Here is a 72,089-nt window from a genome sequence, read left to right on the forward strand (position 1 = left end):
GAAAAGTCCTTGGTAGTCATATACAATGCTGTATACCACAGTTGCCGTGAGTCCGACAATCGGTGTCCAACATCCAATTGTCGTAAAGCAGAGATCATTGAATGGCTTGACAGAAACAACATCGTAAGACCTGACAGAGCATGTTCGAACGAAGCGAATTGTTCTGTCTAACAGTTCGAGGAACTAAAGAACGTCATATCCCAATATGCCCAAGAACGTCACGTCCGTGTAACTTACGTCCGTCTCATGAAGAAACGGATCCACTTCGATAAATCAGAAACATATACTGTACAAGTCAACTTGCCACTAAATGATTATGACGTCATGATCAATGACGAATACTTCTGGCCTGAGGACATTGTGTGTCGGGACTATGTGCCAAGGTATCGTCAAAATGAACAGAAACAGCAACAATACAGAGAAAACAGCTATTAACAAAATGGATCTGTACGCACTAACTCTTTTATCTGTGATGGTTGCGCTAAGTGTGTTGACCTGGAATGTGCGCGGTGTTTTGCACCAGACACACAAAATCAACTCTGTTTTACCGGATTATGTCGACATCATTGCTATACAAGAACACTGGTTGAAGACAAGCAATATTCAATGTCTGAATGATTTGAAATGCTATAAACTTCTGTCCTACATATGTGATGATGCAACTACCAGCACACGAGGGTCTGGTGGTATTGCTCTATTGCAGAACACTCATTCCAGTTGGAAAGCACAGTGTGTAAGTTCGTCTGGGAACAGTTGTGTTGCTGTTAAGTTAACTCACCCATGTTCCGCTGACATATACGTAATTGCATGTCGCCTTCCATCCACCAATGCCCTTCATTCTACGTACAGCACGGCCCTTGACGAACTTTGTGACCTATATGATGAGCTGTGTGTCAAGGGCGAGACAATTATCCTTGGTGATCTCAACTCGGATATATGTAAGCGATCTATGTCATCACGCGACAAACTTCTGTCTCACTTTGTTAGTACTCGTTACTTAGTCAATGTTATTAATTATACTAGTTCACATACCTTCAGAAGCAAGGACAACGTGAACAAATCTCTCATTGATTACATTCTGATTCCCTCTTATTTACATAATAATGTCACATCAAGTGAAGTGTTTTTCACTCATTATGATATATCTGATCACTTTCCATGTATAGCTACCATTCAAATAAGTGATAATACAAAGGCAAAGGTTAAAGAAGCTCATTTCATTAAATGGGACAAAGCCTCCAGTACTGAGATCTCTTCATACAGGAACTGTCTCGATAATCTGCTTAACAATGCAGAGATTTGTTCACCAATTTGTTCACCAATTCATACACGGGATGCTATTGAATCATTTAGTACAGTGATAAGCGAATGTATGATCCATGCCAGTAGTGAGTGTCTACCAGTTGGTAGCTTTAAAGCGCATTTAAAACCTTACTGGAAGCAGGATGGGCTGCACAAAGATCATTTTAACATGCGCGTTGCTAGGAGGCGATGGTTGTACGAGGATAAGCCAAGGGGAGATAATTTCGATTCGTATAAAACGTATAAGCAGGCCAAGCGAGAATTCCGACGACGCCATAGACAGTCAAAGCGGGCCTATACTAAGAATCTGTACTCAGACCTAGAAAATACCTGTGAGACCGATGTGAATACATTCTATAAGTCTGTGCGGAAGCTACGTAAGCACAAAATCGGGGTTGATAAACTAACATATGATAACTCCAGCGCAACATCTCCCACTGACATCTGTCAGCTATGGGGTAAATACTATGCAGATTTAGCCAAACCGTACCATTCCGATACATTTGACCAAGATTTCAAACATCGAATTGACTGCGAAATTGACAAGATAGCCTCTAGCAATGAAACCAATTCATGTGTTGATAGTGCACTATGTGCAGACATATCCGTCCATGACATCACAAGATATGTACAGAAACTGGGTAGAAACAAATCGCCTGGCCCTGACAAAATTAATAATGAACATGTGATGTTTGGTGGTGAGCTTTTGGTAAAGAAATTAGCACTACTATTCAGTGCTATTCTTAGACTGCAGTACACACCCACTGCGTATAGACACGGTATGATTATACCCATCTACAAGGGTAAAAAGGATAAATCAAACCCTGCCAATTATAGAGGTATTACGCTGACATCTTGTTTAAGTAAACTTTTTGAGAAAATTCTTTTAGAAAGACTAGAAAAGTGGACCTCCCAAAATACTTGTAATTTTCCCGATGTGCTACAATTCGGATTTAGGAAAGAACATGGCGCAGTCATGGCGCTATTTACCCTTATTGAATGTGTGCAAACCTATCTTAATAGGGGGTCGTGTATCTACACCGCATTCCTAGATAATGAGAAGGCCTTTGACCGAATATGGCAATCAGGTCTCTTTGTTAAACTCTATCACCTAGGTATAAGAGGTAAAATGTGGTCTCTGTTACGTCACTGCTATACTTCCATGTATGCGTGCGTTCAGTATAAGGGTGAACAGTCAAACACTTTTGCTGTTAGACAAGGCATCGGTCAGGGTAGAGTCATTTCAGCTTGGTTATTTCTTGTGTATATAAATGACCTCATAACTGAACTCCGGCAGCTAGACACTGGAATATGCTTATATAATATCAGGTTGCCATGTGTATTACTTGCTGATGATACTACACTTATTAGTTACAGTCCTAAAAGTCTACAATTAGCTCTAAACACAGTTGCTAATTATGCATCCAAATGGCGACTAACCTATAATGCATCAAAAAGTAACATTGTGGTGTTTCATAAAAAGAAGCAACTAATCCGTACGCATGCTTATCACCTTGGAGATCATGACATACCTATGTCTGATCGTGTAAAATACGCGGGTGTCCTTCTCCAAAGTAATCTTTCTTTTAAGCTTTATATTGAGGACAGCTGTACTAAAGCAAGGCGCACTGTTAGTTCCCTCATCTCTGTTGGTCTAAACAGCAGGGATCTACATCAGTATGCAAGTGTTAAGATATGGAAAAGAATGATATTAACAACGAGTTTCTATGGCTGTGAATTATTACCCACTCTTTATGGTAAAGATCTTGAACTAACTGAAAGTATACAGCGCTACTTTGCCAGAATTGTACAAGGTTTTGATAAACGCTCTCCCACTGATGCCACTATTGCTGATCTAGGACTCTGGACAATGGTTGGCTACATCGATAAATGCAGACTACAGCTGCTTGGGCGTCTTTGTAATATATCATGTGTCCCAATCTGTAAAACAATATTTTGTGCATCTACCTCACTCTATTACTCTCATTCTAAGAACTTAGACAGTTTATGTGGCGTGTTGCTATCAACAGCTAAGAAATATAACCTAATGCACCATGTATTTCACTATATCTGCACCGGACAATTCCCGACGAAAAATAACTGGAGAAAGATTGTAGTAAATGAAATAAGTATCCACGAGGAAAAAGCATGGAAATACAAACTATCATGCAGAGCTGACCTGTCTCGATATTTTAAAATACACACAGCACTTTCACCTCATATGTTATACAGCATGACATTGTTATATCCAGAACTGAGAGAAGAACTGCAGTATGTAATAAGAATTGGATCCGGAACCAAAATATCAAAAGAATGTAAAAACTGTAACACTTTTGCTAATGATTACTATCTCCATGTTATCCTAAACTGTGGATGCTTGCTTTCAGAGAGGGATGAATTCTTCTCAACTCTAATAGATAATCTTGATGTTGAAATGTATGTCAAAATAGAGATGATGGAAGAGAATGACATGCTAGCATTCTTTCTAGGGGCCAATAACAGTGATATTGATGAAACAACACGGCATTTTACTATTATAGAGTTCTCAAAATATTTGTATAAACTAAAAGATATCCTCAATCACTTGTGGTAATAATCTAGCCAATACCTGACGGTTGGTGACCTGTATATATTTGGAGAAATATTCCCATATCCTATGCTTGTACATATATGTATATATATATGCGTGTGTGTGTGTATGTACGCTTGTTGAATACTCTGTTACCTAGTTATATAATTGCATGACCATGTTTTCTGGATCTTCGGACCTATCTGGAGGAAATAAAGACATTCATTCATTCATTCATTCATTCATTCATTCCACCTTCCTATGCCATGGACAATTTGTTGAAGAACGCTGATCATGAGGTTCTACGACTACCACCATACCATTGCGATTTGAATCCAATTTAACTGATATGGTGGGATATCAAGGGGAAGATGTCACGCTACAACACGACATTCAAGTTATCTGACGTTGAACAAAATTGTTCACACGGCAATAGGGGATATCAGTCGATGGGCAGCCTGTGTCAAACATGTATTAGCAGTTGAAAATGAGTACTGGAAACTAGATGGTATTTGAGAAGAGAACATCCCACCAATCTTAATATATCTTGGAGATGAATCAGATACTGATCTGCCCGAGATGCTTTGTTATTGAAAACTTTTCTCTCTCAAATGGCGTGGCAGATTGATTTTACCTACGCTTCAAATTCAAATATGTTAATCTTCCTCCAAATCTTCTTATATCTCGTGTATGAATCTTATATTAAACATGTGTCGGCCAACAGACTTCACTTTCAAATGATGTCATGCGAGTGGAATTCTATTAGCTTGTCCTAAGAGGCGACTAACATGATCAATAATTCTCATGGAACTCCACCACCCCGTTCCCAACACCTGTAGCAAGCACTGCCCTTCCTTAGTCTGGTACGTACACGAACCATATACAAATGCAGTATTACCATATTTAAACCTGGTTAACATTAATTAGTGAACGGAATCCAACTATTTGTAGGATATTTACTGTAAATTGTAGAACTGATATTTAGCCTTGTTCTAACAGCAGGCATCGGGCCACAAGCTCGGGACAAACTGGCAGTGTAGTCCATCCCACCAATCGTAATATATCTTGGAGATGAATCAGATACTGATCTGCCCGAAGAAGAGATGCTTTGTTATTGAAAACTTCTCTCTTTCAAATGGCATGGCAGATTGATTTTACCTCCGCTTCAAATTCAAATATGTTAATCTTCCTCCAAATCTTCTTCAGCATTTATACCTCGTGTATGAATCTTATATTAAACATTTTGAAAAAATGGACATTGAATACTGGTTTGGCAATCATGGATTTCAGGCAAAAAATAGCGAGAACGCAAGAAGTGGCCAGAATATCGTGTTGCCGCGCTTTGCTTAATCATGCCACCTTGTTCTTGCTTTTGTGAGTGCAATAACGCGACATTGTCCCTTCTAAGATTCCATGGTTTTGTCTTTCCGGACAAAAGTCGAACAGAGCAACACTTAGGGACCGTTCATTGTGTGTGTGTGTGTGTGTGTGTGTGTGTGTGTGTGTGTGTCTGTGTGTGTGTGTGTCTGTGTCTGTGTGTGTGTCTGTGTCTGTGTGTGTGTCTGTGTGTGTCTGTCTGTGTCTGTGTGTGTATGTGTGTGTGGCTGTGTGTGTCTGTGTCTCTGTGTGTGTCTGTGTGTGTCTGTGTCTGTGTGTGTGTCTGTGTGTGTCTGTGTCTGTGTGTCTGTGTCTGTGTGTGTCTGTGTCTGTGTGTCTGTGGTCTGTGTGTGTGTCTGTGTCTGTGTCTGTGTGTGCGTGTCTGTCTGTGTCTGTCTGTGTGTGTGTGTCTGTGTCTGTCTGTGTGTGTGTCTGTGTCTGTGTCTGTGTCTGTGTGTGTCTGTGTGCGTGTCTGTCTGTGTGTGTGTGTGTGTGTGTGTGTGTGTGTGTGTGTGTGTGTGTGTGTGCCACCCACCCCACAAAATCAATGTACAAAGTAAGTGCGCCCCCTTGCTTTCCTTGTACAACATCAGTGATCCGAGCCCTGGATCATGTGTAAAAAATTCATGACCCTCCTTACGTTCCACGAACAAAATCAGTGACATGAAATGAGTTTTTATTCATTAAAGTTCGGGAACCATTCTTCAAGTTACTATCTATACTTTGCGCATAGGAATGTCAACACCAGTCTTCAATAAATTTAAAATTCTCTCTGCGCCATAGGTTTCACTAATTGATTTTGTAGAAACTGTAAGCCTGTTTTGTTTTTATTGGGTTGTGTTTAACAAGACGGGCCTGCAGATTTCATTCAGGGCCTGCAGATTTTAAACCTGAAGGCCAGCTGACAAATTAAAGTATTGCAAACACTGACATTACCATTCGCTCACTTGTTTGATTTTCTTCACGGCGTACTTAAATCTGTGACAATAATCCGACAGAATGACATTTACCTTGGTTACGTTTCTTTGTTTGAAGAGTATATTTATGATTCTGTCAAATGTTTCAGCTCTGGGAGTCATTTGTAACTTCATCTTTGATAGGCATACTAGAAGTTGAGTAGATGAGGAATGGGGACTATGACTTATGGATATACAACTTCACCGAGTGCGACGTTTCGACATGAATTTATTTTGTTGAATGAGAAAAAACGAGTTGTTTACACAATTAATGGGGTTGATGTACACAAACATATTTACTTATATTATACTTATATATTCAACTGCCTCAAGATTAATGAATACATCATAAGGAGGGATGTGACCGTGTGCATAGAACTCAAGTCACAAGCAGCGCTGAGCGCGGAGAGTCACTGCATGGGCCAACTGAGAGTTTCTAGGACGTCAGTCCTGTCCAAGACAGGTGGTCTCACCTTGGCCAGGTGAATTTGTTCATCCAGCAGAAAAATGGGTATCTGGTGTGGTGTGTAGCGCTATATAAATGGACACATTATTATGTTACAGTAGTTCATAAAAGCAGCAAATCCTTTTTTCACATCAGTAAAAAATGGTAAATACAGAGTAAATTGTACCTGTAAGCATGTGTTTATAAATCGCTATCAAACAGTGGTGACACAAGGTGTCGCCGAAGAGGGTAGCAGTGTACCACAGGTGGCATCCGTCACAGATGCAGAAGCTAGTCAACTGTTTGTCCGGAAACAACACTCCTACAAAGAAAAAAGTGAAAACAGGAAAATTGCATTAAACATTACATTCAGCATTTACTGATGCGTGAAAAGTTTGTTTTATTACTTAATAAAATTATTAAACAGATCTGCACAATTGTTTATCTGTATTTATCGGCACATGCAATTTAAATAGGCACTGAGCTAGGTGAACAATTCAATGGAAATGAGTGCGATGTTCTGTTTACCAGTCACAAATAAACGCGACTGAGTTACGTTCGTACTGGTTCTCTTGACAGTATGTGTTTGTTTGGCCTGCCTTCTTTGTTTGTAATAACCAGGATTACCCTTTATCCGTCTCAAGGTAGGAGCAAACAGACAGAAACACCTCTTCTATAAACTTTGAATATCTGTTTTGTGGCTGAAAGATTTCCCATCGTTCCATTGTTGCAAGTCATTTTCTGCCAGAAGGTGTACAGCTTTACTCATCACAGGTACGTATTGAGCAGTTCTACGTGCACTGACCATTAGGTGCCACATGACAGTCTGGGTTTAAATCCCGGATGGAACGTGACTCAACAAGAGTACTACAATCTGTATTATACTGAGAAAGTGTACTCCCAAATGTGATATTTGCTGTAGTTTCAATTTCCATTTGAGTTCAAACAGTTTATACAAAAGCTGAAAATTCAAGAACTTTTTATAGTATCGCTTTCATTACAGTTCCATAAATCGTGCCATTATTTTCAATGTCCCCACTGTCAAGAGCAATTCACTCGGTACTTCGTGGTAGTACTTCTTATCTCGAATAACACTGAATCACTCATTATGCGCGGAAATTACCGATGTTTTGCGAATGCAAAGCGATTGAAGGCAGCTAATTTTAAATTTGTTTTTCTTGTGGAATATGGGGAATTACACCGCGGCGATTTTACTAAGACAATACCCGAGGGAAAACCACCAAGATGCAAGATTCGAATCGTTTGTTTCACACCGGTTGGCTGAAGTGTACGATCCGATACCCATGCTTCAAACAGTTCAGCATTAATGAAAACATAAACAAACATCGAGGCTACACCAGCCCATGCCCCCTGTTGTGATCAGTAAACACCTTATAGTTTACTGGAGGGTGACAACTTGAAAACATATTACCCGCTACCATGGTAACCGCCTCCGGCAAGAAGTTTTATCGCCAGCAATCGCATGCAGTGTCCGGAGTTCAAAAACCGTTCTCTTGGCTGTTTTTCAGTTCATTGTGTACACATATATTTTACCGATTTTCAGAGCTTTATTTAAACTATTTTGTACATTGAATCCTTTGCACACTAAACTTAAACATAATTAACCATTTTCATAGCGGGTTTAGCTTGTCATAATATATGTCACTAGTTTTAAAAATCCAGTCAAGAGGCAGACGCCATTTTGTTTACGTGTTATGTATATTTAACATGGCGGTAAGATAAATACGCTGTATGCTTTTATCTCGAGTAATACGCTCTAATGTACGTCTTTTTGTAGCAGTGTCATCCCTTGCCAAACACCTAGTGCTACAACGAGGCGTACATGTTACAAGAGTGATGGCGTCATGTTTCCATAAGTCAGGATGTGGTGGGGTAGCCTAATGGTTAATCGCTCGTCACGCCGAAGACCCGGGTTCGAGTTCTCTATGGGCACAATGTGCGAATCTGTGCAAAACACTGTAGTCTACTGAAACAGAAGCCATGTACATATTGTACCTACTTAAATCGTACTTATATTTTCGATTGCGCCAAGTTTAATGCATTCATAATTAGCTGGTAAAAGCAACAAAAACTCCACACCCATGACCCGTGAAGGTCCGGGGTATAATAGTCTTTCCGCAACCGATGCTTGCCATAAAAGGCGACTATGCTTGTCGTAAGAGGTGACTAACGGGATCGGGTGGTCAGGCTCGATGACTTGGTTGACACATGTCATCGGTTTCCAGTTGCGTCGATCGATGATCATGCTGTTGATCACTGGATTGTCTGGTCCAGACTCGATTATTTACAGACCGCCGCCATATTGCTGAAATAATGCAGAGTGTGGCGTAAAAATAAACTCACTCATTCACTCAGAATCCTTTTGTACAATATTCCGTCGTGACAGAATAAGCTGTGAATCCCTCACCGGATCACACCAGATATTGTACAATGTAGGACAGAAATAGTTGTTAACCATCGCACCTACATGGAACCTACATTATTTCGGATTAATTAAAACATTATCGTTGTTTGGCACCATCAACTTTTGCACCAGACATTTAACAATATTTCTGAAGGTGTTGGCCTTGTGTCATCCGAGCCTGGTCAGAAAATCCAAGCAGTGTGTGTTTGCTGCAGACTCTCATACAAGCAGTGTGTGTTGCTGCAGACTCTCATACAAGCAATGTGTGTTGCTGCAGATTTTCATACAAGCAGTGTGTGTTCCTGCAGACACTCATACAACCAGTGTGTTGCTGCAGACTCACATACAAGCAATGTGTGTTTCTGCAGACTCTCATACAAGCAGTGTGTTTTGCTGCAGACTCTCATACAAGCAGTGTGTGTTTCTGCAGACTCTCATACAAGCAGTGTGTGTTTCTGCAGACTCTCATACAAGCAGTGTGTTTTGCTGCAGACTCCCATACAAGCAGTGTGTGTTACTGCAGACTCTCATACTAACAAGAGACACTGTGAGACATCCTGGTTACCTACACCGAGCCTATTTCTTATATGCCAACATCTAGACGAGTATAGAATACATGATGTGACTATTTGCAACATAATAGGACACATGTTTATACAGTATTGACGACCAAGCCCATTTTGCATGGTCCTCACATATCTACCAATGCATCAGCCAATATCTAGACGCGTGCTGAATACTTGGTGTGAATATTCCGGTATATGTAGTGAGTGTGTGAGTTCAGTTTTAACCAACGTGGAATTTGTGTTGGGAATACCTTGGCATGTATACACTGGAGCCATACTAAAGCACCACTCACCTTCCCGGTGTGTGGTAAGTACTAGAACACTGTATGTTGTTGTACGATGCTTCGAAAACCAGTTCCATGTATTTTAATGGTGAATGTAACACATTCTTTTGAAAATAAACAAAACATACTTTCATTTTGGTAACAAATTACCTGCAGTCTGAGAGGTATGCACAAAAACGTGAAAATCAACAATGCCGTTAAATATGGATACCATGACTATACCACCAATCTGATTGTCACTCAATTCTCAATTAATGTATAAACGACCTCTTGCGACCACATGAGTATCTGGTATAGCTGCATCTAGGACGGAAACGGTCTGCCAGCCTCCTCAACATACTAGCAAACAAAAGCAGAATTTGGAATATTCTGCGATTCCTTTGGAGTGATTCCTGCAGATTTTAAACAGGGGAATCGAACTGGGCGAAGACGTTAGATGGGTCTCCTTGCGGGCCATGGTAATGTTTCGATGGTGTTGTTCTTAAAAATTGCGTTGCCGGTTGTGGAACGGTGAGGTCTAGTTATCCATAAATATCGGACTGCCTAGGCGATGGTTAACAAACCGTATCACGACAACGGTATTCCTGTTGATAACGTAAGAGCAAGAGGCGTCTAATCTGGCGATATTCCTTCGGAACAGCAGCCTCTTTCTAATAGTACTGGTGTAGAATCTGACTTCCACTGTAAAATCCCACTGCAGTTCGTCGTCATCGTGATAGGTCTTCCAGGACTTTGGCGATCCCTTATTTTACAGGTGGCCAGATGCTTCATCCCCTGACTAATGCCTGAATGGTCCATTGCACAGGTTTACCCGCCGTGTAGCTGGAATATTGCTGGATGCGGCGTAAAACTACACTCACTCTCTGAGGTTTGCACTGATGTTGCAACATCCATTCCTGCATCATACGTGCCAGTAACTTACTATCGTATATTTTCAGAACGTCTGCGTCTTGCCATGTCAAGAAAAGTTTGCTTTTACAAATGTCATCTTTAAATTTCAAATCAATTCAGAAACCTCTACTGCACATATTGCAGTCATAAAATTTATACCCCACTGCCCTTGATCCTTTCACAGCACGTGAAAATGCAGCTTGTGGAACATGTACTGTACCGGTGCATTTAAACACTGACATGATCACCTGTGTGCACCAATACAAATTGCCCTTTGAGTCAAATGCTGCTTAATAAAAATCTCATACTCAACAAGGCAGATACACATGGCAACCACGCACTTTCCTGTCAGATACAAAGCCAGTATATTACAAACGAAACGACCTGCGTGTACATTCGTGTACATTTTGCTGTACACTTTCTGTACTTTGCAGCGAAACACATTCTTTGTATACACTTTTGTGTGTCATATTGTCCATGCATTTTGTGCATTTGACTTGTGGCAATGGAGCGTGCTCAAGGTATGCACAAGAATACTTACATTTACATGTATGCAGGGTGGTACAGGACAAGTACAACACAGGTGCACTTAAATAGTCACTCGGTAACTGGGGCAGGCTGACACAGTATTAAGGTAACACGGCCTGGGGAAGGGAGGACACCAAGTGAGTTATCCTTTCATTTATTAACTTTCATTTTTTCTCTAAAGCACAGACTGGTCCGAGCATAGAATGGATATGTTTAAGCCAAAATGAACTGGCACAGATAGATTGTGGACACATAGATACGATTATATTCTGAGATACTAAAAATCAGTATATAAACTGTTAAGTAATGTTACTACCTAGAGAAATTTGGAGATATAAATGAAGAAATACGTCACCGAGGAAAAACAACAAACCTCGTTATCTGAACTTGTAAGTTCCTGAGGCTTACGTCCTTTTGTCCATCACAATAGATGGTTGTTTTGTTTCATGGCGGTCGATTATTTTTTGTCAATTTTATGGATATGGCGCATCATTCAGTTGTGAATTACTTGATTTCACGCGTTGGTCGTGTATAGCAAGTGAGTGAATATAGTTTTGCTCCGCTCTAGCAATGTTCCAGCACTATTACGACGGGGGCAACACCCGGAATGGAATTCACACAATGGAACCCACGTGAAGAATCGAACCGGGTCCTCGGCGTGACGAGCGAACGCTGTAACCACAAACGTTGTACCCATATTTTAAATCACGTACTATGAACGATCTTTTTACTAATATCAGTTCTCATTTAATTATTGCATTTATTGGATTGCAAGAACTGGATTTGTTAAATGAATTGTAAAGAGATATTTTTATTATTTGTAGGCTAGATTAATAACTGAGATTGTTAGTGGCTGTACCCTCAAAGGGGGTTGAAGTATTGTAAAATTATTGTCCTCCTGAGAGGGTACGTATCTCCCATACCATTCGATGTAAAGTTAAGTCTACCGAGTTTGTAATCGTAGTATTCTTGTTATTTTTATTTTGGCTAGCATTTCGTATACTTACCAGCGGCTGAAGGGATGATGTAAATCCAACAAGGGTCCATGCAGGTAGCAAAAGTACTGTAAGTTCCCATGGTCCCTGGTTTGGTGACTATCTTCAGTTGTTGGTGATCTATAGCCTGTGTTCTATAATGTATTGTCTTCTTTAATTGCAATGTTTTAGTTTTTCATGCTAGTTTTATATTTATATCTGTGATATTCTAGTACTTTTACTGTCCATCGTTGACAGGTTTTTATAGTGTACATATATTCCATTTCAGTATTAAATGTTCCCGTCACGATATGGCTGAAATATTGCCGATGCGACGTTAAATTTTAACTCACTCACTCACTCACATTGTACCCATGTGGGGGATCGACACAATAATACATACACTCACAGACGGAGGTCTGTTGTATGAGTTAGAAATAAAAGTGAATTAGGTGATTTAAAATCAAACAAATCCCCCATTGAAGACGTAGTTGGATTTGGAGCTGAAAAGCAAAATATTTTAGGAACCATACAGTTGTCCTATGGAATGGGTCATCTAAACCTCTCACTTCTTAGGAATTGCTCATTCAGTCATCTTATTCATGGATTTCTTAGAAGTTTCAGTATTCCTTGGCTCGTTTCTATTCATCATGGTTTAACCTTTGTTTCGCTTGTACAAGGTAACACTGGTTTAGCTCGTTCGTGAAACCCGATATCACGAAAAAAAAAATAGACATTCCAGTTTGAATTTCCTACACAGGAGATAGTATGTCCTGTTCCCGAAAATGTGGGTGAGTGGGTGAGTTTAGCTCGCACGGCGCTTTAGCAATATTTCCAGCAATATCACGGCGAGAGACACCAGAAATGGGCTTCACACACTATACCCATGTGGGACTCCTTTAAGAAATCAGCCAAGATACGAAAGTTCATCTCAGATCAACCACTGAACATTTGAAGAAGGTATACGCAAACGATAAATTTCAAACCAAATCTAAAATCGTGATATCAACTTCATCAAGAGGCTTAAGAATACTCTACAGCTACTATACTTAAGCTCCAAATGCTATTAACATGTCCTTTATTTGGTTTGAGATTATTGTTACTATCATTTGTTGTGCATTATAGCTATCAATATTTAGTGAATAGCGCATCTTGCATGATGATTCACATCAAAGGTATGAATGACATTGTCCAAGAAGTGACCCAGAACTCAGACATCCTGTCAGAGGCAAGAACTGACTGACTCCTTGTGCTTCGATAGGAATGGACCCAGGCCATTGCATCCCCTTGTATGTTATTATCGTCCTTGAGGCGACTGAGAGGCTTCTTGATGGTGTCGAACACCGCCGAAAGATCGAGCAAGGGGAATAGTGACACATTACCGAAATCAGCATGGCACCTCAGGTCATTCAGAATTTGAAGTAAGGTGGTCTCAGATCTGTGCCTAAGACGATAGGTTGTTTGGAATCTATTAGGAAAATCATTGGAAGAGAGTTAGGATCTGAGTCTAACGTCAACTGTACGTTCGAATATGTGGGAGAGGAAGGAGAAGTTGGTGACAGGTTGATCATTCTTGTGGACATTGATACCAAAATTGTCTTTCTTAAGTAATTGCTTTGCCTTGGCCTGCTTGAATCCTCTGAAAGACGTCATTAACTAAACTCAGGTTCATCAGTTTCGTGATGACTGGCAAAAGAGTCTCGAAATAGTCGTTAAGGTTTCTTGAAACCTCACTTATATTATTTTACTGTGTAAATCCAAATTCCAATAAAGTGCAGTTGTTACTAGGGGTAGGTTCCTTAAAAATGTGTTTCTGGACAATTACGATTTGACGAACGCGCCTGGAGATAAGTAGTCTTTGTTAATATAGTCGCTTGGGCTATACACACAGTTGCTTGACCAAAACCATCTATTATGAGGGTACCAGAAAAACTGGTTATCCACGGATTACTCGAAATACGGGGTATAATATATAACACCCTACCCCTTACCTGAGACATTTGACTGCAAAAGAAAGTCAGTGCAAGAGGAAATCAGTCTTAGGCAATGGTATAGTCTAACAGATCATGCGTCTGTTCTTTATGCTCAAGACCTTCGTTTGATTCCCTACATGGAAAAAACCTATTTTTGTTGTAGTCCGTCGTGATAATGCTGTAATGTTGCTGAAAGCGGCGTAAAACCATACTCACTCACCCACTACACAGAACACGACGCTGTTATGTTACTTTCCAACTTCAACATGTCCACCAAGCATCTGGTCCGTGTTGTCTTGTTTTACGACTGATTCATGTTCATCTATGGCGGACGGACGTTTTCCTGAAGTGTTTACGATGTTTCCCCAAACATTCATACGACTAATTCACACAAACCCATTTTCCATCCAGGTGTCTGGTGTCGTAAACTGGTGCCGTACACTGGTGTCGTAAACTGTGCCACAAATACGACGCTCATGGCGTGTTAATATTACCAGGGTAAATTGTGACAGTGAAGCTGAAAATTTTCTCGGCGGACCGTTGCCTCCTTTTCATTCATTCGTTATTCACAATACGTTGCCGGTGGGATTTGAACCTGAAAACTACGACAGAAAACCGTTCAGTTAATTTAATTGTAAAACATCGTTAATTATTAAATGACTGTAAACGTGTTTCAGTTTATTTTGTTATTTGATTATTTTAAACATTGAACAAAGTAGCCATTTGATAGTTTTACTGTAAACGAAGTGATTACTGGTAAACACATATAAGATGATCCCCGACCTGACAAATGACCCCAATTTGCATGCTTGGGAACGCCCCACAGAACGATCCACTTGAAACAAGAGGGAGACAGGTTTTCTGATAAATATCGAAATCTGTTTAACAGTATTGAGACAGGTGTAAAACAGTAGCGAGACAGGTGTTAATCAGTAGCGGTGTTGATTTCATGTCACGGTTAGCATGTATTGCACGTGCATAATCGTCAAGCTACCTGTAGCAGCCAAGTGTACTCGCCCAATTCGTTGTACCTCCTCTCTTGTCACAAATGCGTTTAGTGCGCAGGATCTTCTAATATGTGTCTAGCAGTAGATACATGGGAAGTGCTCGTTCGATCAGTGGATTCGATAATACACACCCACAACATGGAACAGTCAATTTTGAGATGATTCACAGAGAATATTTCCTAAATGATTGAAGAATATGAATTCTGGAAACGTTTAATAAAAATATGTCAAAACAGAGACTCAGTGTGAACGTGACTGGTGTGATTAATATGCCATTACTTGTGTATCACAATCACGTGGATATCTGGTTAGAATGGGCCCAGATTTCTCGAAAAAACATTAAAAATTTGATTTTTCACATAATAAAGTGTTTTTACTCAACTTTGAGAAAATGCATTTCCCAGAGTGATCTGAAATCGATATTAAACTCAAACATAAACTGACGTGCAAAAGAACGTACATAGGCTCTGTTTCTTCCAATAACACGATAGTAATAAAACCTTTCGATGAAATGGAAAATGACCCACCTTTCAAGTAGGGGATCATCTAAAAATCCTTAATCCTCGCAATGACACGAGGGCCTGTGGTCAGGTGGCCAGAATGCCATCAACACAAAGTCATCTTGTCACTGTGAGTCGGCTCCTGCGATGACCCAATGATGTGGCTGCTGATGACGTCACCGCCAACATCCGAATACGTAGGTTAATAATCCGCAGATAGAGATTCCCTTTGGGTGTTAAGACCTTAGGACGTCCACCTTTGGGTCAGTCATATGTCTGGCCTGTTATTTAAAACGGTTAAACATGTCCTTTCACTAAGGCTGTAGGAAGCACCCATTTGTGACATTCCTGTGGCCCATTCCCTTTACGCCTACGTCAGTCTTGGCATTTTCTCGTGAGATTTTTGGCAAGTGATTGTTCAGTCTTCATGACAAACAGATTCAACACCCTCTGTGTGAGAAGTGCTCATACATGGGACAAGAATCACGATTTTGTGATACGTTGCTAAAGACGTACACATATTTTCCGTTGCATTTTGGCAAACTTGATCGTGATGGTTGCCTTCTATACAAACAGTGTTCTTCAATAATTCTACTAGTTTGGTGGGTAGATTACTTGGACTTTTCTATTTCTGAAATGTACTTGAGTGAAACATTCACCTTTTTTCAGATTGTCAAACTTGAGTTTGAAAACATAGGTTTGTTTCGAGGTATAGGTGCCTGGTCCTCATCAGCCCCTACTGTAATGGGACCGGCTGATCCTTCTCGGAGGCACGTGTGATGTACATCATAGTACCCACCTATGTAGACTGGGCGTGACTCGATTACTCACAACTCTCGTCGTGTACTGTGTAGTGTGTGAGTAAGTGAATTTAGGTTTACCCCGCTTTTAGCAACCAAAATGGGCTTTTCTCTCTGTACCCATTTCGGGAATCGAAGCCGTGTTTTCAGTGTGAAGCTTAAGCGCTGACACTTCATCCATTTGGCTACCTCACCGACCCGTAGCACTTGCAACTAGTGAATGACTGTGCTCTCGTAATCTATCAGGTTGGATGCTATATTTCATACCACGTATTTAAGAATCCTTTTGTACAATACTCCATCAATATCAAGGGACACAGCAAATGGACTTCACACATTCTACTCATGTGGGGAATTAAACACGGGTCTTCTGCGTGAAGAGCGAACGCTTTAACAACTGGGCTATCCCACTGCCCCATATCCATGGTGGAGCTGGAATATGTGAAGTTAAATATAAAAAACCCAAACTTATCATCCATTAATCCGTGTTGAAATTGAGTAAAAAATGTGTAATGATTACGTTCGAAAGTGATTCGCGAATGGAGAGTGTCTGAAGATACAGTTCATCCTCTTCACATACCCGACAAGCGTGACAGGCAGCCTGCCGTCGATCTTGGCTGATTCGTTACGCTGTTATACCGCCATTAATTACAACTCAAAAACCTGTTACACAATGCGAGGCTGCTTGAAGCATTAATACTTCACATGTCAGCAGATGTTTCCAAGTACTCGATCATTAGTGGACGGGATGAGACGATTAAGTAAGCTCAGTTTTATTTAGGTTGCTGCAATGCGACCGAAACAACTTATTTAGGTTGCTGTTTTTGTGCATTGCTTTGAAAATACAATACCCAGTGGTATTGAGCGGCTGACTCTCAGCCAGCGGAACCGTAATGAGAAGGACGACCTTGACCCTGTGTCAATGGTTTCTGAGGTCATAAGCTGACATTTTTCTCGTCTGCAACAAAACAGGACGAGGTATGTTTGTACCAATACCTTGACAGGGTCCCTCGCATTGCAGTTCGAAGTGTGGAGGAACAGGGTAGCATTACGTGATTCAACAGATCGTTACACAAGCCATTAAATGAAAAAAACCCAGCTAGACATGGAGAGCGTCCCAGGGCTCAACGACCAAGTGTATTCTCGACACAACACTTAAGGTCGTTTAGGATTACTGCGTACAGTTAATCAGAATGCAGACTGTGATCAGGCTATTATTGACTCAACGTGTGATTAACATCGGCTGTGTTACAGTCCCGACAACGTACCTCACATGTGCAATATGGAATGGAATTTGAAAGTCAGTAATAGTCAGAGAAAGTGGTTACGGATATCGCTGTTGCCTGCTGTCGGGTGTAACCTTTAAGCTTATCTCCCCAGGTGTGTAGTCAGTTTAATCCAACGATCTTCTTTCGGGCGGTAGAGCATATATGCAACGTATATTCAGACTCCGACCAAGCAAATACGCCCAGGTCTAATCACCTTGCAGTGGCCTACTTCTGTTCTGCAACCACCAGGAATTCGGTGAACTGGTAGTTATTCGATCTTAGCACTCTGTCAGGGTAACGCTGTTCCACAGATCAGCTCATGGGAACCCGTGATACAGACTTGCGTTGGGACAGCTGATCAGGTCGTAATGGAGACGGTTACTGCACAGGTAATCATATTGTTAATGTGTTCCTCTCATTGTTAGAATAGGCATCGTTATATTCTGTTTGTCTCAAATGTGTCTGAATTCAACGTAAATGTGATATTTTGGATACACTGTGTGAATAATTAACCTCGACATAAAAATAGGATCGTTTCATTCTGTACTTAGGGCAGTGTGGTAGCCTAGTGGTTAAAGCTTTCACGCCGAAGATCTGGGTTCGATTCCCCACTTGGGTCAAATGCGTGAAGCCCATTTCTGGTGTCCCCCGTCGTCATATTGCTGAAATATTGCTTAAAGTAAAGTTTTTTTTAGAACTAAACTCACTCTTACTCATTCAGTCTCTATTTGCCTCATATGCATTAAAATACCTTGAATTATAAGTAAACGTGATATTGTAGGTATGTGACACGGCACAATGTATATTAAAATTCTTTTAGATTTGTATATTGTTTCTGTTTGTACATATTTTGTGAATATGTGCCACATTTTTAACTTTCGTTCTTAACAGTTACTAATATTGAAATATCACTTTCGTTAGCCTTCATGTCATGGTTCAAGCTGGCGTAACGCACTTTAACGTAATCCAATTACCATTGAAAGTGTGTAAAGTTTCAAGTGCTAGTAAGTTAATTAATGCCGTCTGCGTATGCATGCAGACGACATCATGAATACACACAGCCATAATAAGTGTTCAAATCCAACATGGGGTATTTTGGGATTACAATGTCTCAGTAAAGTACAAATTTTAGTGCTTTTGTTGGATTGAGTCCCATCCGAGATTAGAACCCGCACTCACTGAGTCAAGTACGTAAACGTTGGCCGCCTGACCCACCTAACCCGCCTAACCCACCTTACCCGCTTTACTCACCATACCAACCTAACCGCCTTACTCACCTAACCCACCTTACCCGCTTTACTCACCTTACCAAAATTACCCATCTAACCCATGTAACCCGCCTTACCCATCTAACCCACCTAACCCACCTAACCCGCCTTACCCGCTTTACTCACCTTACCAACCTAACCCGCCCTCCTCACCTAACCCACCTTACCCATCTAACCCATGTAACCCGCCTTACCCACCTAACCCACCTAACCCATGTAACCCACCTAACCCATGTAACCCACCTTACCCATCTAACCCATGTAACCCGCCTTACCCACCTTACCCATCTAACCCATGTAACCCACCTAACCCAGCTTACCCACCTTACTCGCCTAACCTGCCTTATCCGCCTAACCCGCCTTACCCAGCTAACACAGCTAACCCAGCTAACCCAGCTAACCCACCTTACCCGCCTTACCCTCCTAATCCACCTAACCCAGCTAACCCGCCCTACCCGCCTAACCCTCCTAACACGCCTTATCCGTTCAGCTACCAATAAGTGGAAGACGCGGCGCAGTATAATTGCCTGAATATTATCATGCATAATATCTCAGTAACACCTGAATATGTAAGGCTAAATTGAAAAAGTGATGTGTTTCTCGGGCATCGGCTCTTCACTTTTATTTCTGCGCGTAACAATTTTGGATTATTAATAATTTTGACTTGATCATCCCGATCAGACATTTGTCCTCTATAAGAATGAATGTCTGCAGAAACGAGTGTGTCTGAATATAGAACCCATGAACTAAATTTCCCAAGCTGTATTTCTGAGAGAAAGAAAATAAAACTGTCTTCCTCTCTCGTAACTTCTTTTTCTATGAAAAATTGAAATAAAGTTCTACCGCTCTCGTCACTTTTGACCAAAAAATGTGAATTTTTGTGCAGTCTAAGAGAACTAGATATGTTGTCATGGTTAGTTGTGCCTTTATTGCACTCATGGATGGATACATTAGATGTGCTGTACATCATTAACATGCTGAACTAGTATAAATAACTGATTCAGTGGCAAATAGCATTGATATGTGATCTGTATGGCGACAGCTGAGGTACAATTGTCATAGGTTTTAAGTATTGTTTGGATGTATGATATTATATTATGTTAGGTTGCAAGAGGAAATGTTAAAATTGTTATGCATACAAGCTCTACCATTTGAGATGCTATTTCCCCACGATTATAGTCTGGAAATGTTTTATGTATAGGGTAACGCGCTTGACATAGCAGCACAAATTGAAACATCTCCTTGACTGATCATCAGCATAAGGAATTCTACATTTTATTCTGAGGATTGTAAACTGTATGAAACCTAGGTCAATAAACAGTCAAACATATTCTGCTTGATATAACACTTTAAAACTAAATTATAAGTCGCGCGCGGTATTTGACGCCATGTCTGTTTAGGAAGTAACAAGCACGGATAACTCTGAATGAAAGTGAATTAATCTGGCACTTCATGTACTTTACGCTGCACGTTCATAAACGGAAGTGCATTACTGTACTATCGATAGCCACACTAGCTATCGTTGCATCGATAGTGTTACGTTCCTTCCGCCGATTAATCGCTATCGGAGACTCAACAGTTCCAGTCCATGGATAGTTCGAGATATCGTTACAGTACTGCTTGTTATCCCATAACAAGCCGGATAAAAGACGCATTGTTTATATGATAAACCTTAACTTCAAACTAAGCATCGGCGTATGCAGTATTTGCCTTGTGCATACAGTGGAAGCTGTCTAAACCGGCACGCATTGGGACTGATAAGTAATCCAGTTTAGACAGTGTGCCGGATTATAGAGCTGATGATAAATGTACAAGTCACGGATGGGACTGATTTCATGCCGGCGATGATAACTTGCCGGTTTGGACAGATGCCGATTTTTGACAGCTTCCACTGTATTGAAATACCTGGAAAGAATTATAAGTAAATCTGATATTTTCGATACATTGTGTGAGTTGAATCGATGAATTACACGAGATGTTCTTATACCCATCACAAAATGTCTTTTTGAAATATATGAATTAGTCTGTGTTCTTTAGCCAACTGCTATTAGATATGTGAAAGTTTTGTCACGTATTATCACAGATTTACAAAAATTGCCAGCAAATCTTTAATAAGTATTTATAGATTGATTGTATACACTTCTTAATGTATAAGGAAGTGGGTAAGAGTTACTCTCGTAACCCCAACCCCAGCCTGAAATGTATTCCATTTAATAGGATTATTTCGGGGGTTCAGGGTTTGGTTTAGGGTTTAGTTTAGTTTAGTTTTTAGTTTAAGGGTTTAGGTTAAGGCTTTTTGTATGAAAAAAACAAACAAACAACAGGCTTATATTATTCTGCATAGAATGATTAAAACAACTACGGGGTTACAGGCTGAAATCTTTCCAGGTACTATATATAGGTAATACGGAAATTTATTGTATTCCAAATTGTCTCTCCCAGGCGCATGTATATGAATTTTGTATGAAATGTATGTGAAGTGTGAAAATGCTCTTGGGTTTTTTTAGCAATAAAAACAGTCCGTAAATGCCCAGGCTTTAACTAAACCAGTCAGCTGCGTAACAGGCTAGCAATCCCGTTCACGTACAAGCTGTTGTTAACTTTATACTCAGACAGATGCAGATTAATATTATCGGTAAGCGCCAGCTCCAATCTTGCATCAGCTGGTTGACATGGTATCTTGGGCGTACATGTGTAGTGCCTCATTATCGGTAGTCTGATACATGTTCAATCGTTTGATAGCTACGGGGCGGTTAAGGTTAAGTATATTCTTTATGTATATGTGCCATATGGTGCTTTTAAACTCGATGACCCTAGCTAATAAGTATGTTGATATTTAACCAACAGACGCTTGAATGAATAGCAACAAAACGGTTATTAAGTACATGGGTAAATAATTTACCACAAACAGATACAGGCACCGTTTTACGACATTGGGATTTGAGCTAAATCGTTTCCGAACGTAAATCCAGTGCCACAGATGACGAGTGAACACTGTGAACGCTGTAACCACCAGACTACGCCACTACCTCGACCGTTACGTTAAGCACTGACAAACTTCGGGTGCAATTTACTATAATTCACTTTAATATTTTTAATATTTGGATGATTTACACAGGCTCTAATTAACTAATGACCTATGATATAGATATATTTTATATAGAAAACCCTGCCTATCAGAAATCATTTAAAAATGATAATATTCTTTATAGACGTGCTTCGTTCTACATAAGATATTCAATGTACGACACACCCTCTGATCGAGTATGAGTGATCACGTAGTGCTAAACGTATAAGTTTAAAAGCATGTGCAACTGGCCTTGTTTATTAAAAGAATTGATTACACACACACACACACACACACACACACACACACACACACACACACACATACACACAGGGTACCTTAACCCAAGGTCGCCTCGTAACCAGTGAACAACTTATATAACACATCCCCCCCCCCCCCCCATCCCACGGTATATGACCTTTTACACTATCCGATCGCCATGCGCTGTTTCAGGCGCCGCTGTGTCTGGCCAAAGGAATCCCCATAATATAGCGGAACTTTAAGTCTGAAGTCCAGAACCACGATGGACACTGGTCAGCCCAGCCTGGACACGGTCTTAACTGCCCTCGGGAGTAAAGGACGTTACCACACAGTCCAGTTCTGTCTTATGTGTTCTCTCATCGTCAGCTCCAACTTCAGCATAATGAACTTCATATTTATCGGTAGGTCATGTCCGTTTGTTTGTTGTTTTACGCCGCACTAGCAATATTAATATTCCAGCAATATAGCAGCGGCCAGTAAATAGTCTAGTCTGAGTCAGACAATCTAGTGATCAAATCATGATCAACATCATTTCACCATGTGCAATATTACAGACTGGAAACGGTTTAGGTCAGTGGTTCACACACACGTATTTCTGTGTAACTGAGTGAGATGGGTTTACGCCATTTTTGCGATATTCCAGCAATATCAGGGTGGGGAGACACATTGTACCCATGTGGAGAATCGAACCCAGGCCTTCGGCTTGACAAGCGAACGCTTAAACCACAAGGCTACCACGCCAAGCCTATTTCTGGGAAAGGATTAACGGGACTTTTTAATGTTTATTCGAGATACTCTTGTACAGGACGTGCTGTACAAGAGTATTAAGTGCAAATATATACTATCCAAGAAAAAAGAAACGCGTAGACGAGAAATCTGTTGCGAAAATGCTGTATTTTCAAACAATAAGTCCACAAATAGACTTTAGTGCATGAAAGTTTACACCAGTGAAGAAGAGGGTAATGTCTATACAACCAAGCTGATACTTTAGACAACGGAGATGATGATGGTGACGATGTAGCACGACCCCGACGTCGGGTTTCCTGACTCTCAGACCAATTTGTTTCAACCTGTTCCGTACATACTGACCGGATATCCTCTAAAGTCAGGCACCCTGGCTGCTGTGGTCTCACCCGTGGCAGTACAATCATGCAACTGTAGTACCTGGATGTTCCGATCTTGGGCTGCCGTGGTAATGCAGCGTCTGCCTATACGGGGACGGTCATTTGTTATACCTGTTTGGTTGCAACTGCGAGCCATGATATCTTGCTTAAACTAACATTCAGACACCTGGCAACAGAAGATTGGTTATTCCTGCATGTATTCTGTCAATGTCGATGTTCCCTGTCGCAGAGTCAAGACGAACCGTAGAGATCTGACCTTAAAACTCCTTCAAAACGTATGCGACATTCTAAAAGTAATCTGGAACGTTATTGCCAGACAGTGAATGCTCTTTGCTGCGCAATTTCAACTGGATGATGATTTCTGTTGCCCTGTGGCGATGCCTTTCTAATCCTTGTAAGAAATCTCATCAAAATCAACATTTTAAGGTAAAAATCGGTTTTTTTTGACTTGTACAAGTGTATAAAATTAGGTTATCAACACTTTTGTTACATAGTTTGACGATTGTTTGAACAGAATAAGTAATTAATAGATTTTTAAAACACCAATCGCCTATGCGTTTCTGTTTTGACAGTATGTTTGTCACAAACACTCATCCCAAACAAATATTTATTCCCAAGAATAGACGGTGAGTTTGGTTTTGTTGTTTGACAAAGTGTTCAGCTATATAGACTTGTGTAGGATCGTTTGGGTATTCTGTTCTCACTCACTTACCTACTTCCAGCTTCAATATCTGATTCAAGTTTATGTGTCATGCACATTTACTCGGAATGAGTGAATATGATTTTACCCATATTTTATGAATATTCCAGCAATACTACGACAGAATGGCTTCACACACTGCACTTATGTACGGAATCAAACCGGGATCTTCAGCATGAACCATAAGACCACCCCAACCTTGGTTCTTGGTCTTTGTCAGGGGAGAATATATGAATAAATACATATGTTTGGTTTAGCTCTTGTAACGGCATGCACGTGTGTGTGTGTGTGTGCGTGTTCTTGTGCGTGTGCGTGTGCGTGTGCGTGTGCGTGTGTCTACTGATGGGTTTGGGCATCCCCAGAAGATGCCCAACGCTTCATGATATCAATCAATGGTTTGTCTAATCCAAACGCTATCACGGCTATCTTGCAGCCAGAGACGTCCCCCATGTGTGCTCTCAACAATCACCGTCCGCTGTTATATACAGTTCTGAAGGGTACAGCAACGCAACGGCTGCACATGTCAGCGTTGTCAGCAATGATTCGGCCACCTACGAAGAATGTAGAATTACGCCTTCAGGCAACTCTTCCACCATCAGTCCATGTACAAATGGTTGGGTCTACAGCGAGCATAAACACGCATCCATCGTGTCCGAGGTGAGTTGATGTGTCCTCATGTAATAGCTGTGGCGACATCAACATCCCAGGCTCATGATGTCAATCTCAGTATTGCGTGATCCAGACGCGGATTTGTTGTAGACCACCATCATAGAGATAGATTATTTTTGAATACGGTTCTAAAAGACAAATAAACAAATCGCATAAAGTAGGGATAATGTATTCTCAAGGTAAAGTAATGTTTAGAATACATGATGGATGAAATACCGTCTTTCTTTTCACTTTTTTTAGTGGGACCTAGTCTGCGGCAAGGAAGTGTTCTCTCGCCTTAGTCAATCCATGTTAATTGTGGGTCAAATTCTCGGAGGGGTTATCGTTACCAAACTTGCTGACCAGTTTGGGAGGCGGGTGCCGCTGATAGTCAGTCACATCATCTTGTCTGTTGTAAACCTAGCCCTGGCATTATCCACCGGTATACATGTCTTCATTGTGCTGAGACTTTTCACTGGATTTGCACAGATGGTAAGTTGATTTGCCATTTTGTGTCCTAAAACATGAACAGTAAATATTTAGGTACATGTGATTCTGTACGCACGTAACACACTAGGCGAATTGTTCTGTTTTCAACTCAGCATTGACTGGGTACCAGGGAGGATGTGGTGATATTGTGAAATTGTTATATATTTAACTTAACATTGTTTAAAATGTCTCTTCGTGGATTCTAAGGCATGTCCTATGTTGAACCTCACCGCGAATAGCAATAATGATCCTGATCAGGGATGGGTTTTTTTTTCAATTCGTTTGTTTGTCCATTCATTCATTCATTCATTCATTCATTCATTCATTCATTCATTCATTCATTCATGCCTTAGAACAGTAACTCGAAACATTTTGTTTTCTTTTAAGCAGAATTTCTACATCGTGCCTACGTTTAAATAATATTGATTGAAACAACGCTGCTTTGCTATCATTCATAAATACTTGCTGATAGTAAGTTGTCAGTGCATAATCTCCGTAATGTTCTATATTGAAGGCGGTGTTGATGATCAGGACAACAATGGTTGTGGAATTATATCCCACGGACAGTCGCCGGCTGACGGGATCGATATACGTCACCGTGTGGATGATGACGACTGTCATCCTGGCACCTTTGGCGTACTTTTTACGTCACCAGTCATGGCGGATCCTGCAGTATACGTTGTTTGGAATTACGGTCTTGTCCCTTTCTTTCTTGTGGTTTGTACATTTCGGTTAGTCCTGTTGGTGTTGGTGGCGTGGCCTTGTGATTCAAGCGTTACCTTGGGTTTGAATCCACATTTATGTACAGTTTCTGGTATTCTCCGCTTTACACATGATAATACTTAAAGCACTGTCAAACATACTATCTCACTTAGCCTGTAAAAATCAATCCAAATTATTTTTGGTCCTTTTGAAACCGGTTTTGAGGAGATGATAATACTTCTCGTTGTTATTAATATCCTGTTCACAATCACAACTTCGTTTCGAAAGGTAACAGAACAGTTCTAATTCGCTTATCACCTAAGCCATGAAGATCCGGGTGAAAATTTGTTTTCAGTAACCCATGTGTGTCGTAAAAAGAGAATAGGGAGCGCCTTTAGCGGTGTTTGGAGCACCCATCTATTTTCAGTTTGACATGCAAGACGGCGTTATAAGTGTTTGTACTTTATGGAAACTGGTGGGCTTAGGGGCTAGTGCATTTGCTCGTCACGCTGAAGATACTGGTTCGACTCCCAACATGGGTACAAGGTGTGAAGCCCGCCGTGATATTGCTGGAATATTGCTAAAAGCGGTGGAAAACTAAACTCACTCACTATAGTTTTGACGTGTCTCAAAATAACAATAGAAACTTCAAGAGGGTATGTAAGACAAATAATAATAGAATCAACATCATTTATTGTTCAGGAATCATTATGTCACCATTGTAGAAGAATTTAATCCTTTAAAAGAAAATAATTTTCCAAATTTCAATACAGGGTTATCGACGAATCATTACGCTGGCTCCATGTGAATGGGAAAACAGCTGACCTTGTGAAAATACTGAAACGTGCTGCTAGGATGAATAAGATTGACGTCACAACGGTTCTTGAAAGATTGCACATGCCAAATAAGGAAGTGAATGTAGATAGAGATGTATCATGGACGTCCTCGGAAAACCTTCCTGCCCGACACTGTCAGGAAAATGGCGCTGGAAGCCTTGACAATACAAATAATAATCTTCAAAACGCAGTGTTCACATTCAAGGATGTTATATGCAACAGACACTTAATGATCAACTTTGCCTTGCTGTCTTGGCTGTGGTGAGTGCGCAACAGTTATAAAAGTAGTATATGTTTCTGGTAAATGATTTATGTCGTCTTGATAATAATTCCACAATGTTTCTTCTGTGCCTGCCCGGAAGACTCCCGATTGTACTTGGCTCCAAAACATCTATTGTACTAGTAGCTTCCGATGAAGTTAGAAATCGACAATGGACGCAAATGATATGAAATGGGAAGGAAGAATTGTTTCTGTCTAAGATGATTGTACAGGGTCATGTCATACATTATTATTTACACAGGATGACAGCGACGTCAACGTACTTCAGCCTCTACTTGACGTCAAACACCCTCGCCAGTGACGTATACCTCAACTTCGTGCTCAACTCAGTGGGCGACTTTCCAGCCGGATTCCTTTTCTGGCTTTTCTCTGACAGGTAACACAATGTCCTAACGACGTTGGCAGCTAGCTGTGTAGGGTTATGTCCCTTTGCTACGGTGTAAGGATCCGATGAACGTTGGATCGAATAACCACTCAGCAAGTGATGTAACAAAATGTAACAAATAGATCAAAGTCAGCACCCATCCTCATAAGGAATTATATTTCAAATCGATGTGTGTAAGAGACGGTGTATTCAGTGCACTTGAATTAGACATAAGTGCTATTGTTGTAATTATTAGTACGAAATCACTTATGGAAGAGCCCTCGCCGTAGAGAGGATTAAAACAGGGAATCATTGTTTTTCATCATTTTTGTGAAGTGACTGTCGTCATATGAAACGCTTTTGTAAATAGTGTCTCCCACAGTCCCTGGACCGAAGGGATACACAACAATTTCTGCGGTGCTAAAGCCTCAAATGAAACGCATCCAGATTTCTGAATCTCCCATCTCCTTTGGGCTCCTTTTCAGTTTAAAATGAATTCTGTGTTTATATCAAGCTGATGTATAATCAGAGACTGTTTGTAAACTGAGCCTTCTAACCAGTGACAGTTTCATATTTGTCTTGGGAAGGCTTATGTCAAATGGTTAAGACACGTACATATATATGCACCATGTACGAACTCATTTCAACGGTAGATGTACACCTCTAAAGCAACGTTTCCGCTGTACAAAGCGACCTAGGAAATCGTACGTCACATACATTTACATACTCTTTTTTGTTTCTCGGGTGTTTTTGAAGTGCAAGGGCTCGGTTTCGCAACTCGATCTAAGGAGGACTTTACTCCTACTTAAACATAGGCTTAGGGGAGGCATACTGCTGAGGACAGGACCCTGCCTTAGTCAATGCTTCTCTACCAAACACCCTCGCCCTTTTAAAATCAGCGTTGAAGAAACCTCTCCCACCCGCGCACGATGATAGGAGGCCCTTGAAGATGCTTGTTGTAAGAGGCGACTAACGGGATCGGCGGGTCAGGCTCGTTGACTTAGTTAAAGCATACCAATGGCGTAGATCGATGCTCATGCTGTTGATCACCTGATTGTCTCGATTACTACTATTTATAGGCCACCGCTATATGGCTGGAATATTGCTGAGTGTGGTGATAAACTACAATCAATGTCACAGTCCCGGAACAACAGTATTGCACGTTTCAACCAACCCTTTCAGTAATGATAACACTATACATGAAGCAAGTCTAGATTTCCTCAGGGATATCAGTCCTCACATGGGGTCCTTTGCAATTTATATTTGTATCAATATAATTCTGTCTTGCGTAATTGACACGCCATCGGCACCTTATCCATTATTAATGTAAGGTTTTGTATATATTCATTGAAACATTGTGAGTATTTTACAGACTAGGCCGGAAGAAAACATTCACAATGTTTTACTTGATATCCGGGGGTGGCCTTCTCGTTTCCACAGTAATAAAACTTGCTACAGGTAAGATCAAAGACTCAAAGGGGCTGGTAACTGTACTTCGTTACGACCGTAGTTCACTATTTTGTCTAAAATATACTGCAAGTTAGACAGTTAGACCCAAAAGGCTTCGTGATATCCGTCAGTTCGATATAACAGTATTCGTTATAAACGTAGTCTACTGCATTTATTAATTAGGTACCTTTGTGGAGAAATAGCTACTATTATTGTGAAAAACTTTATCGTGAAGTCACGCTAATAGCTGCAAATTCGATCCCCTCAAATCGCAATCATCCATCAGCAGATCGCGCAGGCAGATCCGTAGATTATGAATTCAAATCCACATGGGTATATCATTATGATAGTAGTTGCGGACATTAAGGTGACGGGCCTTGTTGTGAAATGCTTTGCAATGTAGCTCTGTTCATTCACCAATTCCTCTGTTATTAGACAAGAAGAGGTTATGTCTCTGTCGAGGTGTTTTCAGACAACGCATCCTGGCACATCTTGGCCACAGTGTTCGCCTTTGTGGGAAAGGTATTTATTGGAGCCACCTTTGTGTCTTTGCTTCTGTTTACCACTGAGGTCTATCCGACAAACGTGAGGTAAGTGAACGACTACACAGTATTCTTAGCTTCCTAGCCCTGTAAGAGTGCGTGGCAACAGTTCTGCGTCAGATCACTCTAAGTTCAGCAAGACTGATGATTAAGAAAAGAACAAATTAATAGTTATTTAATTTAAATATAGTTATATAATTTATATGTAATTTATGTAGATGACTGCCTAATATAATGAAAAAAGAATAATGGATATAAAAAACTGCACACTTGGATATATGCATTATATTGAAAATGGGTAGTACAGGATTACGCTGGTGGGGTCCAATCTGGCGCATGCGCCATGATCCTGCAAGTGCGCGGGTCATGTGACCAGAATGTCATGTGCCTGCACTATGTATGCAGATTTTGCTGGGAATCAGATATAACACGTTAACAGTCCTTTAAAGGTAAACAGTTGTCATGCCTTACAAATACTAAACTTTTATGTGCAATTGGCTTGCTCCATGCTGACTAGTGGTCAGTCTCCTGTTACCCATGTACGTGCCATGAGGTGCAGTGGATGGGCAATTCACAACCTGAGGACACGTGCCCATCGACCGGGTACGACATCTGATCCTCCCAGATAAGAAAGGCACGTGTGACGTCACATGCAGAGGAAACTTACATTTGTCTACTTCATCTGTGTGGTAGTCTACGACCGTAACGTCAGCCAGTAACGCGCTGCTTTGGGGTCGCGTAACTGCCCAGAACACACACACACACACAAAAAAACCGCTTGCGCCTTGCCCATCTTCGTCCTTGATTTGGGCCGATTCTGGCACAGGTAAACGGCAATTTATCATCCAAAACCATGTTCCACAGCAGATATCGCTTGTGTGAGATCATATGATATCTCAAAAGAGATAGGAGGACACAGTAGATTTTGTAAAATGCCCTGACGATGCTATGACGTCATGAACTTGATGACATCACCATGCTATGACATCGCTGCATTGAAAGTCTAATGGCAGTACAGTGTTTAGAGATATGCATTTGCACTGAAAACTATTGATATCTAATATAATGTCAACACTCATTCATAAAGGTAAAAGTGTCCTCCCCAAGCCTCGTATATTTTAACTTGATCAACTCGTGTTGATATACGGGAGTTCGGCAGTCAGTGAGACAGCATTGCCTCACTTTTCTGAATGAGGAAAGGTGGCACTTTAGTATACGCACATTACACTCATAAACCCGATTTAGCCACGAGAAACACACTTTGTTCAATAAGGGTATGTTTGGGGGAAAAAGTAACACGTGAATTTTCCTCTCTTGTATAGAATATGTTGACAGTCAAAATCCCTATTGATCACTACAACACATAATCCTCATTTTCTTGATCTAATACGTGTCATTTTAACCATTGTATCCACCAGGAATATTGGGCTTGGAATTAATTCGACAACGGGGAGGATAGGATCTCTACTCGCTCCTTTTACGGCTATTCTGGTAGGTCATCTTTTTGTTCTATGGCGGAACATAGTAAATCAGTAGTTTGTGTGCACGTCTTGAGATTTGCTGCAGGACAAACGTTCTTGGCCTTACAGCTGAGCGAGTGTCGTTTTACTCCTCTTTCATAAATAATTAGCAATGTTCAAACAAGGTCATGGCAGGCGACACCAGAAACGGTTTTAACGCATCGTACCCATGTGGGGAATCGAATCCGAATCTGCGGCGTGTAAAGCGAAACCTTTAACCACTAGACTACCCTGCCCTAGGTCCGAGGTGTTTACAGATCAAGAATTACGATTAGGGGTTACTCATGCATACTAATCGAATGTCGTCTGAATCTACTACACCCTGTTTCAGATGAAACACGTGGCCTGGTTACCCGGGGTGTTAATGTCCTCCTGCTGCTTCTTGTCCGCCCTGGCTGTTGTCCTTCTGCCAGAGACGAAGGGGACAGAGCTGCCAAACACGATACAGCAGGTCGAGGACATGTACAAGAGGATCAGAAACAAGTCCTCATCCGGCACTGAGCTGAAGACGTCTCTGTAAAGCATGGCAATATCTTAGCACACTAAGGGAAGTGTTGCAAACGGATATATGTAAACAAAGGGAACATGAGCAGAAGATCCAAATCTGACACTGGTCATAACGGATCAATGTAAAGCAAGGGAACATCAACAGAAGGTCCCAATCTGACGGGTCAAAACGTATGCATGTAAACCAAGGGAACATCAATAGAAGCTTCAAATCTGAGACAGGTTAAACGCATGCATGTAAACCAAGGGGACATAAACAGAAGATCCCAGTCTGGGGCTGGTCAAAACGCATGTATGTAAACCAATGGACTTGTAAGATTCTGATTTGGGTATGTCTTTGTAAACCATTAGGACATGACTCCTCCGACGGGATGCCTGAAACAATGGGGGCAGTTGCTGATGCAGGGGTAATTTGTAATGCTCACTTTCACCTGTAAGATAAGGGCTATTGTATACACACATGTGTGTATGAACCATAATTTATAACATTGAACGCAATAAATATGCCATGGATCGAACAAACATACATCAACAGACGCCTGTTTCATTTCTGTACGACTGTACGCAGTGTTTGCAATTTTGTAATTTGCAAGTTGGCCAACGGTGCCTGTTGTCGCCTGCTGGTTTTAAAATCTACAAGCCCCGAATGAAATGTGCAGGCCCATTTAGTTAAAGTCAAAGCAATAAAAACAAAACAGACTTCACTGTACACAGTTTCGCACTATTTCTACAAAATTAATTTGCGAAGTATGGCGCAGAGAGAGGTTTTCACACGTTTAAGACTGGTGATAACGTTGCTATGCGCAAAGCCATTAAATACCAGGACGTGAAACTCTACGTTGTCCAAACGTAATGGGTGATTCCTGAACTATAATAAAGAAAACAACCATGGGAGAGATTGCAGGAAAAAAACAAAACTGACAGAAAATTACTGAAGGCTGCAAGGGCCCTCAAATATCTGAAAATGACAGCCCGATACAATATCAGCCGGCGATGATTTCTTATTTCGAACGCTCGCTGTACATTATCCCTCAGTGTAGAAATGTAATGGTACATAACCTACAATTTGTGATCTAACTTGTTATGGAAGAATATTTCGAATTATAATCCAATCTCAAAATATTAACACTTATGGATTATCTGGGAAATATGAAATGTGAACACACATGTTGAGCAGCGATGTGGTTATAAAGTTAATATCTACATAACCCGTCTTCCAACGACTCACTAAGGATTAAAACGAGGAGTTTACGTTACGTTTCAATCGTGTTGGCAAGTTACTTAGGAAACAAATAGTCTTTGAACAAACACAAACAACTTCCTTCAAAGGTATAACACAATTTATCACATGAGTAAAAAGAATTCACAGCTGAATATTTCAGCTCTATAATTCACAGTCTGACTTGTGTTTACATCACCTTTTTGCCTTGATAGTAATCCATGGCCGAGAGTGAGAAAGTGAATTAAAACTTGATAATCGGCAATATTGCAGCCTTATCGCGATCTTTTGTGCACGAGTCATGAGTTCCACCAGATGATCCCCTCACTACTCCGACTATTCCGTCGAACGGTTTCCTGGATGAACATCTTGGCAGCTTGTTTGATGTGCACTTGTTGTGTCCTTCCAGTATGCTTAGTAATGGTTCTTGTGTTTGAAGAAACGTATTTCACATCAGGGAAACACAACGAGGTACAGCAAGCTGACAGTTCAAGGCGCATCTCTTCAGAACAGGTTTGACAAGGAACTGACATAAATTGATGCAACAATATTTTTCCATTTTCAATTCTTATCTCTGAAAGGTATGGAATCCTAGAATGGACACTTTCGCGTCGTCGTGCATTTTAAGGCTTATATGGAACGACCATGCGACAACCTTGAAAATTATCTCTGTCGCACTGCTATCCTTTGGTGAATGACAAAATAATTTTCTAAGCGCGATTATGTGACAAATGATCCAAATGTCGTATTGTCGCGCTTCAGGTAATTTTGTTACATGTTTTGCTTTGTGAGGGCGACAATGTGACAATGATCCTTCCCGGAGTCCACAGAATGAGGTTCCGAACGGTTTTACTTTTTGAAACAGATGGTTGTTTTGCGACGCCCAACCTGTTCATCCTACACCTTAAAGCTCGTGGTAAAATGTGTACGTCTTTTGGATCCTGAAACCTAGGATTACAGGAGCGTAACTACCATTAAAAGAATAAGTACAGACTTTAACATCTTAAAAATCCACCAATACTATCAAAAGGTAAACCTTTGCAACCTTATCGGGCTAACACGAACACAATGGCTTGCTTCGGGCCTGTTTCAGAACAGATATTACCCTGTTTGTAGTGGGTGAGTCACAGTTGCTAGTTGTGAATATCCTTTCGCCGTCTGTGAAAAGAAATACATGCATAAAGACTTGGAATCCAATCCTCGCGACACCAATGTTTGGATGTCTTAATCTCATGAGACATTCTTAAGTAATCAGGGATTGAAATCTGCTAATCCGGACAATTTCAGTTCGGAAAGCACAGTTCAGTTAACTGAGGTTTCCCCGTCCATGAATAAATAACAGACACTTATGAAACTAGCTGTTACGTCTAGTGACCCAAGTTATGCACGGACACTCCGATGTAGAATCCAGGGATCAGAGATACTCGGAGTTCCATATTCTGTATCAGGTCTTCTGAACATGGACACCTACAAGTTCAAGGTCAACGCCTGACCCCCTGTACGTTTCGGATTTACGTGCTCTCCAGGCGCTCCTTCCGTCCTCTCACTGTAGCATCGGATTCAGTAGAACGCTGGTTTAGGCTTGGGGTGATGTACCACAGCTACGGGTAATTTGTCTCCGCTCCACGGCCTGAGAGTAAGGAAGTATATGCATCAAAAAAGGCAGTATTTCAGCATTACAAATTTAGAACCAGACAGGCGGAAAACGGTATCTAATCTGATCAATTTTTACTACAATGAATATGTTGATCATTTTATTGATATTCGTTTATGATTTTATATTTGATATGCTTATAATAGCCAACCAGATGTCGAAGGTTCACAGTGGAAGATAGGATAATTATTCATTAGGATATTAACTGATTTATTGATTTATATATAACTTACTGTGGATGATACAGGCGACTTTCTTTTGAGTAATGGCAACTTGGGGTGCCAACCCACACAGATAAACCTTACCGAAAGAGGTGTAGTTGGCATCTTGGGGTTTGAGAGCACTTGTTCAGAAACCTTCCGCCATGTTAGTGAGAGAGTTAGATGCCCCGTCTCAATAATGGAGTTTGAAATAAATCTTTTGCTATGTAAATTCAATGTCATTGTAAGTTACCAACCATTACAGCAATACACAATGTTTGTGTTGAAATGTGGTGGGCTGGACATCGCTTGTGAAGATGCCGCTTTCACTGTTGATGATTTTTTCTTATATTGCATGTTTAGGTTAAATCATACTGAACCATTCAGATATAAAGGCGTGCGTACTTTGAGACGTATCGCCTTTGTTGTAGTATCGCTGTTACATAAAGATACATTTACTGAACGGTGGCATTTTAACAGTGGCGGAAAGGTGTCTGCCAACATGCAAACAGGGCTGTGTTTGTCTAAGAAGGACATTCGTCTTAATTCCCTCTTTACCTGTAGTACATCCGAGGAGCTTGTTTTATATTAATTTGCTGAAACACCTGAAACAAAAACCCAAATATTCAAAATTTATCGTGCTTTGTTGGATGTTTTCCGGATATTTGTTTGGCTAATGTTTTACGTCGGCAACTCAAACAACATCCGGGCTTTGAGGTTACGACATCCTCGCACGATTTTAAAAATACCTATTCTTCAACGCATTGACATTACAAAGCAAAAGCAGTGCATTCAGTGTAATTGTCGGCATGAACTTCCACCCCCTTTGTTATATGTATGAGAAGCGTGTTTTAATGTCTGCGAACAAAATCTTATCCGACCCGTCTCATGACCTACATTCTTGTTTTAAGCTTTTACCTTCTGGACGTAGATTCCTCGTCCCTAAAGTGCGCACAAAGAGGTCCCAATCATCTTTTATACCCGCTAGCATTAAACTTTTAAATGGAGGTTAGACCTAGCCACAACGTTAAAGGCATCTGCCTACCAGTCTCTTACAATATACACTGGTTATCTTTCTCATGCCGTTTATTCAATTGTGTTTTTTTTAATGTGATCGAGTCTCTTTGCTTGAATTGTTTTAACCATGCTGTATGCCTCACTTGTGTGAAAGGAATTCCCTTATCGGGCAATAAAGTATTATGTTTTATTATAAGTGCACTCCAAGGATTATCAGTGTGCTGAATAATATTGATTGTGTACAGGCGGAAGACTGCTAATCGAGAAAAGAAGTCGCCAATCGATCTACCTGCAGCCATGTTGTGATGCAGATGGCGTTGGCGATATTCCACTAATCAGCATCATGAGAATAGATCTACGTAACTGGGATGCAATGACATAATTCGACCAAGTCTGTTAGTCTGACCACCCGATCCCGTTAGACACTTCTTACGACAAGCATGGGTTACTGAAGATCAATTCTCACCCGGATCTACTGCTTGACAAATATTAGATGAGATACGTTCTGAAAATGACCCCAATTTGCATATATGGGAACTCCCTCCGGAACATTCCATTTCAAACAAGAGAGAAACAGGTTGTCGTCTAAATATTGAAAGATCAATTTCCCCGTGCGAATCGTGTCGTGATGGTGTTTTGCAGATCTAAATCGCTCTACGAAACACATATTAACGGTAGCGGTATTGATTTCACGCAACGGTCAGCATGTATTGCACGTGCTTAATCGCCAGTCTATCTGTAGCAACCAAGTGTATTCAGGTTACTTGCCCCGCCTGCGTGTCACTGCTTTCACAGCGCTGGATTATCTAATACTTGTCAATCAGTAAGCATGTTTTCAAGACATGCCCAGTGTATGTAATCAATGCATTTCATCGCTTTGATCGCTTTAGGGTTTCATTACACAGTCACCCCAGTCGTAAACGCCCAACAGAAAATGCATATGCATAAACATTACCGGAATATTGTAGTTCGTAGGGGTCTCGATGTGGAAGGTTTTTGTTGCCGACGTTCTGGTGCGTCTTCCGCTCTCTGTGACTGAAGTTGTCCCCCCTTGACGAGAGTCGTTTGACCGATAGCCGCTAGATGGTGATTTGGATGTTCCTAGACTGGCAGAAGCGGCTCGTTGCATCTCGGCAGCCTTTTTCCGTTGTTTGTCGACCATTGCTGACAGTGAAGCCAATGTTATGAAATATTATGAGGAAGATTAAATGAGTCAAAATTTCTTTACACAGCATCAGGAATATTACATCCATATCATTCACTGAACGTAATCGAGTCTGGACGTGTAGACCAGTGGCTGATGTCAAGATCATCGATACATGTAGACAGTTCCCGATGACATGCGTGTTCTTCTTTAGCACTTTGCGGGTCAGACATCGACATAAGAGGAAGAGTAAGAGAGGTAACTTGCTTGTCAGTTTCCTTTTTTCAATAGTGACTGGAAACTCGATCATATTCAGCAGGCCTGGCCGCCATTAGGCTGACACTGAGAGCGAACAATGAGACAGGCGACTCGCATTCTGATTCTACGTCAGATCAAATAGCATACATTAGACAATCAAATTGGCGAATGGAAATTAAGGACTAACTAGTAAGAGGAAAAAACCAAACAATACAAACAAACAAACAAACAAACAAAAGGAACCCCGAGATTATGAGAAGGGCTTGAATGGATCCTTGGCTTATGAAACGCAGGTCCTGGGGATATAGAGGATGAGATAGATCATACATTAACCTACTGACAGTCACAGTTCGTCTTTTAAGTATGTGTTCTTGCAGAGAATGTTGCTGTACCCGTGAAGATCAGGGTCCTTTTGGGTCTTCAGCACCCTAGATGGGTCGGATGGTTTGGTTCGCTGATCTTACAGACGCTTATCTTCGTGTCCCGACTGCTTAGATTGATCCTCGTGATGTCAGTCACAGGTTTGTTTGGTCCACACTCGATTATTTACGGACTGACTCTATGTAGACAAATGTCTGAGTGTGGCCTCAAACAACATTCACGCGCCCTACACTGATCCGGATTAGAATCGAACTCATAACGTTCCTTTAAATTAAATGTTAAGTTTAAAAAAGGAAATAAACTAATACAGAACTAAAAAGAAAGTAAAAAGAACGCAGTTCCTTCATGATGTTATGTATAGCTAGTTAAGATTAAGATAGTTAATTTATAAACCCAGTGTTTTTAATGTATTAGACATCTGTTGTACAACGGTAGTGCTGGACATCTTCAATATATCAGGGAGAATAAATGAAACAGGCATATAACTACCGAGATATTCAGTTGCTGTTTTCGGTCTTGCGTTGTGTTTTCTAATAGCTTCCCCGTAGTCATGACGCCGCCTCATTGCCATGCCATTCTGGGGCCCGGATGTTGTTCCACACCGGAAGGCAGAACTGCACGTGCTGTGGGCGGAACTAGGTCGACTTGACCGACTTTTGTACATGTCTGGGTTGGACACTGAAAAATGTGTACCATACAACACTTAGATCATGGCATGACGGTTAAAATGACATAATTTTCTCAAAGCTGACATAGAGAGGATTGTAATTTCTTTGTATACTTATACACTTATTTCTTAACCTCACTTTCTTCAGTCTGGTTCCTGAGGTCGTTAGCTTAACAGGTTCCGGGAACTAGGGTGTTCTTTCTTAACCTTGTTATAATGCGAAATCATCACTACACTGGAGTGCACTACGATTCTAAGAATTTAAGGAGGGTGTTTACAAAAAAGGTTGATATCTGGTGAATAAATTAAATTTGACTTGAAAAAGTTCTTTAAAAAATAAGTTTAAATCTCCCCTGTATGGAATCAAACTCACCAAAATAGCCAGCTCGCTCCTCCTTGAACGACGCGAAACCAAGTGACGTTAAGGGAGGAGGTATATCTGAAGACGGGTGTACAGCACGTCGTGCATGATATTAATACAAATATTTAGGCCACATACGTACTTATCTGCTTCTTGCTGGGTTTGTCGGGTGTGAGGTTGATGTCGGTGATGGTGTGGGGGACGCTGAGCGTAAACAGGAACCTGGAAACACATAAACACTGTTATGTCGAACTTTGATGTGCCGAACTTACGGAAGTTTCAAAGTAAAAGCGTATTTCCTTCGCATTCATCAGTGTTTAATAGTTTTCGGTAGTGTCGAACCTCGGATAAGTCGCCGTGTTTACGATGGTTAGCGTCGACACAACGATGGTGGTTGAATGTTTGTATTGATGACTGACTACTTGGAGAATCTCACATGGGAAACGTGACATAATTTCCTTGAACACGAGTACGATGTCGTTGACTGACTGCGTTCTTATGTCATCCGTGAATGTATACGAGGAGGCGGGGTAGCCTAGTGATTAAAGTGTTCGCTCGTCACGCCGAGGACTGGGGTTCGACAGGTACATTGTGGGAAGCTTATTTTACTCCCTTGAGTAAGCAAACAGAAAAAAAAGCCAAAACGCCGCTCGTGAATATTCTATTCAAACCCTTGTTTGTATACACAAGTATTATACGCACGCATCGACTACACATTCGCTGAAAGCGACAATATCTTTTGATGTACTTAATATGGGACACTGTTTAAAAGGTCGTGGCCCTAAACAAGCATCACTTACTCACCTGTCATAAAAGTCCATCATACAGGGGTGGGTGAAGTCGGTGAGGTTCAAGAAGGAGTGGCTCTCGGGTTCGATTCTCTCTGCCTGGAATATGATGGAAGAATGTACTGTGTGAATCTGAAGAGCTTGACCAATGAAGATACAAGTGGTCTTTAGTAGCCCATGCTTGTGTTGATCCGAATTGTACTGATTCTGAAGATCACTGAATTGTCTGATCCAGACTCGATTTACAGAGCGCCATCGCATAGTTGGAATATTGCGGTGTTAAACACACTCATTCACTTTTGATCACAGGGGCTTGTATCGCTTTGAAACGGCGTTCGAAAGACATATAGATGTATAGACCCTACCCTAGTACTATATAAAAGGAAAGGGATGTAACGAAGAAACCACCCCCTCCTCGATCAAAGTTACATGTTACCGCGTAAAATATTTTTAAGGCCCCATCGAGGCCAACGGATCGAAAGCCAGATGATTTCCCTACACAATGAGCTATAAATGGTCACAATCGGATCATTATTTCAAAAGTTATACGCTACGAATCATCGAAAACAGCTACCTCCGCAATTTCACGCCAAAATCATGGATCACCCAATACGGCGAAAACTCACCTTTTAAATTCGTTTATTAATTCCAGCCACGTTGGCAGCACCAGCGCTGGGCCGGATTCGATCGGCCGCGGTATTCCGCGGGTCGGAAAACTTATTGCAACATCTACATGTCATTTTTTCGACAGTAAGCAAGCATTTTCACCAAAATAGCCGGCAATCCTACTCACATGTCGGCCGTAAGCGACCTTGACATTCAAGTGAACTGAGCAGATCCGCACAAACTGACTCGGGCCATCCGATTGGCCATTTCCACTGTATATTTTGTTTCCAACCAGTCGGATGGCCCGAGTCTGTTTGTGCGGATCTGCTCAGTTCACTTGAATGTAAAGGTCGCTTATGGCCGACATGTGAGTAGGATTGCCGGCTATTTTGGTGAAAATGCTTGCTTACTGTCGAAAAAATGACATGTAGATGTTGCAATAAGTTTTCCGACCCGCGGAATACCGCGGCCGATCGAATCCGGCCCAGCGCTGGTGCTGCCAACGTGGCTGGAATTAATAAACGAATTTAAAAGGTGAGTTTTCGCCGTATTGGGTGATCCATGATTTTGGCGTGAAATTGCGGAGGTAGCTGTTTTCGATGATTCGTAGCGTATAACTTTTGAAATAATGATCCGATTGTGACCATTTATAGCTCATTGTGTAGGGAAATCATCTGGCTTTCGATCCGTTGGCCTCGATGGGGCCTTAAAAATATTTTACGCGGTAACATGTAACTTTGATCGAGGAGGGGGTGGTTTCTTCGTTACATCCCTTTCCTTTTATATAGTACTAGGGTAGGGTCTATACATCTATATGTCTTTCGAACGCCGTTTCAAAGCGATACAAGCCCCTGTGCTTTTGATCAGATCAATTTTTCAAGTACTGTCAAGTATCCGACAGGATATTTAGCAGACCAAAATACTTATGGAAGCAGATTCTTGAAACACAATTTTGAGATTGGACGCCATATGGTGTTCTGTGTGCATCAGAAATATGACGAGAAGTTTTACATCATCATGACATGCTTCACGTTTGCCTGGTTTGTTTCGATTATCTGCACTTTACAGTAAAGTCTTCTGCCCAAATGTCGGCTTTCTAGTATTCACATCGTAATGTGAAAACATCTGAGCGGCATCTGTACTCACTGTATTAATGCAGTGGCATTTTGTACGGGCACAACGAGAATACATTTCATCAACAGAATTGCGGACAAAGAGGAAAGTTAAATGGAGATGCCACTACTAGGCGTGCCGCGGCTTGCCGTTTTTTCACTTCGATAGATATGAGTAGTCGAATTGTTAATAGAATTTTACATTTAAAGTCAGAAGACGCGTGAACACTGGACCGTGTTAAATATGAAGGTGTAATCACGGGTTTTGGAAACCTGGCTGTAGCGAGTGTTAAAACATCTTCTAACACCAATTTTATGATGATGATGATGATGATGATGATGGTGGTGGTGGTGGTGGTGGTGGTGGTGGTGATGATGATGATGATAATGATGATGTAAACAAACCGGGATTCGAACTAACGATCACAGATTCCTGTTACGCAGAAGGAACGCAACTGTGTACAGCGGAAGATTAGCTGAGGGATCATCGATAAACATCAGTTGGAAATTACCGCTGCTAGTTTCATTTAAATTCGTATTTACTGAGCAGATTACTACCAATTATGAATCATGCAAGTATAAGCTTGATGATAACACAATCACCGCGATATACCTGGAATATTGCTGGTTGCGGCGCTGAACAAACAACTAACGAATGAGGTAATTAGGTTCACTGTACACATTTGCACAATAACACTAAACGTTGTATAGTGTCGTGTGGAGCGTTACACAATGATGCAATAATAACTGCAATCATTAACTGTTCCATTATCCTTGAACAAGATAAACAGAGGGAGACTTTGTGAACATTAACCTCTTCAGGTGAATGAACAGTTAACTAAGAAACAGACAGCTCAGAAACTACATATGAAACAACGACAGTTACAAGATAACAAAAGGAGTTGTGCTACTATAAAGTGGTCCAAAACGTGTTGCCTGTTTAACATAGAGAGGTCAAAGGTAATGAAAATACTGAGTTCCGAATATGGATATATGAAACGATTAACATTAGTATTGAAAAAGATGGTTGCATTGCATTAAAGAACCGATTTTATGTAATGTCAGTCGACACTTTACTGTTAACTCGTGTGAGGCTTCTTAGTAACGTGACCTCCTCATGCCAGAATTGTGTAAGAGTTCAACGTACTACAACGGTCATTGACACTTGAAAGAATTGAGAAGTGTTATCTAATACTTTGTCTGATAAGGCAAGACAGTATGTTCTTTCTAAAAGACAAATGTACTGAAAAATCTAAACCAGTTACTCACGTCTTGTTAATACATTCTAATGGAACTATGAACTTTTGAGACTATCCCTTGTAATGGGTTAGTACAGTACGAGGCAATATTAAATTACCTTTCGTTGCGAACCACTGACGTAGTTCGGAGCCAGCTAACACAGCAAGCAAACAAAGCACACTAAACACAATATACACAACACAACACAACACAACACAACACAACACAACACTCCAGTCTAAACCAACTGTAAGCGCAAAAAAGCAAAAAGCTCACATGGTAAAATATTTGCATGCAAACTTTACTGTGAAACAATAACATCAAAACTGCCAATGTGATGGTGAGATTTTGGAACCGTTCCTTACAGTTACAGATAACGACTCCAGCAGCGAGGGGCATTTCTTGCAAAAAGATAAGCAACACTGTAAGAACTGCAAGCATCACCCAGAATTCAAAATACAAAGTTGTAACTTTAAACATTCAACTTGAATTGGAGATTGTGTCTTTTCACAATTATTTCTTAGCTCATGCATATGCATTTAAAATGTGTACTTCAAAGACATGGCCAGTAAAATCTTGGAAAGAAGGATATTTAATTTATGAGAAATAGAATAACATCAACAATAAACAAATGAAAGCCTATAGCATGAAACTTTGAAGCATAAAGCACATATACTCTTAAAAAGTAGGGGAACCTCACTTCCACTTGACGACTGGAATGCTTGGAAGATATATCCGGTCAATAGATGTTGCCATGATAATAATGAATGTTTTGAGCATACATCACCACTTGCACTTCCTTATGGCCATAGGTGTTTACAGTAATCGCTCTTGAAAGATGATTGGTGTATGGCGTGAAATTGGCACGTGTGCAATTTACATTTTCAAACAAACAAACAAACAAAATCGTCTAGAGACAAATACTAACAACTGTGTGATGCAAGAGCATTTTCAACACAATGGTCTACACTGATTTCTCGACCTTCTTGAAAAACGTCAAAATTAAGAAAGACTAGTGGGACTACTGCATTGAGCACGTGCATCCCATGCGTTATGTTTAGGGCTGGTGATAGAGAAATGGTGGTGCGTTCATTAGACGTGTTGCTTTGAAAAGTCCGCTAGTGCTTATACTTCCTATCTAAATTGAAAGTTCAGGTTCCCCTACATTTTTTAAGAGAGTTTGTACATTTGTAATTTTAAAGAACATTTACGCTAGTTACTACACATACCAGGGGCCTTGTGATGGCGCCACGGAGGATGAGAGCACACACATGGTTAGGGGTCATCCGGAGGGCGTGGTCGACATCCTTTAGAGCCTAAAAATCACGGTAAAGCTTTTGACAAGTGAAAGCAACGTTCGATGTTTTCACACTGTATCATTTACACATGTAGTATTTAATTACGATTTTTATTTGAGAAAACACGTCATAAATGGGTTTAACGTTTTGCGATCAGCCCGACATTATTCAATACTATTTGTCTGTTACCGTACTATATATAATGTATTGCCGATACTGAAACTGTACGCTGATTTTAACAAGAGCAAAACTGACCAACGAATCTTCATCGCGAGCACCTCGAACAAGAGCCCGGATGCAGTAGACATCCTGTAAAACATAAAGGCACGCCAATGTACATTTCAGTCCCCTAGATTATATAGAATTTGCACAAGCATTAAGCCAAGTGATTAAGACACATTCTTAAGCAATGATCAGTTTGATCATTGTAACCTTTACTAACAATGTCAGAAAAAATACTTTCCAGGGATAAAAAGAGCAATAACGGAGAATGGACTGTTTGTACCAACATGAGAAGGAGACTGAATCATTAATCATCAAATATGATCAATTTCATGGTAAGAAAGGGTCTTACCGGGTTTCTACTGTCCAAAACGACAGTTTTCTCAGCGTCTCTCATCGCACCGCTCATGTCCCCTGAAGTAGAAAACTAAGCGATACCACATGCATGATACAGCAGACATGATACACGTGCATGCCATGCATAAAGGCTACAATTTTTATAAAGGACAAACCTAGAACACGTTGGGTAGTATTCGAAATATTTACCGATATATTGATAACTTCGACCCATTAGCAGTAACTTCCTAATCAAACTAATCAAACTAAGTCTTATAAGTATTGGAGTTCGATGTAAAAATTCCAAATGGCTAAAACACTTGTTAAAACATTCCCTGTCATCAGCTTTACTACCTACAGAGGAAGAAATAGGCAAAAGATTCCCAACAAAAACTCTATATCCTAAAATATTTGATTGCATGTGAGACAGACCGCTGCCATATATCTGCAATATTGCCGAGTGCGAAGTTAAAAATCTGACAACAGCATAGTACCCGAGCTATGGCGTTATTTCTGGCCATCGTCTACATTAACTACCTACCGAGGCGTGTATTTGCGAAGGCTCTCCGGGCGTAGAGAGGCGTCATCAGACAGGAGTTGGTCAAACAGCCAGCAAGACATCCACCCTGGTAATATATGGAAAAACATCAATGACCTTCGATATTATTTCTCATAGGTGAGTCGGAGTCAAACATGAGTTGTTTAGTACGTTCACAACTGACTTACAAATGATTTATTTAATAAAATCGATGTACGCTGGATGTCCTTACATATGTTATTATTCATGTACTGCCGAACAAAAAGGTATTCACTGGATTCTATTGCTACAAACGTTTTCAAAACGTTACCACGCTGAAAGCAATCACCGAAACAACGCAAACTTTAGGGTCAAGACATTTGTATATTACTAATGTGAAATATGTCTCCACTGACTCTGTATTTTCTGTTGTCCGACAGTTACATTCGCTGAAAGTATTGAACGAAAAGAGCTCCTTTTCTTTCTTGCTTTGACGTACGCACAAATTGATCTCGCGGCTACCATGATCGGACTCAAACACCTTGATATGGACTTCAGATGGCCGTAGTGTTAATTCTGGTTTGTACAAATGGGCCCAGTACGCAAGTAAATGATACCTTGGGTATGGAGACAATGTTGATGGCCTTGGTGAACTGTGAGGCAGCTTTCCTGTGTTCCCCGACGTGCTGGAGAGCCACGCCTAGGTGAGCGTGGATCTCGTACAGCTGAAGGGACAATTACATATACATGATCTACACTACACATAATCGAATCTGGACCAGACCATCAAGTGACTGACGTCATCGATCCATGCAGTTGGGGTATGATAACATTAACGAATCAAGTATGTTTGATCACCAGGCCTAGTTGAATCTTGCGACAGGATTAGGTAGCTCGGGTATATATCCTCACCCAAAATCCATGCTTGAAACAGACAGGGCGGTATTACCTTTACTATCTGGACACGCAGAGGAAACGTGCGTCATCAAGTCGTTTCACGTGAATCAAGTAATGTTTCAAACCTCACGTGCCGGGATGCGAACCCACGATCAAAGTATTTGGTCACACCTTTGTCAGCAATGCTGCTGGAGCGATGCTCCTGTTTAAGTACCTTTTCCACTTCCGACACACCTGTCAGGGATGAGGATACTGACAACAGCTACGTTTGATTTAGCTAAAATATTAAATGAACTACAAGTAGCTAGAAATGATACAGGTATCATAACTGTGTTGGCAAACCTGATCCTTGTCGTGTTTCGGTCGGTTTAGTAACAATTTGATTTAATTTTTTGTAATGTTTCGGTTACATTAAATTTTAATGGTGCACTTTCTTTTGCCCGACTCTGTACATACCAGCATGGAGTAGGAAGCAGGTGGCTCGTAGTCCTTGGGTAGGTTGTCCTTGTCGATCATCCAGAGCAACTTCCGGTAACTGTCGATCACCTGGAAACAGACGGGATGTCACACAATATGTAGCAAAGAGTGAGTGAGTGATTTTGGTCTATTTTCCCTTTGACCTGGGGTGTATGGCAAGTTGGTCAGGTTAATGAAAGACGATTGGACAAAGTGTCATAAACATCAGCTGCTTGTTTTGTGAACCGGGTTTGGTGCTGTAAAATCTGGAAACGCAGAATCTGGAATGCGGGCGTTTCTGTTACATCTAAGGGAGGTAACTCTGGACAACAGGTAGGGCACCCGGGTAACATGCCATGAGTACAGCAAGCATATGCATGCGAGTCCAAGTTATATAACCTGAATACAGACACGTCCTGTGGCGTATTGCAACGCTCACATAGTGCTTAGCACAGTATTGTTGGACGTTTCTAGATTCAGTGTTTCTGTACTCGGCTTTTGAATGTTTACAATAGAATCCTAGTGGGGATTAGGGGTACGAATTGGTCCTCGGAAATGCCTGCCGTACGATAAGATTTAATGGGTCATGGTAAGTCTAGCTAAGTTGTCGTCAGCAAGTTATTGTACCCCGACTGTGTAAGGGTGTTCACCCTGTCAGTCACTGGGTTTATACTCGATAATTTACAGGGCGACGCTACATATATTACTGTTCGTTTATTATCAAACAAACGTTTACAACATTATAGTGTGCACATAACGGGACAGGTACTTTATACGGCATGCAAATTAACATAAAGGTGACTTTCTGTAATAGACATACAGTATGCGTGCTTACTATGTTGTGCTATGGGACATACAAAGTAAGTACTATGTTGCGCTTTGGGACATACAAAGTGAGTACTTATTAAAAGGCAAACGCATTACATTGTAGTATTCTTATTGTCGAACCAACTATAGAAAGAAACCGAAGTCGAGATTTATCGGTGTACGTTAAATAAACTCCTGTCTGGTATATACACACGCACGTCTTTAGGTTAAGACGACTTTGAAGGTTAGGTTGAAAGTAAGGATTAAAGGCAATGGAATATGAACCTGTTGTTTTACCCTAGAGCTGTTTAAACAGTTCGATGTTTGGCATGTGCTATGAGCTGGCAACGCGAAAAAAGGGTGTCAGACCGTGGAGGAGGGGGTGATTAGCTTGAGAGGACTGCCGTGTTTCCCCGCTCCCGGCTACTAGTCGGACTTCGTACTGGTCACGTGACTCGCAATGCATACATAAACATGTATACCACTCAAAGTTTGCTCAGGATTATCTCTATGCCAAATTGTAAACATGTTTTGAAGTAGCCAAAGACAATTGTGTGATGACATGTTTAATGAAAAAACTTTCGGGGTGGTGTAATCCATAACAGCATCATACATCATGTGACCAATCAATACTGAGATCACACGTGAAAGGAAGTTCAGGAAGTGAATTCATTGTCGACAAAACATCACGAATCTCAATAACGCGTATACGCACCTCCGATGGCTTCCAGGGGAAGACTGTCCCGCTCCTCTGTAAGCGCATTGCCAAGTTATTGTAGATTTGCATGCGGGACAAGGTGTCGTGACAATGCGATCTGCAGCCCGCGCCACAGGTAATCAATAGTGTTTAATGAGCGGTTCATGAACACAATGGTACCCTGCTAAGTTCAATAAGTGCGTTATCGCAAGTGAGGATGATGTTCAGTCTGATTGAACCAACATACGATCTCATATGTCTCATAGAATGTTATCACAGTAACATACACCTGTCATCGTGCCCCGTGGAAGGAATGCTTCCCCAAGTCATGACTGAACCCCCTGCTCATCGTTCCTGTCTGAATAGGACGGAACCCTGAAATCTTTCTCTTTCTCTCCACCAGCTTGAGCAGGACAATCTGAAGTCTACACACAATCTCATTTCTCAGTGAGGGCATTTTCAAACGTGTCTCTCTGTGAAGCCAGCGAGTGACATGTGAATGCATACCGTCCGTGGTCAATTGTGTGCATGTGAGAAGAAAGATTAACGACGCCAGTCACGAAGTGATAACGTCTTTCTGCAATCAGGAGTTACCTGTCTTCCTTCTTTGTGGCGGACCTATTCACCAGGTGGCGCTGTGTAGCTGATCTTAATACCTGCTATCAATACCATTTCCGGTTGATGGTCCTGTCTGACATGGAAGACAGTGTCAGCGTAACATTGTCTCGATCAAGTTTCAAACACTATGGATCCGATGATCAGACTACTTTTTCAGTGCGACATGAGTACATTGTTTTGCAACCCACAGAAGAAATGGTCTGTCTAACTGATGTGCATCAGTTCAAACGCAGATTTAAACAGAGTTTAAGACAGCTTGTGCAAATCATGCTAATGTTTTAATGCCTCTGTTAAATGTGAAGTTAAAGGTTCATTCGGGTTTGACACAATCGACGGGTATCAGGATATTTCAATGGTTATTTGGCAGTTTATTTTTATATCATCAAAATTAACTTGATCCTAAACTTTGACTGGTATGTGTGCAGATAGACATCGGCTGGCAATTTTACAAGGAAAACCTTTTGTATAGGATGATACGACACTTTTTCAGAAAATTAAAGACTATTAATTTCCCGTTTACCTGGGAACACGTCCTCTTTGTACTCCTCTATTTCGTTATGTCAGTTTGGAAACGGAATGCCAAATCGTGAAAAGTTGGCTGCATATATTGAAACTGTTCAAACTTTTCAAACCGCTTTTGAAAAAAATAAGGTATGTTCGATTTTACGTTTTCACAACAGGAGGCACCCCGGTGCTGGTACTGAAGTGATCATAGCGTTAAAATGGTCGTAACTCTCATCCTTTAACATATTACCCGTGAAGATCTGGGTTGGAACTGATCTTCAGTAACCCATGCTTGTCGTAGGAGGCGACTAACGGGATCGGTATCGCTGGCTTGGTTGACACGTGCAATCATATGCCAGTTGCGTAGATCGATGGCCATGTTGTTGATCAATGGATTGTCTGATCCAGATTCGATTATTTACAGACTCCTTCCATATAGCTGGAAAATTGCTAAGTGCGGTGTAAAACAACAATCAAGCTAACCTTCAACATGTACTTACGTCTATCGTAGTGTCATGGTGGTTTTTTTCCGTGGGACAAGTCACGGGGTAAAAGACTAGGAGATTAGAATTGTTGATGCATATTTGTTTTCCGCGGTACGATAGCAATATCTACATAAATCATAAACATTTACCTCGATACAACGCTATACTGCGAAATGTTTCGACTGATATTGTAAAATGAGAAAGTTTTGACATCCAGTAATCTCTTTTCAAAAATGAAATATCCCTCACATCGAGACATGTGGAAAACCATCTAGAAGGCGTTCGTATTTCCGTCTTGGAACATGTTCTTAATATTCACTTAGTACATGTAAGATGAAACACGGTTATAAGAAAAAAAATATGTCCTATACGCCTAATTAGTCCCACCCCACTACACATTGAAGCAGCATACTAACAATAGCTCACTGTGTTGTATGTTTAACACTAACTACACCGATGGACCACGTGCTTGATATCATGCCTGTTTACTTGATCAGTGCACGGCGACTTACAGATCTGCTGCGTACGTATACCCAGTGCAAACAATCATAATAAACAAACAAACATATCTTTCGCGAATAGGTTCCAAACGTAAAGCCTTCAAGAGCAAGTGTGTTCATTTCAGTTTCTCTAACGCACACTGTAGATCAAATTCAAAAGGACCGAGCGCTCGTTGTAGAGTGAAATCGACTACCGTCGATCAATAGCTATTGAAATTGACATACGCAGGCTAAAGCGACTGAGTTTAGAGTGTAGTTTAAAAACTTTATAGGTCATTCACTATGCTTCATAACGTACATACTGCTTTATTCGGCAATAATACAGCGATTAGGGATTGTGGTTCAAACTGAAACTACCCGAGGGAATATTTGTACCGTTAATGCCATGTCAGTCATTAAATCGATACCGTGTCAGTCAAATCCGTGCAATAAATCACATCCCTATACGGCTGACACATGTAGGCTTGTCATAATCGAACACTAATATGTATTAGGTTTAGCTAGTGGAATTTCATTGTTTACCTGTACAACTGGCAGGTTGTACGGCCTCACAACTGATCTGGTTTTTATCGAAGCAATCAATGTGAGGGCTTTCTCACGTAATAGCTCCTTCAACACAATATCAAGCTGTGTAGGCGACTTGGTGGTATGGTGGTGTTATTAACCAGAGAGGGATTAGGTCATTCCTGACGAAAGATTAACGCATATTTATATGGCACGGGTAGATGTTTTTACATAGAAACAAAGTTAACCTTCTTCTAGCTGAAAAACACAAACAATAAGACCCATCAAACATCTAGTCACTGTCTTTATGAGTCTTAGTTACAAGCCCCTTTGAGTCGGTGAGGAAGCCTACTGGTTAAAGCGTTTGCTCTTCACGCTGACGACACGGGTTCTATTCCCTAAATGGCTAATATGTGTGAAGCCCATTTCGTGTTTCCACCGCCATGATATTGTTGGATCATTGCTAAAAACCGCGTCATCACAAAAACTTACTCACCATAAGCCCCTGAATGTTTTTCTCTCTCTCATATTACTCATGCATCGGTGTTTTGTGGGCGTATCAGCAATTTACTTAGCAACAAAAGTGTTTGCCAAAGCATTAACTTGTCTTCAGCCTACCAGATATTGACCGTTGATGACTGATGACGTCAGTGCAGCCATGGCGAAGAGCTAAATATGTCGGTTTATCACCTACTCGCGGTTGCTGTGACCGGTCACCATCGTCCATGCGACCTGCGAGGTGTAATTATGAAATCAAACCATCTGTGTTGGATGGCCAGAGATCGTGGAACTGTTACGCAGTTCTATGAAATTTGACCACGCATGTGAAAGTGAGCATACATACATACATACATACATACATACATACATACATACATACATACATACATACATACATACACAGAGAGAGAGCGAGAGAGGGAGAGCGAGAAAGACATTGCCACTGCTACGTGATAGTGTGCAATTTCTTATGTCACTGTTGCAGTATAGCAGATATTTATGAATACCTGGTGTCGTCACTCTACAGTATCGACTTCAGAGGATGATAATTAATAATTACGCGGAAGGTGCTTATTTGACGGTCAGTTGCTGACAGCCAGTAAAGAATCAACACAAACACACAGTCAGTAGCTGAAGACTGATAACATCTGACATAAACAAGCAACAGACAGAGAACCAACAATATGAGATTTCATGTCCCGCCTGACCCTACACCACAATTAAATGTCAGTAACTGTCAACAGCAAGTGTCCTACAGATCCCCTGTGGGTTAGTACATATCTACAGTCTCCTTCTGTGCCAATCATCTGCTTGCTCAAGTTGGCAGTTCACTTACAACTATCAGCGAAATGACACTTAAGGTGATTTAAGCTGGTTTCCACTTCCGATCAAAGACAATGATATATGGTACCTACATAAATGCTGCACCATATCAACGAAAGGTAATGGGTAGTAAAATGAAAGTCATGATGCCCTATTCTCGAACAGATAACACCATAACTGAATACAATGTATGTTCAAAACATATCGCCATACAGTCTATCAGCATTTACACTGATACAGTTAAGTAACACCCCTATATAATTCTCGCAATACGAACGAAATTGAAACGGAAAGTATTATTGAGTATCCGTGGCTTAACAAGAACCACACACCGATCAGACTCCTTTTCTCTTGACGAAAAAGGGTATGGTTCAGACGTTGGACAGGAAGCGCATTGACCTCAGCGAACTTATCTAACCCGTCGATTTATAGGATATGATATAAACGTCAATATTTGACTTAATGTCATTGTGTTTGGCTGTGATCATATTGATCCTTAAAGGATACATAATCTTGTAGGATAAAAAAGTCCGTTTAATCTTCAGTGGTGGATCCGGGGGGTGGGGGTGGGGGGAAGGGGGGTGTGGGGTGGGGAAGGGGTGGATGGAGTGGACGTGGGGCGGTAACCACTCCCCCCCTTTTTTTTTCCAAGGTCATGTTCTGATTCTCAATCAACACCACCGCCACCCCTCACACACACACACCACCACCACTGAAGATAAAAATGTCGAAAGTGCAACCCCTTCTTTTTCAAAAGGCTGGATCCGCCCATGATCTTCATTATCATACTGTATTATATGTTGCTAAAATGAACAAAAGAGAGTTTTGACTTGACTAATTTTGCATACGTTAAATGTAGAAAACAGAAAATGTCGTGTATTGGGGTCGGTGTGTTCAAAGAAAATGATTTAAGATCACATTGAGCATGGCAGTAGACAGATTATACAATGAGGAAAATACCAGCAGTTCTAGAATACAGTCATGAATTAAGTGATTCGATTCGTAATATCGCACCGAAATTACACGTGTTAACGCCCATGTCAAGTTCGCTTCCATAAATACATACTATCGAATATATGTGACATTTTACTATATCTGCATTTGTGATCCTACATGAGTCGATATGTGGAGGTAAAACCCGACTTATTCAAACGTAATGAATATCTGAAAGGACTGAGTGTGGATACCTTTATGCATATTTACATACAGATACACAAACACGCAACACAAACATCAATCGAAGTTTAGCAGATGCGCCTGCTGTGACTTCAACTCAAACAGATGAACCGAAAAAGTTGTTTTGGTTCATTGCGTTTGACGGAGGGAGGGAGCATGAATATTTCATGCAATAGCCTCCCACAAGACAAAACGAAGAGTGGAGTGAAATCAGCATTTACAATCATTCACTTTTATTTGTCTATGGTCAAAACGAAATAATCCAAAATATTTATCAATATGTTCAAGACTCTTAGGGAATGTTCGTACCTATCAAAACTGGCAGGTGTCAATCAGTACATATTACCGGTTTCTATTTCGGCCTTTGCATGCCTGCCACGTGCATGTCCGGGTAACACGTGCGTATTAGGAAATGTTCAGTTCATGTCACTGTCCAGGTGGTGACGCAGGTGTTCCCTCGGATTGAACTTTTGACAGCTGTGGTTTGTTATAAGCGTCATTGAATATTCCAGCTATACGACGGTGGCGTTTATCTGTAAATAATAGGGTCTGGAACAGACAATCCAGTGATCAATATTATGAACATCTGTCCCCGCAAATGGGATACGATAACATGTGTCAACCATGTCAGTGCGGCTGACCACCCGATCTCGTTAGCCGCTTCTTACGACAAGCAGGGGTTTGTGAAGATACATTCTAAATCGGATCTTCGCTCACTTGGCACCGAAAGAATCGAAAACGTAAATGCATAAACTGAAACAAAAACCGTCAGGTATCATAAGAGTTTTTTGAGTGTTTTATAGCCAAGACTCTAAAGAAAATGTCATGAAACATCTTTCTAAATACGTATGTTGCCAAACTATTTTTCCGTTTTTGTTGCCAAACTATTATGTTCGATATACATCAACACTTGTCAAACTGGCGGAAAGATCACATAACATGTGATATTGTGGTTTGCTAGTGTGGTTTGCTGTGTTCTGGCAGACGGATCAGACATGACTTCATTATATGGATGTTGCAGTTAAACTTGTAGTAGAAATCAAAGGGAACTGTTTTGTGACGATTCATTTCACATTTGTGCCATGCCGGCGAAGATCAAGGTAAACACTGGTGAGTGAGTGAGTGAGTGAGTGAGTGATTGAGTGAGTGAGTGAGTGAGTGAGTGAGTGAGTGAGTGAGTGAAAATATCACGGCGGGGAACTCATTGTGTTTGATTTGGACCATTGCTGATTGAGACATTAAATCCACCGTTCGTTAAAGTCGAGACAACCAGTATAATGGGTGGATTATCACCGGATTGTCTATACCAGATGGAATACTGCCATCGTGGACAAAATCTGATTGGTGGATTACGTACGTCTTTACGCAGTCAGTGAGTACTGTAGTCTTTGATTGATGTAGTCTATTGTTCAGTGTTGACGTACATTCCGATGGAATCCTGACATTAAAGCGGTTACATCCTTATTCAGTAACATTATCATTAATGTCATAAGAGCTGAAATATGCAACGAGTTAAGGTTGGAAACGATTATTTAGCGTTCGTCATGATCCACTGGTTCGGAGAGTCTTATGCCGAATTAATCATTGTAAACACTATTATGGCGCTAAATCCACGAATGAAGAAGGATTAACATAGGCATTACGCACATGTGTTTTGTCTTGTAACACTGGTATGAGTGAGTGAATGAGTGAGTGTAGCACTGAGCCCCTTTTAACAGTATTCCTGCAATAACACTAGGCATGGGCTTCACACATTGTACCCATGTGGGAATCGAACCCGGGTCTTCGGCGTATCGAACGAATGTTTAACTAATAGGCTAATACTGACATGAAGTAACACATATTTTTGAATACTTTGTAAACATGGTTCTGAAAAATAAGTTTCAAAATGACAGTGAGATTGCTGTTTTTTGCAAAAAGCAAAATATCGAGTCTCGTCTGAATCAATAAGACAAGAAAGTGCCTCGTCAGGGCCTCGTTGTTCACAATACCAGTCGTAAATCTGTTTTAAGGTTTGGCAGTTTAAAAGCTCCCTGTTCTAAGACAGGTTTCGAGAACAAGGCATATCGGCTGATCATATCGATGTTTACTGTCTTGTGTAATAAATTCAAAATCTGTTTGTATTTACCCTGCAGACAACTCATGGCGAGCAGTAATATACCTAGCAGAAGCAGTGACTAGGATCACATCTCACACAGTCTTTTCTTAGCATTCTGCATGTGAATTTCAGTTCTTATAATTAACGTACGATATACATATTTCTATACAGAACGTCTCACGACTATTTACAAATGATACATATATACAGTTGTGTAGTTTTCTGTTTATATGTAAGATCAAGGTTCATATGCGTGGGTGCGTGTGTTTGCTGTTTGAGTGTATGTGTATTTGTGTGTGTGTGTGTGTGTGTGTGTGTGTGTGTGTATGCGTGTGTCTGTGCATATGTGTGTGTGTGTATGTGTGCGCGCGTGTGTGTGTAGTTAGGTACATGTATGATTCATTATCATTTATAAAAATAAATGTTCAGTTCGATTAGATAAAGGTATCACGCTGAATAGGCTGCTTTTAGCTGTGTGTCTTTGAAGACGTATTTGTGGATACGGATAAACTGTTCAGGCTGTATATCAAAATACACATCTCACTATAAACAGGCAGGAAGATGAAGTTAAGTCTCAATAAACTAATATGACTATCAGACCAGCAATCTAGATCCAAAACGACACTCACGTACCTCTCACATACCTCACAGTGTTCGAACGCATATATAACATGCATAATAACATTTCTTACCTTCCCCCAGCGTTTAGAGCGTTCATTAATCATGGCAAACTTGAGAGTGACATTGGCCGTGTTGTGAAGTTCATCTAAGGTAGAGAAGTTCCACTTGCACCTGGACATTTTGGCAGTAAATCCGAGACCTTATCGTTGATTTCACACCTTATGTCAACTATGAATCTCGACAGGCGACTGGAGGCTTTCGCTCTGTAGGACTAACAGGGCCAGCGTCGAGCAGGATTAAGCACCATGCCTTATCAAGCACACCTGAAGCTTGCCCCAAGACGTCCGAATATTGGTTCTAATCTAACAATAACCCGCACGACGTTTCATGCTTCGCTGCTTTCATTCAAGCCAACTTTCTCTACCAGAGTATTGATTAGCCCTTGGTGTTTGTGTCGACGTATTGGAAACATTTGCTAAGCATACAGGTTGAGATTTCTTCACGCCGAGCCGACGACTGGTTGACTTATCAGATCAAAGTAGCCCTGTATATAAAGGTATACATATAATTCCCCAGTGTTTGTTCGCTGACAATTAAACACAAGAACAAATTACTTTTCTTGGACGAGTCCACTGGCACACAGGGGTATCGGCCAAAGGGATAGTGGTAACTATTGTGAATTCGAGTAGGCCGCCCACTGTCAACAACAGTTTAGACCGATTTGTCAAAATCAATATCGGTCCATTTGGCTTGTCTCGATAAGATCTGCATATATGGAGTCGCATAATTTAACATATGAAGGCTTTCCCATGAAGGGTATTTGTCAACACGTTCAAGTCTCATTCGCACGACTTCTCATCGATATCCTTACTGATCGATCTTGATTGTATCACGTGACATCACGATACTCGCTCTCGCCCGAAAGGCTTGATAACACTAGAGGTTTACAGAGATTAGGGCAAAGATTTGTGTGAATCTGATCACGTTAACCAAATCAAATGTTTATAATAATGTTAATCTGTATATCTTCATAGTTCTTTGGAGAATAAGAAAACTATGTCTGTTGTTTAACGATAGAGCTAAATGCATAACAATATACCAGTCAATGGCTGATAGTATGAGCAGCTGGGTTAACCATGTTCTCGATCCATTAAGAGGTGTCTTGCTTCACGGGTGACTGAGTTGACTTTTACGTCGTTTTTTTGGCAATTTTCCAACAATATCACGGCGGAGAATCCCAGAAATGGGTTTTTATCAACATTGCAACAACGTACCCACGTGAGGAATCGAACCCGATCTTTCAGCGTTACGAACGAATGCTTTAACCATTGGGCTACCTGAATTTGTTTCATATAGATCTATTTTACCAGTCTTCCGACAATCGCTCATGATGGATACCTACTTTAGATGATACCGCTCTAGATGATCTCGGTAAAGTATCAAAGCTCATTCAATTCTTGGCTCTTTAAGAAAAGCAGAACCAGCTGATAAATTTTGAATAGCTCAAATGTGTTTTAAAATCAGTTTAATAGTAGGACGAACTCAGATAATTTCTGGTGGCGACACGAAGAGGTTAAGCAGTGTAGACACCAAGCTCTCACAGACACCACCACCACCACCCAACCCCCTTCCCCACCCCCACCCCACTCCCCACCCCACCACCCGACAATCCAGCGTTCGAAATCTTTAAGTATCGATATCCTCAGGTCTATTGCTCTATGCACTGAGACAAGTAGTTGTTATCCATAAAACCGTATGCGTTTATTTTAATAAAAAATGATGTCCTAAACACACACACACACACACACACACACACACACACACACACACACACACACACACACACACAAAACAAAAAACACACACACAAAACACACACACACACACACACACACACACACACACACACACACACACACACACACACACACACACACACACACACACACACAGCCTGACCACCGATCCCGTTAGTCACCTCTTACATGCATTGGTTGTTTAAGGGAAACAATTCTAACCTGGGTCTCCATGAGTGACACAAGGGATAAGTCGGATACAGATACAGACACATCTAATCGCAGGCACACAAAGCATAAGCTACAGACCACATACAAATATCTTTTAGAAATTCCTAACTTTGACTCCGTGTTGAACAACAGCGAGACAATCAGCTTACTGTGAATGATGTCTATCAGGGCATCATCTGGCAGTCGGATCTGTCATTTTATCACGCTTCAAACAGGTTTGGGGCACGTTTTGTGCAACACATTATTGTATACCATGGGTATAACGTGTATTTCCTCTTATAACACTGGTATGAGTTAGTGAGTGAGTTTGGTTTTTTATGCTGCTTGTAGCAACAAGGGACACCAGAAATGAGCTTCACACGTGTGGGGGAATGGAATCCGGGTCTTCAACTAGACGAGTGAATGCTTTGACCTCCAGCTAGGCTACCCTACCGCCCCTTATGGTATAGGGACTCACTGTTGCAGGCGGGATTCATCTGATCTTCCTCCAGGTATCATCTAAACTAATACTTGAAACTAGATTTAACACGGGCTAGAGTGAGTGAGTGAGTGAGTTTAGTTTTACGCCACACTCAGCACTATTCCAGCTATATGGCAGCGGTCTGTAAATAATCGAGTCTGGACCAGACAATCCAATGATCAATAACATGAGCAGCGATCTGCGCAATTGGGAACCGATGACATGTGTCAACCAAGTCAGCGAGCCTGACCACCCGATTCCGTTAGTCGCCTCTTACGACAAGCTGAGTCACCTTTTATGGCAAGCATGGGTTGCTGAAGGCCTATTCTACCCCGGGACCTTCACGGGTGAACACGGGCTAGAGGTCCTTTATATGACTTTATTTATAAGAGTGTACGTAACAAGTACTCACAACTATATGTTACCACAGCGTCTAAGTGTCTTCATCTGACACCTGCAGTCAGTGACAAGCATTTGAGTGAGGGAATGTCTCACCAAAGTAGTAAACCTTTGCATCGGGTGGACATTTGAAAGACATTACATTTGGGGGTTTGTCTGACGTTACGTATTTCTAAACGACGGCACCTGATATGCATCCATGGTTCTTTTGTCTGTTTTGGACAGAGAATATAATTAACAAGCGGTCATTGTGATAGTTAAATCTTCACGGATCTCGAGTTACCAGTCAGTGTACAGAAATGAGTGTAGATATTGCCGCAAAGCTGAAATTACAGATGGTAGCCCAGTCTCTTGACACTCTCACTTGCCTTAGTCTGCAAATTACTAACGGCTACTGTACATGTCAGACAGGCAGGTAGAACACAGACTCTAGTGCCTCTTTAAAGTATTTCAGCAGCATAATTAAACATTGAAGATACCCCAATTTAGTTTTTAATATTCCAGCACAAGAGGAGATACATGAGACTAAATAGTGAGATATCGGGAACTGACTTTGATATTGAAAGTGTGATAGGTTCATAGGTCTATAAACACATTTTTATATTAAATGTAATTATTTTTAAATAGAAGCACCAACAATGTTAACTTCACAGACTGTTTATTTCACCTGTAACCCGAATGAATGATGACACGAACGCGGACTCTGTGACACCGTCCCACATCATACCTCAGCAACAGCAGCACCTTCCACGCCATCATCAGCCGGCAGGATTCAGAGCAAGTAGACTGGGTCTGTATTGTAAGTTTCATGATCGTTTATGGAATTTAAACGAAACATTGAATAGAAGGAAAGAAACAAGAAGCCAAAATCAAGTCATTGAGCAATTACTGGATTCCCTAGCCCATTCTCCATCAGTTATAGGCCGTCGCCATATTGCTGGAATATTGCATAGTGCAGGGCTAAGCAACAATGAAACAGGTTCTTGAGAGGCATTTAGATGTCGGTATTCTAATATACGACGTTTCTGGGCTTTTCCTTGCCCCTTCCTCAGGGGCAAGCACCTCATCAGACATCTTCATGGAGATGAAGCAATCATCCCCCTGACGACGGGGCAAAGAATATCCCAGAAACGTCGTGAAAATAATAAGAAAGAAGTTGACATCCATAACATTTTGTCGTATAACAAACAAACAAATCACAAAATTGTTGTTGACCTCTGGGCCGACCAAAGAGGTTATTTCCTTGCAGTGATTTCATTGCATCGATCCCAGATAGAATAACGGCTTGTCCCTAACATGGACATATTTTGCAGAAAAAAGTGTTTGAACTAAAATAAAAAGGAGCCTTGTGACAGTCTTCATTTTCAGAGACTAAACAAATCTGAAATGGTTGTAACCTAGACTTGCCACACATATCGTGGACCGTAGCAAAACTAATACCATTATTTAATAGCTGTATAGTGAAGCATACAAAGTCTTTATCTTACCGACATGTTAAATGTACAAAATATAATTTATTTCATTGCCACCCACTATATGACAGGCATCTGCCTCTCGACCAGTGGACCTATTAAATCCGTGGAACATATTTTGACAAGCATAAAACTGCTACAAAAATGGATACATATGTTTGAGTGTGCAAACCATTCAATGTATTATAGTTTAAATAAAGCAGTGAAAGTCATTAAAACAGACGCGATCAATATGAACTCAAAAACATCTTCTTACTCGGCCGTTGAGGATACTGCAGTATAATATTTTCACTTCAACATTACACTAGTGTAATACCGCTTGACGTATGACGTCAAAATGGTTCAAAGTTGTGACGTCACAATGCTAATGTTGATGTCGCGATTTTACTAGACCTTACTTGACTTGAAAGCTGAGAGTCCTCACACTGTAGGCAATTTCGCCGCAGTTTCTATCAATGTATGTTGGCGAGTAATAAACAGAATAGTAAACTCGTTTCCGTGAAATACCATTTTCGTTAACCTCGTTAAAGATTTAGTATCAAACTCGTTTTCGCTCGTCTGATACCAAATCATTAACTCGTTTAATAAAAATGGTATTACACGGAAGGTCGTTTAGTATCCTCTATTAGTCGAACGGTTTTTTAACTACGGACACTGCATATTGCACTCTTCTGGGTGGAGAGTTTGGCGGTTACCGTTGCAGGTGAATTTTTTTTTCCAGTTGTCACCCGGATCCTAGGAAGAATGACACGGAAGCTTGTTAACCCACTGGATGCCGAGTTGTTTTGTCAGGCTCACATTTTCGTAAGGTTTGAAAAGTGAACGTGGTAAATGTTGTCGAAAACGTTTGTGTGCGTTCAAACAGTACATTTCTCCATTGCACCAATAAAAGCACTATGCTGCGATTTGTTTTAATTTGTCATCGTTTCGAAAAGTGTGAGAGAAGAAAATACAACCTGATGTCTGAACGACATATGAAATATGTATATGAAATGGATTTATATGCTAATGCACAACGTTATACGCTCAACATTAAAAATGATCCGCGATAAATGTCAAAAATGGATTTCTCTGTGACGTCAAACGTCGACAGACAGGTCATTCACGTGTACACACGTGTAAAGATAAGGAGGCATAACTCCGCTATGCTTTACATTAGGTCAGTGTAAGTCAGGACACGTGGAGAGAATTTGTTGTAGATACGGACAGTATATTTTCGTTATGTCTTGTTTACAGTGAACCAAACTATTCCAATACAAAGTTCCAATATGTGAACGGACAGCGTTTGGTAGTTTCACAATTTATGAGAAAAGATGCCAATGCACTACATGGAAAAGCAGGTAACAGCGACTTGGATGGCCCTATCCGATAAATAATTTAGTTAACTTCTTATATTCCCATATTTTGCTGTGCTTTGATTAATTTTGCATCATTATTAACGGGGTAACAGACACATTTTCAAATGTAATGAAATAACTGCAAATAATGCGACAGTTTAGTTGACGTCATGGCATGTTTTATCTATTTTGTGAGATTGGAAACAGACGAGACTGGTTTGCTGATTAGTATATATCCTCCTAATTTCCACTGAATGTGTAAAAGGTCTTCTATGTCAGAATTCAACACTTTTTAAACAAAATATAAAAGGAATGTTTTTTTTCATTGAAATAGTGTCTTGAATATATCAACAATTAGACGGTTTTACTACGTATCTAGTTGTAGATTACCCCTGATCACGGGAAATAAAGCACATGTTGCAATAATGGCTACGTGTGATCTTCTAACACTTGTGTAGAGACTTAAAATGTGGCATAACTTACACTTAGTGAGTCAATTTCCCGTGTGAATATTATTCAAACAGTCAAAGGCTTTCAAAGAATGAAAACGCATTCCCTGTATCCACATATGATATGATGTAAACAGCTGAATAAGGATATAGAGCGACGTCGGGCATTACATACATCAGATTACTGAAAGCAGGTGCAATCGGAATTTTGTGTGTGTTCAAAAACAGTAAATTTCTCAGTTTTTTATCATGCACCAATAAAAGCACTCTGCTACGATTTTTTTAATTTGGCATCTTTACGGGAAGTGTCAGCGAAGAAAATACAGCTTGATATCTGAACGACATAAGTGTATATGAAATGGATGTATGTGCTAATGCATAACGTCATACTCACAAAATCAAAAATGACCCGCAATAAATGTCAAAAATCGATTTTCTACTATGACGTCAAACGTCGACAGAGAGGTCATGCACGTATAAAGATAAGGGGGCATAACTCAGCTATGGTTTACATTAGGTCAATGTAACTCCGATCACATGGAGAGAATTTGCTGTGGATATGGACAGTATATTTTCGTGATGTTTTGTTCACAGTGAACCAAACTATTCCAACACACATTTCCCCAATGTGAGAGGATACCTTTTGGTAGTTTCACAATTTGTAAGAAAAGATACAAGTGTACTACATAAAAAATCAGGCAATAGCGATTTGGATGTCCTTATCCGATACATATTTTAGTTCTTAGATTCCCATATTCTCCTGTTTGTGTATATGTATTTTTATTAATTTTCCATCATTATTAACGGAGTAACAGCCACATTTTCAAACGTAATGAAATATCTGAAAATAATGCGACATTTTAGTTGACGTCACAGCATGTTTTGTGCATTTTGTGACGTCGGAAAAAGACTACTCTGGTTGCTGATTAGTATATATTTAACCTAATTTCCACTCAATGTGTAAAAGATTTCGGCTTCTGTGTCAGAATTCAACACTTTTCAGCCAAAATATAAAATGAATGGTATTATCACTGAAATAGTGTCCTGAATATATCAACAATTACACGGTTTTACTACATATCTTATTGTGAGCAACACGCGCACCTGCCTAGCATCAATTTAGCATAAATGAAAATTTCACAACACCTGAATATTCATTGAGTATTCATTTAGGAAAAAGACTTTTCTTCTCATGATTATGAAATCAATTCCCTTCATAAGTATGCAATGAAAGGTACAAAGAGATCGATGTTTCAGTAAAGAAGTATTAGGAAATGGACGTAATGCTTGTCCAAATTAAGACTTGACCTGATGTATATATTTTTAATAATTTCCGTATAAATATTGTTTGAGTTAGACATTCTGCCATCAGATATATTTTAATCGCATTTGAATTGACTTTATTATCGAAAAACAATGATAATGAATCATGAAACGTTTTGACAAACTCGCACCTGGTCAATTAATATTGATAATAGTTTTGTCTATAAAAACGACACGAACCAATACAATGAACAAGACAATTCCTTTAAATAGTAGTATGTGTGCCCCTACAATTGATAAAATGTACAAATCATTTTCATTAATATTATCCGTTTTACTTATAAGTTGGAATTAAATCGTTGTTTATTAACCTGTTCATATGAAACTGCAATATTTGTCCCAACGTACTGAATATTGCACATTACGGGAACTAAAGCACATGTTGCAGTAATGGCTACGTGTGATCTTCCAACACTTGTGTAGAGGCTTAAAATGTGGTATAATACACTTACTTAGACAGTTTCCCATGTAAATATTATTCAAACAATCAAAAGCTTTCAAAGAATAAAAACGGATACCTTATATCCACACATGATATGGTGTTGAACATGGATATACGTAGATACTGAAATCAGTTTCATGAAAAATTATCTGAACGATGCGCAAAATATACATCACAATACTAAAAGTGCAATCGGAATGGTCTGGGCATTGTGTTTACTCTTGTTCAACCGACCTTCACCTCAAAACAATTGCCTAATATGTGCAACAATGTTGATGTATGACATCACTACCGATGACCGATTTCTTTCAAAATGGCGGCTTCGTTGAGAAGGGTACACAGGATTTTGCGACGACATTTTGCTTGATTCAGGGATCTTTTGTATATAAATGTGAGATGTAAGTAATCAGAATTATTCTGACTATCTGTGTATTGTGATATGTTCTTATCGTTTACATTGTAAATGACGGAAGAAGCCAGAAATGCCGATAAGTACCGTTGTCGTTCTGCGTGATTTTGCGTCAGTCATGGCGTCACGCTGCACTAAAAGTTTGACAGTTTCTTATGAATTACCAAATTATTTCATTGTATCTATTTTCAATTTGCTATTTTTTGCCACGATTCTCTTCCCCTGAATATACTAAGCGTATTGAGCTATTGTAAGCAATGATTAGAGGGCTGGATGTTAGGAAATTTCCGAAAATGCTACGCACTGTAAAATTGGATTTTTTCTTTGTTTACATTTCAGTCAAGCGCTGTCTTTCGAGCACAGCGTTTGTTTTCATGCAAAGTATATTTCGTTTCGTTTTGTCTAGACAGTTGGTGTTGGTGACAAAGACCATTTGTAATTTGATTCTAAGATATATGGGGAATTCAATGATGCATTTGTCGCAGCTAACTATGAAGTATACATGATGTAATGGGCTTCTCAATACCGACCTTCTCGAAACGTGATTTTGTAAACACTATCCAATATGGCGGAAAGCGCACTTCGGCGTTCGTGTAAGTGTATTTTCGAAAACATCCCAACCGATTCTGGGTACATCGGTGACGTTTCAGAATTATCATTCCGGGTTACATGAAAACTTGATATCAGTGATCATTAATATGCTATTTTTGAAATTCATTACTCCCAGTAATTATCCGATTTTCACATTTCAAAAGATACTGCAAATAACGCTGTGAATCTCGATTTTGTACAGTTTGAAAAATGGCGACATTTACGATGAAGCCTATTTTTGAAAGACGATTTTAAGCACTTTAGCTTGGTCTGAGATAATAGTGGATGGTATCAAGAAACTGGGAATTTTCCGTAGATTTCAAAACTGTGAAGTATTTATATATGCGTGGTATATTTAGAATTTTATTAGACTTCCAAGGGAGGTATGTAGAGGAGGGACATATATGTCCCTGTGGCATCCAGGGCCCCGTTTCACAAAACTCTCGTAAGCCTAAGATCTCGTAACTTTTCTCATAGCACTTGCACCTCCTATGTTACAGTATGCCAGGTGCAAGAGCTACGAGAAAAGTTACGAGATCTTAGGCTTGCGAGAGTTTTGTGAAACGGGCCCCAGGGGGTTAAAGCGACCTTCACCTCAAAGAAATTGTCTAATATGTGCAACAACGTTGACGTGTGACATCACTACAGATGACTGATTCCTTTCAAAATGGCGGCTTCGCTGACAAGGGTACACTGGATTTTGAGAGTGCGTACTCTTTCTTTGATTCAGGGATCTTTTGTGCATAAATGTGAGATAAAAGTAATCAGAATTATTCTGACTATCTGTCTATTGTTATATGTTTTCATCGCTTACATTGTAAATAACAGAAGCCAGAAGTGCCGATAAGTACCGTTGTCGTTCTGCGTGATTTTTGCGTCAATCTGCACTCAAACATTGACAGGCTCTTATGAATTATCAAATCGTTGCTGTGTATCTGTTTTCATTTTGCTATTTCTTGCTATGATACTCTTCCTCTGCGTGTTCTAAACGTGTTGAGCTTCTGTAAGCACTGAGCTATTGTATAAAATGTCGGAACATTTCCGAAAATGCTACGTAGTGTAAAATCGGAATTCTTCTGTGTTTACATTTCAAACAAGCGTTCGTTTTCACACCTAATATCTTTCGTTTCGTTTTATCTAGACATTTGACATTGGTGACAAGGACCATTTATACTTTGATTCAAAGATGTATGGGGAACGCAATGATCCATTTGTCGCAGTTGAATCTGAAATGTACATGATGTAATTGGCGTCTCAATACTGGCCTTCTCGAAACGTCATTTTGTAAACACTGTTCAATGTGGTGGAAAGCGCACTTCGGCGTTTGTGTAAGAGTCACTGCTCCACAGGGTCCACGTTTTGTTCAGGAATTTCCTGGCTATTGCAAGATTATTCGTGACCTTTGAGTTGCCCTGATTTTAGTTACTTCCGGTTACTGTATTCAGTAAATATTGACACAATCCCACAGTAGCGAAGCTGCATGTAAGTCAATTTGACGTTCTTTTGTCACTGATTCTGGTTATAGTACACGCTTATATTCCGATTTGACCAATGTTTTAAACATGTTTTGTCTCCGTGGCAGATATTTTCCATAGTTCATTTCGTAATGTCCGCATTTAACGTGTTGTTCGGAATTCGATCGGTTCCCAGCGAGAAACACAAGCTGTGCACAAGTGACAGGTCACGTGGACATGTTCGGCTTGATGTGTGCATCCTCATTACCAGTTGTAATAGTCAACGCTTTGCCCTTAAATGCGACAGCTTCCCATAATGTTCACAATGGTCTTAATTAATGCAGTAATGCATACTAATTTTTGGATTGACTAACACTGTGACTGTGTTGTCTGTAATCATTGCATTAATTGTCATGATGATGACATTTACAAATGCTGAAGTATCACAAACACAGTTTTGAAGTGTCACATTTTTTGCTATTTTATGCGTTTATCTATTGCAATTTTGTAGCTTTACTGAGGTATGAAACTTACTTAATGATAGTGAATCATCTCAATTAGAGGCCAAGTGATTTATATTAAGCGATATAAAGAAACTGGATGTATATTAACATGTTTTGAGTAGTATTGCTTTCTGGGATGCCATGATACATTGATACTTTTTCAGAGATGATAAAATTAGCGATGCATTAAAAAAATGTAATATCAATATTTAGTTTTGATAATATCGGTTTAAATATGTTTGTGTATCGTTTACATTTTGCAATTATGTCATGTTTTTTGATGTCATGAGAGTTTTAAAGGATTATGTGCTCAAAGATGGGAAACTAGAATCATGGTGAATTAAAAAATGTTGATATTTTCATTCACAATGATAAAATATTAAATGTTAGTGTTCAAAATATAACTGAATTTATGCAATAATGTCACGAAGATTGTGATACACATCAATTCGTGAAATGGGTATCGTGATTCATATCGATTCACATCCTTGATACATTCCAATAAATCTCCACAACACCCAACATCACAGCCTGATGATTTTATTATCTCCCTTTGCTGGCTCTACATTCACACAGTAACCAATCAGCTAAGCCACCGTTACAGCAGAGCTTGCCAGTGTCAAGTAAGATAGTGGCTGCAGCTGCAAAGGTTTGTTCACTATGCACTCAGATTTGGGGGAAATCATACAGAAAAAAATGACAGGTCTAAAGCTGTTAAAAATTATACAGAACTTCCTTCTACATCTTTCAGAGTGCCTTTGTGTCATTTGTGTTGTTAAGTGTAATTGGTTAGATAGTTTGAAAAGCGAAAGTGAGTTGTGATTAAGTTCGCTCACTTTCTCAGCTTAGACGACTGTCCGGATAAAGAACTAGCCAAGGTTGGTAATAAATTCATCAGGCATAGCCATAGATACTTCCAGGGTATAGTGGAGATTTACCGGAACGTATACCATGGGGAAATTAGGGATGACTGGAGCGTGAAACTTATGCATTGTGACATCTCAAATAGCTTCATCACCATTGTTTGTAATTTTTTCATTTTTTTCCAAATCACCTGATCTTCATGTTTTGTCTGCTTTGATGCACAGCCATGGGTGATGGTGGTAGGTACCCCTGCTTGTCTCGCCAAATCCTGAGGTTTAATTCCCCAATGTGTGATTATGCAGGTACTTTGCTATTGCAACAAATATTGCTATTATCCCTGAGACATCTAGTGAATATGTAAAGATGATAATGATGACATCAGTATCATTTACAATTTCCGTTTAAATTATGTTGTCAAAATTTTTTCCAACAATGAACATGCATATTTTGTTTGGATAGGCATGCTTAGTGTGCATAGTATTAACCACTGGGTCATCTTAACCAGGTCATGTATATAAAATATTGTTGGGGTCAACAGTTGGAAATATCATGTGTATGCTCCATCAGACAGATTTAGGAGGAAATGAGGACTAGCATTAGGTCATCTTCACCATGGACCCGTGAAGGTCCCGGGGTAGAATAGGCCTTCAGCAAACCCATGCTTGCCATAAAAGGTGACTATGTTTGTCCTAAGAGGCCACTAACGGGATCGGGTGGTCAAGCTCGCTGACTTGGTTGACACATGTCATCGGTTCCCGATTGCGCAGATCGATGCTCATGTTGTTGATCACTGGATTGTCTGGTCCAGACTCGATTATTTACAGACTGCTGGAATATTGCTGAGTGTGGCGTAAACTAAACTAAACTCACTCACTCACTCACTCACTCACTCACTCACTCACTCACTCTAACCAAGCTTACTGATGATGTTCATTATTAGTGATACGTGATCATCCATGTAATTAATCATCTTCATCTGTATTCATTTTGACGTACTAAAACATATGTAAAAACATGCGATTGAAAACAGAAACTGTACTAAAACTAGTTTATGCAAAGTTTTTAGCATAATCCTGATTTGCTAGAAACAGCAGAATTTGCAGAGTGCCCCAAAATGTATTCTCCCTGACAGTGTCCCATCTTTGATCTCTGAAATTTTAAAACAAATGATTCTTGGTGGTGATTCACTTGCAAAAAGGGAGAGGATATGAATTTATGAAATGCAAGTAATGTATCGGATACAAACTATATGGCACTATTGTGATCACGCCATTTCTTTATACTTCCTCAGAATTTTCTGTGTTAGACCAAACAACATCATCTGTTAGCATCCTGAATTTGTGTATTTCTTAACAAATCAAATTTTATGTTCTTTGTAACGTGCAGTCGGGAAATTTTGCAGTTCAGCTTGTTCAAATTTCGAATCAGAAGGCCATTTCTTGATTGCGTCAAGGGGTAGCTTAATGGCTTAAAACATACAACTGTCATGCCGAAGACCCAGGTTTGATTCCCCACATGGGTCCATTTCTGGTGTTAGGCTCATGATATTGCTGGAATATTGCTAAAAACAGCGCAAAACCAAACCTAGTTATTCACTTACTCCATCTCAGTGTTGTAACTTATCTGAGTCTTCTCTTACTTTGTAATTGTATAGGTTGAGCTGGTTTAGATCTTCAAAATGTAAAACCTTGACAGAAAGTGGGACAAAGTGTAAAGTATAATGTTCTGTAATGCCGGAACGTTATTGACTGTATTAACTGATCTTGTAATACTGCAATACTGCTATGGAACTAGAATGTATGCTATCTGCAGCAGCTGTCAACAGCTGTGAGAGTGATTGCCATTGTGTGTCTATTTCATTATGTTGGGTTTTTGCCTGTCAGTGATCATGATGATATTCACGACACAGCATGAGTATAACACAGTGAGGGCTTGGCACTCCCTGACAGCCGTTAATTTGCTAGCCTCAGAGATGGAATTCTGTCATGAGTAGTTGATGTAGATTACTATTATTGATGCAACAATATTTATGGAAGATTTATTCTGTGTTCATATTACCAATATATCTAGGATTTACTTAGCTTTGTGAAATTGACAGTTACTCACCCACCCACTCACTTACAGTATCCACATCATTAGTGACAGTATCGACATCACAGTGACAGTATCGACATCACAATGACAGTATCGACATTACAGTGACAGTATCGACATCACACTGACAGTATCAACATTACAGTGACAGTATCGACATCACAATGACAGTATCGACATCACACTGACAGTATTCACATCACACTGACAGTATCGACATCATGCTGACAGCATCGACATCATACTGACATTGATGACATCATGCCAACAGTATTGACATCATACTGGCAGCTGACATCATGCCGATAATATTGGTATTAAGCTGGCAGTAGTGTCAGTCTGTCAGGACTCAGTTTATAATGGCAATAACTTGTTATTTTGACTTCACAATGGCAGTATCAGTCTAAATTTGTATAATAGTATCTGTTTGGGGAAAATATTATTTTTCTAACCTGAGATGGCTTTACATATGATTCAAACAATGCTGTAAGTCAGTCATGCGATAGGTCTGTCTGGAATTCTATCCGGACCTTTTCATCACCAGTCATTGTAAGTAAGTGGTGGCAGGTGTGGCGGCCATTGTAAATGGTGTACATTGGTACAGTGTCACTGGTAGGTCATACTGGTACATGGCCCTGCCAGTATACTGCTGTATGTGTTTTAGTACCATTGTAATGTCGGCGTGGAGAAAACTACCTGAAGTACTGGTACAACTGCGGAAAGCCCAGATAGATGTAGGTACATTCACGAACATCGACAGTATCCTGGTCATTACAAGCACTTTTGTGAAAGTCAGTTCTAGTACTGACAGTTTTATGGAAGTCAGTAGTTTTTCGAGACGTTCTGTGGAAGTCAAAACTTGCACTAGCTGTTCTGTGGAACTGGAAGTCAGTACTGGTGCAAACAGTTCTGTGGAAGCCAGTACTAGTGCTGTCAGTCCTGTGGAAGTCAGTTCTAGTACTAGAAGTTCTATGGAAGTCAGTACTAGTACTAGAAGTTCTGCGGAAGTCAGTACTAGTACAAGCAGTTCTGTGGAAGTCAGTACTTGCACTATGACTTCCCGGGAAGTCAGTACTAACACTACCAGTTCTTTGGAAGTCAGTACTAACACTACCAGTTCTGTAGAAGTCAGTACTTGTACTGAAGTAGTGATGGACAGAACTGTTTTTTGCCTGCTATTCAGTATCCCCAAAACTGACACAACTGCGAATAGCATATGACAGAATAACCCACATCGGCCTAATCAGGCATTCAGTGGGATGCGTAATAGGATATCCAGAAAAGCATGTTTTATGACTCATGAAATCATGCAAAACTTACAAAAATATGGATTGCTGCTGAAAACAATATATCACACTATCATTAGCGATAGGGTCACTCAGCCAGGTATGACGATAGACAGTCGATACTGACGGCATGAAATGCACATGCTGCCTACAGGCACAAGGGTCCATCTCAAAGGTATTTTATGCCTTTCTGTGTGTGTTGAATATGGCAGGATCTCATCAAGATCAGTAATGCTACTGTTAATTCTACCTGGGTCTTGTTAAAGTAGCTGTGTAAGATAAGAATATAGCAAAACAAACAGTAGGGTAAGTAGTTACCTCTGCAGCCTCTGACAAAGTGCCCTCAGTGCAGCCTAAAGGTAGCAGAGTCAAGATATTTCTGCATGTAGATGTCTGACTCTTGTAACCATGGCAGCTACTAATAGCCTGGAAACATGAATGTAGTCCCACCGTCATCATCCTGTAACCATGGATACCATTAGTAAATAGGACACCTGAATGTAGTCTCTTTATTACTGATCTTCGAACACAATTTATGCCAAATACTAATAAAACTGGTGATCTACACAAACTTAATGTTTTCTCTTATTTCCTTCAGAACTGACTGATTTGTTAGAATTGTTATCCACATGTTTCCGCCGTGATCTGCTAATGTTCCCGCCTTGATCTGCTCGTGTTTCAGCCCTGATCTGTTCATGTTTTTGTCGTTATCTGCACATTTCAACCTTGATCTGCGTATGTTCCAGTCTTGATCTGCTCGTTTCATCCTTGATCTGCTTATGTTTCATCCTTGATGTGCTCATATTTTTGCCTTGATCTGCCCATGTTCCAGCCTTGATCTAATTGTGTTTCAGCCTTGATCTGCTCGTATTTCACTTTCAGCTCTAATCTGCTTATGTTTCTGTTGTGATGTGCTCACGTTCCAGCCTTGATCTGCTTGTGTTTCAGCCTTGATCTGCATGTGTTCCAGCCTTGATCTGCATGTGTTCCAGCCTGGACCTGCTCATGTTTCTTCCTTGATCTGCTTATGTTCAAGGGTTAATTTGTTTATGTTTCAGACTTGGTCTTTTCATGTTTCAGCAAGGATCAGTTTCAGCAATGATATGCTTGTGTTTCAAGCATTTTCTGCTTGTATTTCAGCCATGATCTGCTATTTGGCAGATGTCTTATCTGTGATCTGCTTGTGTTTCAGCCATGATGTCAGGGGAGGGAGGAGGAGGGGATGCCCATGTGGCAGAGGAGGACACACAAAGCACCTACCACAGCCAGGAACAGACTGTCTTCCTTATTGACAACATGCAGAAGCTCCGTCTAGACTCCAGCTACACAGACATTGTCATCAGCATTGAAGGCTGCAAGTTTCCCTGCCACAAGATTGTCCTAGCTGCAGGGTCTCCATACTTCAAGTCTATGTTCTCATCTGGGATGGAAGAGAGCTTCAAGGATGTCATTGACATCAAACAGATAGATGCATCCGTGTTTGAGCATGTGCTTCACTTTATCTACACAGGTAACGTGAGCATGACAGGCACAATTGTCCAGGAACTGTTCAGTCAGGCACATCTCTTTCAGGTTCTGACCCTAGTAGAGCTCTGTGTCCAGTACTTCCAGCAGAACATGAATGATGGGAACTGTCTTGCTGCAATGACTCT

The 72,089-nt window shown here is 40.4% G+C and overlaps 3 protein-coding genes across 5 annotated transcripts in view; 2 read left to right on the forward strand and 1 right to left on the reverse strand.

The window, feature by feature from the left end:
* The first annotated feature begins 17,513 nt into the window (after positions 1-17,513).
* LOC137296395 (solute carrier family 22 member 6-A-like) lies at positions 17,514-32,146 on the forward strand. Of its 3 annotated transcripts, none has more exons than XR_010957643.1 (11): positions 17,514-18,254; positions 22,654-22,862; positions 24,719-24,942; positions 25,195-25,425; positions 25,937-26,139; positions 26,898-27,221; positions 27,482-27,616; positions 28,977-29,062; positions 29,489-29,643; positions 31,014-31,086; positions 31,447-32,146. XR_010957643.1 is itself a non-coding variant. In XM_067828193.1 (11 exons), the coding sequence occupies exons 2-11, from the start codon at positions 22,724-22,726 to the stop codon at positions 31,633-31,635; spliced, it is 1,722 nt and encodes a 573-aa protein (XP_067684294.1). In that variant the 5' UTR covers positions 17,514-18,254; positions 22,654-22,723; the 3' UTR covers positions 31,636-32,146. The 3 variants fall into 3 exon arrangements, 2 of the variants coding, with proteins under 2 accessions (XP_067684294.1, XP_067684295.1); XM_067828193.1 differs by having other exon boundaries at positions 29,526-29,643; XM_067828194.1 differs by having other exon boundaries at positions 27,482-27,615; positions 29,021-29,062; positions 29,526-29,643.
* A 798-nt stretch (positions 32,147-32,944) lies between these two features.
* Positions 32,945-55,879, reverse strand: LOC137296396 (uncharacterized). The gene is made up of 13 exons (XM_067828195.1): positions 55,399-55,879; positions 45,995-46,084; positions 45,259-45,366; positions 44,666-44,750; positions 44,141-44,202; positions 43,822-43,875; positions 43,498-43,584; positions 39,328-39,410; positions 38,666-38,745; positions 37,985-38,173; positions 36,668-36,876; positions 35,254-35,300; positions 32,945-34,471 (listed from the first exon to the last, which is right to left on the reverse strand). The coding sequence occupies exons 1-13, from the start codon at positions 55,504-55,506 to the stop codon at positions 34,402-34,404; spliced, it is 1,272 nt and encodes a 423-aa protein (XP_067684296.1). The 5' UTR covers positions 55,507-55,879; the 3' UTR covers positions 32,945-34,401.
* Positions 55,880-65,686: 9,807 nt separating this feature from the next.
* LOC137295614 (kelch-like protein 24) overlaps positions 65,687-72,089 on the forward strand; it is an 18,062-nt gene continuing 11,659 nt past the window's right edge. The window contains exons 1-2 of the mRNA XM_067827055.1: positions 65,687-65,718; positions 71,630-72,089. The exon at positions 71,630-72,089 is cut by the window's right edge and continues 1,332 nt beyond it. Coding sequence (XP_067683156.1) covers positions 71,632-72,089 — 458 coding nt within the window. The 5' untranslated portion in view covers positions 65,687-65,718; positions 71,630-71,631. The remainder of the gene's footprint in view (positions 65,719-71,629) is intronic.

This window comes from Haliotis asinina, chromosome 9 (genome assembly GCF_037392515.1).
Source record: "Haliotis asinina isolate JCU_RB_2024 chromosome 9, JCU_Hal_asi_v2, whole genome shotgun sequence".
NCBI classification, from domain to species: Eukaryota; Metazoa; Mollusca; class Gastropoda; order Lepetellida; family Haliotidae; genus Haliotis; species Haliotis asinina.

Bases quoted from the DNA above. Each gene is read 5' to 3' on its own strand.
- LOC137296395 (XM_067828193.1), top strand. From the start codon at position 22,724: ATGGACACTGGTCAGCCCAGCCTGGACACGGTCTTAACTGCCCTCGGG. The intron at 26,140-26,897 runs GTTTGTACATTT...ATTTCAATACAG, and splicing joins TTGTCCCTTTCTTTCTTGTG to GGTTATCGACGAATCATTAC. The intron at 27,617-28,976 runs GTAACACAATGT...AGTATTTTACAG, and splicing joins TTCTGGCTTTTCTCTGACAG to ACTAGGCCGGAAGAAAACAT.
- LOC137296396 (XM_067828195.1), bottom strand. From the start codon at position 55,506: ATGTCCAGGTGCAAGTGGAACTTCTCTACCTTAGATGAACTTCACAAC. The intron at 44,203-44,665 runs GTAGGTAGTTAA...TTTCTACTTCAG, and splicing joins CTTCGCAAATACACGCCTCG to GGGACATGAGCGGTGCGATG. The intron at 43,876-44,140 runs GTAAGACCCTTT...TATGTTTTACAG, and splicing joins TTTTGGACAGTAGAAACCCG to GATGTCTACTGCATCCGGGC.